The 72,089-nt window shown below is 34.4% G+C and overlaps 1 protein-coding gene across 2 annotated transcripts; it reads right to left on the bottom strand.

Moving 5' to 3' along the window:
- Nucleotides 1-35,561: 35,561 nt before the first annotated feature.
- Nucleotides 35,562-69,851, bottom strand: HVA22G (HVA22-like protein G). Of its 2 annotated transcripts, none has more exons than XM_088848248.1 (7): nucleotides 69,458-69,851; nucleotides 67,020-67,142; nucleotides 66,782-66,880; nucleotides 64,278-64,334; nucleotides 64,125-64,188; nucleotides 63,829-64,035; nucleotides 35,562-36,337 (listed from the first exon to the last, which is right to left on the bottom strand). In XM_088848248.1, the coding sequence occupies exons 2-7, from the start codon at nucleotides 67,049-67,051 to the stop codon at nucleotides 35,816-35,818; spliced, it is 981 nt and encodes a 326-aa protein (XP_088704374.1). In that variant the 5' UTR covers nucleotides 67,052-67,142; nucleotides 69,458-69,851; the 3' UTR covers nucleotides 35,562-35,815. The 2 variants fall into 2 exon arrangements, with proteins under 2 accessions (XP_088704374.1, XP_020518450.2); XM_020662791.2 differs by lacking the exon at nucleotides 35,562-36,337 and adding an exon at nucleotides 60,759-61,091.
- Nucleotides 69,852-72,089: the final 2,238 nt, after the last annotated feature.

Raw genomic sequence — 72,089 nt, 5'->3', positions numbered from 1 at the left:
CATGATATAGATCTCTCTCTCTTTCTCTCTCTCTCTCTCATCTTCATTAAATAGTAGTTTTATCTTCCCTTTTTAATAAATATTTTTCATGGTTTGTTATATCTATGTGCTTTCTTTGTTTCCCTCGTTTGATAGTATAGGCTTACTTTCTTGTCACTCCAATTTTTTATCTCTTTTATTGTGTTGTTGTTATCTATTTACTGGTTGCATTTATTTCTTTTAGTTTAATTGTGTATTTCTCTTTTCCCCCTCTTGGTCATTTAATAATATAGCTCTCCCTCATCTCCTACCTAGCTTATCTAATACTTATTTGTTCTCCTTTGTTACGTTTTTTCAGTCTAGTTAGGGATGTTTGTTATAATCTTTTTGTTTTCCCTTTATTTTCTAGTTTAAATCTCATCTCTTCTACCCCTCTCATATCATACTATCCCTCTCATACATACTATCTCTTACATTTATTCTATTTTTTCCCTTATATTTTGTTCAAAAGATTAGTCGTCTTTATTCCCTTCTTGTCACATCTATTTTTCTTTCTCTTTATTATCCTTTATTGACAACTTGCGTTCGTCTATTTCTCTCTTCCTCTTTCAATGTATCAGTCTCTATTTCTGTCTATCTCGCTTATCTTAGCACTCTTCCTAACAATCTTTCCCTCTATCTCTCTCTTGTATCTAAGTTATTACTCTCATTGCATGTTACTTATTAGTATAAGTTTTCTTATTTTCTGTCATTTTGGTTCACCTCTATGTTGTATTATTATCTTTATTCGCATCTCATACTTGTATCTCTTTGCCTCGTTGATGATGACCTCATCTCTTTCCGTCTTCTTAATCATGCTCGTATTTCTATCGTTCTCTTCCTTTCTTTTATTCTATATCATGCATGTTTAGATTAGACTTACTCTTTTATCTCCATGCTCTTTAATTTCTTATTCTTCTTACATCTTGTAGTTAGATTCTTTACTCTGTTTATTTCCATCTCCCTACTTTAATTGTTTATTTGTGGTAATCTTCTTTTGTTTTCTTTCTAAACTTATTTTCTTAAGATCCTCTTTTACCCCAAACCCCTTTTTGAAAAGCTTTATGGTTGAGTTCTAAGGTTAAGATAGGAGGGAAGCCGGCTCTGTCGGTGATTTGAGAGGGATCGTAGGACCCAATTATCCCTCAGAGCGTAATTTAATGGGACCCATACTCTACCAACTTATCGATTTGTTTGCACTCAAAACCAAAGTGGGGGTGAAGCTCCCTGCTTGTATTTTTTAGTATAAATAGGTGGATATGGAGATTAACTTGGCACATATGGTTTCCTTCAAGTTTGTTAAAGTTAGACCGACTTGTAGATGGGAACCACTACTGCTTGGATGTTTTAAACTAAACTTTGATAGATCTTCATTAGCTAATCCATGTAGGGGTGGGCTGGGTGGTGTTTGTAGAGATAATGGGGGAAGTGTTATTTTTTGCTTTGCAGGCCCTTGTGGGATGGTTACTGCTAATCATGCTGAACTTGCAGCTTTATTACAAGGGCGTTTAATTTTGGTAGAGAGACAACTGGGGTACTGTTTGGCTATAGAAAAGGTGATTCACTTAATATGGCAAACTCGTATAATAAAATTTTCAGACCACCTTGGGGGCTAAGATCATTACGGAGTTTTTGATGTATGCTCGATGAGTTTCAACCATGTCTATATGGAGGCCATGAAGAGGGGTGCATCTATGGACTCACTAATTGTTTCTTCTCATTTGCCGTAATTTTGTGATGTAACTACTTTTTAATCTAATAAAATGAAGTGCTATTATAAAAAAAACAAACTATATTTGTGTAACTATAGAGATAGATATATTATTTTGTTGGGGGAAAAGACTATAGAGATAGATATATTATTTTGTTGGGGGAAAAGAGTACAACAATACATTAATCAGTCATCCCACTTGATAGTGCATTTTTAGTGTTAGTCATTGTACTTGGCAATGCATTTATTAGGTGAAAACTCAATGTGAGTTGGTCAAATAAAAAAAGGCTTTCCTTTTAAATTATGTAAAGGGAATAATAAAAAGAACTTTCCTAAGCACAATAAATTTATTAGAAGTGGAAACTAAAAATATTAAAATATTGATGTACGATGTTCAAAAAGTCCCTACTAAAATGTTTTATCGAACATGCTTCTGCATCTATTGGATAAATAAGATTTTAATTGTGGTTTATATTTTTAAATTTAATTGTATTTTGTTGGATTCAAACTTGCACAATAATTGATATATGAAGATAATAATGGTTCTACAATACAATTATGGAAGATGTTTGACATATATTATATAAATTATTATTTTTTGCAAAAAGTAATGTTATATATTTTAATTTGCTTGCAAATAATGAATTTCAATCTTCATAGCTTTACTTTTAAAATTTTAATTTATTGTTTATGAAATTATATTTATATATAATAGTTATACAAATGTGTCAGTGTCGTCCTGGATTTTTGGGTTGAAATACTAGACGCTCGACGCATGTACTAAATACAGCACCTGTGTCAGTGTCCATATACTATTGATAGTAGCTAACAACTTAGATGGAGCAAACGTAGTGTCCTCGAAATCCAAACAAGAGGCATTAGAGGATAGATTTGATTATTTCTGTTATTAGATGCACTGGAAATATCCGAAGTCAGCATACAAAGTAACTAGCTCATGGTGCAGTGTAACTCATTTTTAAAAGTGGGCTTTTATTGCATCACAAATTTTGAAGGGATATACATCTCATCAAAGAGATCAAAATACACAAAATTAATTCGCACAGATGAAAAATATGGAGAACACAAATCCGCCAATTAAGTAAATATATACTCTCCTTTACACACGTAGTCTTAGGCTCATCTCCTTTCGCAATGCGTACTTGATAGTTGTCAGTACTAGTGTAACACTCAAAGAATTCGCTCGGGCTACACAAGCCAAACTGTAAGTTCAACTTTAAAAAGTATCTTGTGTTCCCTCATTGATCGAACAAGTCCGCAATAAAGGGTATAGATTGTTCTTAATGGTCACCTTATTGAACTTACGGCTCTATGGGCAGCTTTAAAGAGAAGAGAGCTTCATATGGAGAGAAACACTATAGTGCGCCTTCTATAAATTGAGCAACTGGTTTCTTATAGAGAAACAGTTCCCATGAAGATTTTAGGTAGTTTTCCCTTTTAGTGAGAGAAAGTCTCGGTTGCTCTCAATGGTCTATTCCTGGATAGCGGAATAGCTAGAGAAAGTCTCGGTTGTTCTCAATGATCTATTCCTGGACATCGGTGTAGCTGTGAAATAGAGAAGAGTCTTTTCCTGGACAGTGGTTTAGATGTGGAATAGAGATGAGAGATCGAAGGGGGTCGATCGGGAGAGCGAGTCTAAAAGGGTTTACTCAACTGGGTTTTGTCGAGGGTTATGGAGGTAACTCTATGTTCCAAATTTATGATGTAACGTTCATTGGTATAATGGATTTTAGTTTGTTGTGTCTGTAGATATAACCTCCTAAGGTAAACCACATAGATCTGTGTTTTTGTGGAATGTGTGTTTCATGTTTTATTCCCGTATTATGACTTGTGCTCTCTCCTATTTTATTTCTAGCTGAATAAGTACACGATCTTGACAGGAACCAATATTTGGGATTCACATTTTCACATCTAAGAGTTAAATATTAACAAAATAGGCATTCCACTTCTAAAATGCATCTTAAGGATGGATTTTTTATCCAAATGTTTGGGACTCATGATCTGCACCAAGGTGATCATGAATATGAAAAAAATAAAAATTTTAAAATTTTAACAGTATATTTTAGGGATTCATTTTGCACCATTGCTATAATATCTTGGTCTGATGCACTTTGCAAAACGTCAATCTTTTAGATGGATGTTTATGAGCCAGTGGGCTCTTCCACCCTCTTACTCATATAAAAGTTTTCATTCCCTATACTTCCAGTTATAGGGACGGCCCAGGCTGGATCAGCCTTGGCCCAGGCCCAACGCTAGCCCTATTAGATTCAAGGTAGGCCAAAAATAAATGAAGCATAAATAAAATAAATAAATAAGAAAAAAATAACCCAATGCTATGTGAAGCAAGATTTGGGTTAAAAAAAAAAAACAAAAGGAAAAAGTTTATATAGAGCTGAGGCTCTAAACAATCAAATTAGAACTCACGTCAATGATTTCACTAGAAGAGGTTGTTTTGATGCTCAAATATCCTCAAATTTATCATCTCTATGGACATTAAAAAAAAATGGATTTCAAGTTTTAGAAATAATACATCTTGTAATGCATTTTGTGGCACTCAATTTTTTAAATTTTTAAGTTTTTATAGATCTGCTTGATATACACTATTTTTGAAGCTTTAGATTTTATAATTAAAAATAAAATTATATTTTGATGCTATCACCAAAATTTTCAATATTTAAAACAACATTTTTCAACACTATTTAAAAATGCGCTCCACTTGGAGTGATTAGAGGCTCGGCTCTATACATACAGCACCCAATAAACAATTCCGAGTGGGCTCATTAGAAAAAGGGTAGTCAAATCAATCACCGTTTGCCAGCTAATTTCCGTTCAAGGGACAAGCGTGATGGATGGAAGGACGTCACATGATATGAGCGAGGATCCACGCGCTTTCTTTAACGCCGTCAACACCTTAATGTCGGAGGCCGTTATTCCCGCCACGTCATCACCGTGCGGTTGGACCCACAGCCACTATTCCCGTTCCAATTTTGCCAGCCACATTGACCGAACCTCTGATCTGATGCCACTCTATCCAATGGTACTATGACACGTGGCATGCTTTTCATCAGAATAGACCACACATGCGTCTGGAAGTCCAAACGTGCGGCACTTATGGGTCAATATCTCATGGGTTTATAAAGCATCTCTTCAAAAATCGGATTTAGGGCATAGTAGTTGATAATCTCGACCATTAGAATCATTCATAGTCAAAAAAGTAAAATTTTCATTTTAAAAATGGAAAACGTGATACGGTTGCAGCCCTAACAAAAATAAGTAAAGCATCTCATCATAACCCATCGATTATTGTAATTTAAGCATTAGAAAACTTTTAACAATCCATGGCTTAAACATTAGGGTAAGCTTTTTATCTTCTCCTACTTAATAAAACTTATATATTTCCATCCATTTTGAATGGACGGTTGAGATGACCCAATCACAATGTCATGTTTCTATACAATTTTTTCTACAAAATATTATGACACCAAATTTTGGGTGTTCACTCCTCTCTAAACTCACACTTGAAAAAAAATATAAAAATCAATATTTTCAATAAAATAAAATGATTAAAATACCATTGAAAGTTTCAAATCATATCTTGATCATTATATTTTATTGAAAAATTATTTTTAATATTTTTTTAGGTGTGCCCCTTTGAGTAGATGGCACATACCAAATTTCATATTTATATAATTTGTAAAAAAAAACTAAAAATAAAATACTCTGAGACGTCTGATCTAGATCAAAAAGTCAGTGGCTCACTGATCTAAATTAGACGGCTGGATGGGAGGAGAAATATATATCTTCTATGTTGTGGGGAAAAGATAGAAACCTTTCCCTAGACATCATCGTTGTAAGAAAACAAAAAACAAAAGAATTTCAAGTTCTAAAAAAATGCATATTGTAACAAATTATCAAGGGCACTAATTTCACCTTGAAAATAAGTGTTCATAGATCCGCAAGATATGTACTATTTTTTAAGTTTCAACTTTCATTGTTGGTGCTGGAAATTGATTATTAGTCATCATCGAAAATGCTTTCCAAACGAGGATTTGAGGTGAGGCCTTATTTTATTTTCATAAAACCTAGGCTTTGTAGAAACCTCATCCTGTTTTGGGTACAAAAGGATGGATCTATAGTAGAATTGTATTATCAATTGTTTAGGTTATGTTTGATATCCTAATCTATTTGAAGAAAAAGGTGAACCCAAAAGTTTGGGACACTAGAATTTTCTAAATCGGTGGATGTTTCGGTGTGCCCGTTGAAGCACGAGTTTATATGCATTCCTCTCCAAAATCCATCCTAGCTACAGACGTTTAGTGGTCGCAATCTTGACCATGGTGATCATGAATCTAAAAAAAAATAGTGATTTGTTTAAAATAAGAAATTTTTATCAAAATGGCCATAAAAGATGCTTAATTTAACATCTTACCCATATCTTTTGATTTAATTTCAAAATATCTATTAAAATACATGATCTTAAATTGGAATAGTTGTGCAGGGGTAAATTGTGGAATAATCATATTTTGTAGGTATTTTGATAAATTTCCCTGAACTTAAAGATAATGTTTTGAACTTTTCTTTCCATTGTTCATTTTACTTCTTCACATTTCATTAGATATGCATCCTGTTTTGAGCTGCAAAAGGATGGATCTGACTACTCATTTTACTTCTTCTTTCAATATAAATTTGTCTTGTTTAACATGTCAATGATTTAGAAGTCCGCTGTGTCAATTAGGAGTTGCTCTAGTTGGATGGGACCGTGAGGCACGCAATTTTTGTTTGAGGAACTCCAAAAATACCCTAAAGCACGTTTGGTTCGCATGAAATAGTTTTCTCGTAGTAAATTAATTTTTAGGAAATAGATTTCTTAAATTTAGATTTCACAAGCTTTTTTTCTTTTAATTTTGGTAATACTATCTAGATTTTTTATAAATTGTTTTCTTTCGCTTAGTAAACTATCTGGGAATCCACCATCATGGAATCTAGAATGTAAGCTATTTTCAACTTTTAATTGTTATTACAGATATTATTGAGAAGGCACTGATAATTATCTAATGAATACGATATCTTGAAAATTACCATCTATAAGACGACTAACAAATTAGTTAAACATTAGAGTCAAACATATTTTAATTAGTTATTCTTTCTTTTCCCTCGAAGGGCATGAAATGATGATTAGGTATGGATACTAGTGTTATTAGTCTTAAAATAATCTCTCTAGATCCTACTCTCTCTGTCTCTCCCTAGATCTTAGAATAGTCTCTCTACCTCCCACATAAGCTTCATATGAACCCCAACTGGCGCTAAGTCCATTAGATTTTAGATCCTAAAATAATCTCTCTCCTTAGATATTAGAATAGTCTCTCTCCCTCCCACATAAACTTCATATGAACCCCACTTAGCACTAAGTCTATTAGATTTTAGTACTCTGTTAAACCAAGTTTACGTTGTAAAGCAAGAGAGGACACATAGAAAGCAAAGAGCACCTTATAATTACGATGGAGCATAGTAGCATATCAGGCATTTACTCTCTTGGGCAAAATACTTGCAGATTTTTTTTTCATATAAAATTTTAAGATCCATCTCGATGATTATTATCAAAGAAAAAGGAGCTCTTGAACATCTAGATCGTTCACTCCAAAAATGGGATGATACCAATGCAATCTTGGGTTGCTAGAGTGAGAGTTAATTTTCTATTTTTCCTTTGAGGTTGGTTGTTGGGTTCTCGAGATCACATCTCCAAAATTTGGGATATGTAAAAGATATTCTTAGTTTAAATTTGGGCCGAGGGAATAGATAGATAGCATATAAAAGATGTTCTCTCACTCTCTAGAAACCCATCTCTCTCTCTCTCTCAAAATCCAATCTCTCTCTTTAAAATACATTATTTCTATTTAGAAATCCAATCTCTGTTTTTCTTTTTAAAAACATTCTCTTTCTCTCTTTAAAAACCCATTTTCTCTCTCTAGAAATCTAATCTCTCTTTCTCTTTCTAAAAACTCCTTTTCTCTTCTTTTTTTTTACCGATGTTCAAAACTTTATTGATAGGCTAAAAATAAATTACATCAGAAAAAATAGAAAAAGAATCAAGCCAAACACTCTCCCTTAGCCAAAACATCAGCGACCCATTAGCTTCTCGAAAAACATGAGAGAGTAACAGTTAAAGATGCTGAAACATCCAAGTTCTGTAGCCAGAACAAAGAGCAGACTGCTCCTTTCTACACCATCTTATAACATTTAATGAATCACTTATGATAAGACAAGTAGTGCCTAGGTTATGGTGTATAAAAATAAGCAACCCTCTAAGTAAAGCACTCATCTCTGTAAAATTCAAAGTTCCATATGAATCAGTCCTACATAAGATAGAACATTGTTCCCAAAACAATGATGTATAACACCCCCAATACCAGCCAGATTTGGGCTACCTAAAAAACTACCATCAAAATTAATCTTAAGGCAACCCATTGGGGGAGCAACCCACAATGCCTTAGGCCGATATTTTCTTACCCCAAGAGAAAAAAAGGTTGGAAAGATTGGCCATGACATCCACTTTTGTAATACCCCAGCCTTCTTGGGTCACAGAAAGGCAAAACCAGATCGACTGCTTAATTAACTGAATCACCTTTTGGGGGGGCAAAGCTAGACCTTCAAAGGTTCTTTTATTTTTTTCTTTCCATACTTCCCACATCAACATACTTATGACAATCTTCCAAATGACTCTCTCCGTTTTAGGTAAAAAGGGAAGAGAGAATTGAGAGAGTATCCTTGAGACCCTCTGCAGTATTACCAAAGAGATCCCAACCAAGTGGCATTACCAAATAGATCCCAACCAAGCTAAACTGCCAATGCCAAATCCTAGAAGAGAAAGGACAATGCATCATCAAGTGTGCAACAAATCACCATCTTGTTCCCAAAGTAAATGAATATTAGGCATAATTTTACCCATTTGCATAAGGCTGTCTATAGTTGAGATCTTATGTTGTGCCGCCAACCCAATAAAGATTTGAACTTTATGGGAACATGTCATTTCCAGATCTGAACAATCTCAAGGAATAACCATCTATAACGATCATGGAAGAACAAATTGTAGCAAGACTTAACTGAGAAAATACATCACTCTCAATCTCCCACACCAACTCATCTACTGCATCTTGTGAGATATATACTTTTTTCAACAATTCCATCAAAAAGATGAAAACTCATTCTCTCTTTTTATCTAAAAATCCATTCTCTCCCTCTCTAAAAATCTAATATCTCTTTTTCTCTCTAAAAACCCATTCTCTCTCTCTCTCTCTCTCTCTCTCTCTCTTTAAAAACACATTTTTTCTTTCTCTCTCTAAAAATCTAACCCAATCTATCTTTCTCTCTTTAAGACCTATTCTCTTTCTAGAAGCCTAATCTCTCTTTCTCTTTTTAAAAATTCATTCTCTGAAAAAACCTATTTTCTCTCCCTAAATGCCCAATATCTCTCTCTCAAAAAATCAATTCTCACTCTTTAGAAATCCAATCTCTCAAGTTGATGCCGTGTTTCGAAAAAAACTCAATTTTCTCTCTCTCTAAAAACACATTCTTTCCAAAAAGCCAATATCTCTTCTCTCTCTAAAAACCCAACATTATTTTTAACTTTTCTAAAAAATATTTTCAGCATATGTTTTTTTATTTGCCTTACGACAAACAAGAAAAGTTTGAAGAGTGAAAACAAAAAAAAAACAAGATAACAAAAAAACAAAAGGAAACGCTTCTTAATCTTGTTGCAAACCAAACTTGCGAAATTAGTTATTTTCTAAAAATATAATTTATAAGCAATCATTTTTTTTGGGTTCCTTCTATTTTCGTTTTAAATGCAGTCCAATTTCACTTGGTTTGACTTTCGAATCACTTGAGTCAGATTGGTTAAATGGCTTTGAAAACCTGATTATTCAAGGTTCATTTGTTTTTTACGAGAACTTCATGTGTACAAACACGAAATAAATTTTGAGTCATTTTTTGATGATATAAAATTTTCAAAAAAAACTTATTCCGATTTACCTCTTAGTTTGAAATCCTAGCTTTCGAGCTACCCAAAATATAAAAAGAAATAAAAGTTTGTACAATTTGAAAGTTCAACTTTAAAAAAAGATTGTTTATATAGAGACTATTATCTTTTTGTATAAAGAGGTTATAATCATTATTGTCATTTGAATTTCAAAATGGGTGGCTACAAGAATGTCATTGAATAGAAACAAAGTTTTTTTAAGAAAATTTTGACTAACCCCAAACCATCCAATTTGATATCCAATGAGTATAAATGATTGTGGCCTCCATGTACAAAAGATAAAAAGTGCGGTTTGTATAAAGCCTAAGCTCGAAACAATCAAATTAGAGCCCACCTTCAAATAGTATCGAGAAATGTGGTTTCAATATTGCAAATATTTGTGGTAGCTTTAAAATATATTTTTATATTTATTTATAAAATTTAAAGCTTCAAAAATAGTGTAGATCAATAGATCTATGAAAACTTGAAAATATTGAAAATTGACGGTCCAAAAATGTGTCACAAAATACACTATTTTCAAATTTTGAAATCTATTTTTTTTTTCCAATGTCTATGCTTCTTCATGTTGAGATGATCAATTTGAAGATATTTGGGCATTAAAACAACCTCTTCTAATAAAAATTTTGAAGTAGGCTCAAATTTGATTGTTTAGAACCTTGGCTCTATATGAACGATCAATTTGAAGATATTTGGGCATTAAAACAACCTCTTCTAATGAAAATTTTGAAGTAGGCTCAAATTTGATTGTTTAGAACCTTGGCTCTATATGAACTTTTCCCAAAGATAAAATATACGGTTTTCATATGTCTAGCTCGCATATTGTAGAAATACGGGCTTGGCAATAAATATATTTTTAAAATATAATTTGATTCTAATTTTTAGAGAATAGATAATCTTTAACATGGATATCATGAATTTGAAAAAAAAAATTTTAAATAAAAAATAAAAAAAATAAAATATGAAAACTAGAAATAGTCATTATATTAAGAAAACATCTAGACCGTTAATTACAATGGTTTTTTGATGAGCCACCTATTTGCATCCATATTTAAGATGATTGCTTCATACCTATGGACCACATATTATAGAAATGAGGTCTAGCCCGTATGAAACAATTTTTCAAAGATAAATGGTCTCTTTGTAGCCAATCCCCTTTAAAAAAGCCAAAAAAAAAAAAAAAAGTTTTTGAATTTAGAATCGCCCAATACATAAAAAATAAATACGCTTCGGTGGTTCGAAAGTCCAACTCTCAAACCGCCCAAACCACAAAAAGACACAAGGTATTTCGACGAATCGAAATTCTAACTTTCAACCTCACAAACCTATTTATTTTCTTTTGTATTTTGGGATGTTGAATTTTCAAATTGTCCAAATATATCAATTTTTTGTAGTTTACGCAGTTTAGAAGTCGGACTTTCAAACTTTCAAACTAGATATAAAATAAGAATAGAAAAAACAAAACTTAAAAATTAGAAACTCATTATAAAAAGGAAAAAGTTTATATAAGGATACAACCCAACTACGGATGCACCTCAAAAATCCATCGGAAAATATAGTTTTACTGTTGAAATTGATTGATCATCTCGACATCGAGATGTGTGACCATGAAAAATAAAAAGATTTTAAGTCTTAAAAATAGTGCATTTTATAACATATTATCTACACCGTCCATTTTCAAGATTTTCATATGTTTGTAGATCTACTTGATGTTAACCATTTTTTAAATTTAAAATTTTATAATTAGATATAAAAATAAATTTTAAGATAATCCTAAAAACATTTTACACCAATATTATATACCGTGATAAAATTTGAAAAAACACCTTACCTCTACCGCTAAGGATGCATCGTATGCCAATGCACCCTTATAAAAATGGCCTAAAATATTTATAAACCCGCAATTTATTTTGAATCCGTACACGTAAATTTTCCTTACCACGTAATCATGCTTAGTATCAGCGTTTTAAAAAACGCCGAGTCGAACCGGACTCGCCCGGTTCGACTCGGAAATAGTGAAAAAGGAACCGGATCGCCCCGAAAATCGGAAATCGTCCGGTTCTAGAGAGAACCGGACGATTCTGTACAGTGAATCGCCGATTCACTGTACGGAATCGGCGAGTCCGAACAGTGAATCGGCGATTCCGTACGGATTTTTTTTTTTTTTTTTTTTTTTTTTTTTTTTTTTTTTTTTTTTTTTTTTTGGTAATCCATGATAGATTTTTTTTGTAATCCATGATCGAATTTTTTGGTTTTTTGTAACCCATAATAGAATTTTTTGTAATCCATGATCGAAATGTTTGTTTTCTTTTCTTGTAATCCATGATCGATTTTTTTGTTTTTTTTTTTTTTTTTGTAACCCATGATAGAATTTTTTGTAATCCATGATCGAATGTTTTGTAATATATGATCGAAATGTTTGTTTTTTTTTTGTAATCCATGATTGAAATGTTTGTTTGTTTTTTTTTAATCCATGATTGAATTTTTTGTTTTTTGCTTTTTTTGTAACCCATGATAGAGTTTTTTGTAATCCATGATTGAATTTTTTGTAATCCATGATCGAATTATTTTTTTCTTTTTTTGTAATCCACGATTGAATTTTTTGTTTTTTTTGTTTGTTTTTTTTTGTAATCCATGATCGAATTTTATGTAATCCATGATCGAATTTTATGTAATCCATGATTGAATTTTTTGAAAATTTGTGATTTTTTTTGTTTAATCCATGATCGAATTTTTTTTTGTAATCCATGATAGAATTTTTTGAAAATTTGTTTTTTTTTTTTTTTAATCCATATTATTCAAAGAGAAAACGAGAGAGATGATGATTCCGAGGCCACCCTATCCCAACCATATTATTCACATATCGAGTCCCAACAGCAACAGTGTAGGGATGAGCACGAAATACTGTAAATTAAATGCTGAACGGCGGTTCATGCAGGGAAAGAACATATCAATATTTGCATATTCATTCAAAAACATGAAAATTCTTAATGGAGTACCCTCATTTTTTATTGAATTCCTAAAAACCAATATTTATAATGAATTTTAATAATTTTTTCGGATTTTTTTGAAGCTTTATTCTGACCGATTCACCCGATTCCGATCCGGATCGCCGATTCGCCGATCCGGATCGCCGATTCGCTGATCCGGATAGGTTTTTGAAAAGCCCGATCCGGGTCACCGATCCGGTTTTTAAACCATTGCTTAGTATTGTAAGAAATTTTGGGCGCGTATTCTATCGAGTAGGTTGCTCGCAGCGACAGGCGGTTAGAGCCTAGGTACTAGGGTATCTAAAATCATGTTTTACATATCAAGTTATCTTGCATAAAACTATGTGTGGCAACTTTTTTTTAAATATAACTGAGAAAGATGTCCAAAACATGGGTATACAAAATCAAAATAAAATTGGATTATGCAAAACATGATTTTGTGTAAGCATGAAAAGAGGAATACATACTATTTTTACTCACTAGAGCCACCTACTTTGTTAAATACAATTAATTCTTCCAAAATATCCCCACAAATTAAAGAAAGAAATTGCCTCAAATTTTAAGTTTTAGGGTATTTTTAATAACTAGAAGGTAAATGTCCAATAGAAATTGGAAGTGCTTCTTTACTTGGGAGAAAAAAAAGTTATTTAGGGGCCGTTTGGGTAGGTAGAAATTTATTAGTAAGGAAATAGAAAGACATTAACCGAGATTTCCTAAAAAATTCACTAAACCCATTACGCGCAGTGAGGGGTGGAAATCTTTCGCGTTCGTCTCCCTGCCCTATTACACTTAAAAAAATATTTCTCTCTCTTAAGTATACGATGTACCTTTTAATTATTAAGATAGGCGGAAAGTGAAAAAGTAGATAATATAAAAATGGGAATCTAAATTGATCTGAACAAGTGTACGAGGATAAATTTCTACTGCAATCATAATAAAAAATTTCTACATCCCTCTTATCCTAAATTTATTGCTTATTTGAAATTATATATAGAGAGACATTTGAAAGACTTTTATAAAAATAAATAAAAATAAGGCTTATCACAATAAAATCATATTATTCCAATGACTTCTCATGTTGAAACTAAAGTCTATTCATGTTAGCCAAACATAACCATATTTTTATATTTGGATGGTAATGCATTTCTTCCAGATATAGTCAAACAGCGCAATGTAAATATCTATTACTTACATAAAATATATTATACAACAACATATATTATATTCTATATTATGAAAATTTTTAGAGTGAGAAAGTATTTCAAATTTTAAGTTTTAGATAGAGAAAATATCTTAAAATTTTAGAGAGAAACTAACCAAAAAATTTAGAGAGAGAAACTATCTCAAATTTCAAAGTTTTATAGATAAAAAGTATCTTAAAATTTTAGAGAGAGAAACTATATCAAATTTTAAAGAGAGAAATTGTTTGAAATTTTTTAGAGAGAGAAACTATCTCAAATTTCAAGTTTTAGAAGGAGAAAGTATCGTAAAGTTTTAGAGAGTGAAACTATATCAAATTCTTAAGAAATTTAAAGATAAAAATATCTCAAAATTTTTAGAGAGAGAAACTATCTCAAAATTTCAAATTTTAGAGAGAGAAACTATCGTAAAAATTTTATAGAGAAAAACCATATCAAATTTTAGAGAAAATGACTATCTAAAAATTTAGAGAGAGAAACCATCTCAAAAAAATTTAAAGAGAGAAACTATCTTAAAATTTTAGATAGAAAAACTATCTCAAATTTCAAGTTGAGAGAAAGAGAGAGTATCTTAAAATTTTAAAGAGACAAAATATCTAAAATTTTAAAGAGTGAAACTATCTCCAAATTTTTAGAGAAAGAAATTATCTCAAATTTTAAGCATTAGAGAGATAGGTTATCTTAAAAGTTTAGAGAAAGAAACTATATCAAATTTTAGAGAGAAATTACTTAAAATATTTTAGAACGAATTTATCTCAACTTTTTTAGAGAGAAAGTATATCAAATTTTAAGTTTTATATATATTTAGAGAGAGAAACAACCTGAAACTTTTCAGAGAGAACTGTCTCAAATTTTTTAGAGATAGAAACTATATCAAATGTCAAGTTTTAGAGAGAGAGTATTTTAACATTTTAGAGAGTCAAACTATATCAAATTTTAGAGAGAAATTACCTTAAAAATTTTAGAGAGAGAAACTATCTCAAAATTTTTAAAAAAACTATCTCAAATTTTAAGTTTTACAGTGGGGATCTTAAAATTTTAGTGAGAGAAACTATATCAAAATTTTGGAGAGAGAAACTACTTGAAAATTTTTAGATATAGAAGCTATCTCAAATTTGTCAACAATCTGAAATTTCAAATCTTTAGAGAGATAAATTATGGCAAATTGAGAGAATTTATATTTAATTTTGATTTTTTAGGTTGCTAAACTATCTCAAATTTTTTAGAGACAGAAACTATCTCAAAATTTCAATTTTGATATGTTCTCTCCGTGCAATATCAAACCTTGTTATACAAAAAAGTAATCCAAATATGAGATTTGCATAACATGGGTACCATTCATAGCCATCCAAACAAGTCCTGCTTGGGTAACGAGGTTTTGACATTCAAAACTTGGGGTTTGTTAACCCATGGAGCAAAACGAGCCCTTGAGAATACAACCTTATGTGAGATAGAGATAGTTGAGGAGATATAGATAGTTGAAGATATTTTTTAAAAATTTTAAGTTTACCTTGTATTTGATGTAGATATCTCTCTTGATAAGCCTAGATTAGTTCATTATTATCAACAACTGATTAGCACTATCTTAATAAGACTAGATTAGTTCATTGTTATCAATAACTGATTAGCCCTATATGTATAGGGGACCCTGTATATTCTTGATACATAATGATTTCTCTGAAGGATTCAGAATTTTAACATGGTATTAGAGCCCGGTTGATCTATCACTAGTGATATGTTGTTGCCCGGTCATTGTGATATCTAATCTACCACTAGCAATCTGTTGCTGCCCGGTCATTGTAAGATCTAATATTCATTACTTATTCCTTTGGTATCTTCTTGTGTGGTATGGATCTTCTTCTCTCTACAATCTTTCATTAATGTGGCTGACCTGGTTTATACAAAAAAGATATAGAAAACTCAGAGAGATTGCACCGATACCTAAAGGAGATACCAAACTAGTCATTTCGTTTGCCCCTAAAAGATTTATTTGATAAAGTATTGATGATTATTTCATTCACCAGTAAAGTAAAGATAATACATTACTTTATCCCGAATGGGAAAAAATTGAAAATTGAACCACCAATCGGAAAAAATTATCCCGATTAGCGGTTCAATTTTCAATTCTTTGTTGCAGGGAAAGGTTTGTGGAGGTATGTTGATGGTACTGAACTTGAACTGGTTACACCCAATACTAAAGATACCCAACAATGGAAGATCAACAATGCAAAAATTATCTCATGGATCCTCGGCTTTGTCGATTTGGTTATTGGAAAGCCAATGAGAAGCTTCCATACTGTGAAAGAAATGTGGGAATATTTGGAAAAAGTTTATCCGCAACCAAATCTTGCAAGACGCTTTCAAATTGAGTACAATACGTTTTCCTATAGTGAAGGGGAGAAAACCATTCAGGAATATTATGCTGGTTTCATGAAATTGTGGACAGAATATGAATATGTAAACTTGAAGGCTATCACTATGCTTGTTGCATTCAGAGCTTAATGGAGATAAATGGTGACAAGAAGGTGATGCAGTTTTTGATGAAATTGCATCTAGACTATGAGATTGTTCGACCCAATATTTTGAATCGCGAAAAAATAGCAAATATGGATGTTATTCTCGGTGAATTACTTCGTGAGGAAACAATAATCATGACTCAAGCCACAATTGAGGGAAAAAAAGGATATAGAGTCGGTACTTGTAGCTCAACGGGCTAGAGGAACACCATCACAAAAGGATCCCTATTTGCTGCAATGTTATGAGTGTAAAGAATATGGTCATATAACATCCCAGTGTAAGAAGAAAATTTTTTGTACTTATTGTAAACGTGTTGAGCATATTATCACAGAATGTCGAAATCCTTCTCGACGAGGCAACTGTGCGTTCAATACACGAAGACCTTTGTACAAGGCATACCAAACTGCTAATGATGCTTCCAAGGGACTAAAAGTAGAGACCCCACCATCCAGCACTATTCATGACCCAAATATGACGATGTTTCACACATCAGATGATATTCGATAGTTGGTACAAAACTCTATCTCTACGGCTATCTCTTCTGCTTTCTCCGTTATGGGTTTGTCTGGTATGAACTCTCATCTATCCCCTAGTGTAAATCCCTTTGGTTTATTGACTCAGGTACCTCTAATCATATGACTGGAGTGCACACAAGTTCAGCATCTACTAAACCATATCACCGTAATAGTCAGATTCTCACCGCTAATGGGGAGAAACTGAATATTATTGGTGCTGATAATCTTTTACTTTCTATCTCTCGTGGTACACCTTTTCATTTATGTAATGCCCTCTTCATTCCTAAATTAACTGCTAATCTAATATCTGTGGGCCAACTAGTTGATGATGGTTACAATGTTCAATTTTCTCCTGATGGTTGTCTAATACACGACCAACGCATTGGGAGAGTGATAGGGAAAAGACATAGAATTGGTCGTTTGTTTGCCTTGGAGTTTGATAAACCAAATCATGATACTTCGTTCTTTGCTCCATCAAATTCTGATTTTTCTGTTTTCAATAAACAATGGCATATGTGGCATCGGAGACTTGGTCATCCAAATGCAAATAAATTAGATACTTTGTTTCGTTCTAGTTCAGTGCCAAATAAAGCACTTGATTTGAATTCTATCAATAAATCTTGTATTAGTTGTTCTTTGAATAAAAGCATTAGTTTGTCTTTTCTGACTCGAGTAGATACAACAACTGCACCTTTCCATCTCATTCATAATGATGTGTGGGGTCCTACTTCAACTTTATCCAGAATGGGATACAAGTATTTTGTTTTGTTCATTGATGAATGTATTGATATACTTTATGCGCCATAAATCGAAAGTTTCCTCCCATTTTAAAACGTTTTTATCCATGATTGCAACTCAGTATAATACCAAAGTAAAAATCTTACTGTCAGACTCGGGGGGAGAATATTTATCAAATGATTTTCAAGTCTTTTTTAAAATACAGGGTATTCAATCACAGAAAACTTGTCCATATACTCTACAACAGAATGGCATGGCTGAAAGAAAAAACTGCCATATTGTAGAAGTTGTGAGGACCCTTATTCATGACTTTCGTATTCCTCATGGTTTTTAGGTTGAAGCTGCATCAACAACTGTTTATCTCATAAATCGCCTCTCATCCTTAGTTTTGCATAAATAATCTCCATATTATTCCTTATTTCATGTTCATCTTGATTATTCACTCTTGCATGTTTTTGATATGTATGTTTCGTTCATCTTCCACCGCATGAACGAACAAAATTTTCGATTCAAGCAGTCACTTGTGTTTTTGTGGGTTATTGTCCCGACCAAAAGGGGTTTTTATGTTATGATCTAATAGCTCGTCGTATACGTATTTCTCGCAATATTGTCTTTTTGGAAAGCATCTTTTATTACCCTTCAATAGCAAAATCATCAGGGTCCTCTGCTCCTTTCTTTTCAAAGTTCTCCATTGATAAACCATCATACATTTTAGTGCCTCAACAGCAAGGCCAACAACACCAATCCACGCACACTCCTTCTCACCAACCAGAGCAAGATCAAACCTCCACCCTACCTGTAAGTGATTCTTTTCTTACTCCTATTGATAGCTTTACTCAGTTACGACATTCTTCACGTATACCTCACGCACTTGATTGATCTGGTTTCTCCCTTGATGATTTTGACTTTTCACTACAGCCTAGAGCTTTGTTTACTTCTCTTGATACGATTGAGGTTCCTTTTAAAGACCTATATCTCTGTTTACTCCCTAGATCATTATTTGCCCCTTTAGATTCGGTTGATATTCCTCCCTCTTACCAACAAGCCTTGACTATATCTTGTTGGAAAGAGGCAATGGATGCATAAATCAGTGCCTTGTTGAAAAACGATACTTGGGATCTTGTTTCATGTCATCCTCACACATCTATTATTGGCAGTAAATGGGTCTTTACTGTGAAGCTTAAATCTGATGGAAAGATCGAGTGATATAAATCACGATTAGTTGCTCAAGGTTACAAACAGGCGTATGGCATAGACTATGATGAAACATTTGCTCATGTTGCTAAAATGACTACTGTACGAACCGTAATTGCCCTCTCCGCTATTCGTCAGTGGACTATATCTCAGATGTGAAAAATGCATTTCTCTATGGACATTTGAAAGAGACAGTATATATGCGACCTCCTCCTAGTTATTGCAATAATAAATCTATAGTATGTCATTTGAAAAAGTCCAAGTATAGTTTAAAACAAGCTCCAAGAGCTTGGTTTGAACAATTTTGACAGGTCGTTCTGCATGCTGAGTTGAAGCAAAGTGCTCATGACAATTCGTTATTTACTCATCATTGTTCTTCAAGAATAACAATTCTTCTCCTATATGTTGATGATATTCTCATCACAAAAGACAACCTGGATAATATCAGACACTTGAAAGAGCTTCTCAGTCAATCATTCAAAAAGAAAGATTTGCGTCCGTTAACTTATTTTCTTAGGCTGAAGATTCATTATTCTCCTAATGGATATATAGTTAACCAGAAGAAGTTCACCAAAGACTTAATTAAACTGGCTAACTTATCTGATGAGAAACGAGTAGATACACCAATGGAGGTGAATGTAAAATATAGAAATGATGATGGCGACAACTTCCGGATCCTACTCTTTATAGACAACTGGTTGGGAGTCTAATTTATCTCACTATGACTAGTAAAGATATTTCTCATATAGTTCAGGTCGTTAGCCAATTTGTTGTTGATCCTCGTCGCATCTACCTCGCTGCTGTCCATCGTATTATTCGTTATCTACGGGGTACATATCATAGAGGTCTTTTATTCTCTTCTAACTCTTCTCTCCAGTTACGAGCCTATGCCGATGCGGATTGGGCAAGATACCCTGATACTAGAAATTCAACCACTAGGTGCTGTATTTTTTTTGGAGATTCTCTCATCTCATAGAAATGTAAGAAACAACAAACTGTGTATAAATCTTCTGCAGAGCCGAATATTGAGCAATGTCCTCAGTTTGCAGTGAAATTTACTTGGTTGAGAAGCCTTTTACAAGACCTCGATATTCTTCTTCGAACTCCTACACCATTGTATGCTGATAATATGAGCGTCATACGTATTGCGTCAAATCCAGTATTTCATGAACGCACAAAGCATATAGAGGTTGAATGTCATTTCATTCGTGACAAGTTTTTGGCCGGAGAAGTTACACTCCCATATATTACCTCCCAATAACAACTTGCAGATATCCTTACCAAGGCAATGACTCGTGTTCGTCATGACTATCTCGTTAACAAACTAATGATGTTCACCCAATCTCAGTTTGAGGGGGAGTATAGAGATAGAGATAGTCGATGAGACATAGATAGTTGAAGATAGTTTTTTTTAATTTTAAGTTTGTCTTGTATTTGATGTAGGTATCTCTCTTGATAAGCTTAGATTAGTTCATTATTATCAACAACTGATTAGCACTATCTTGATAAGACGAGATTAGTTCATTGTTATTAATAACTGATTAGCCTTATATGTATAGAAGACTCTATATATTCTTGATTATTAATCAATACACAGTGATTTCTCTGAAGGATTCAGAATTTTAACACCTTATACAAACCACACCCAAACTTTATTCATTGCAATTCCAAAGCAAGAAAAGGACAATGACAAATTATGTATCATTTACATATCACCATATCTCCATGTCTTTTCCCCATTTATGTTTCATCTCCATATCACCATATATCTCTGTCTAAGAGTTAACCAAAGCAGCAAGTCGCTTCTGCTCCTCTTGCTTCATCTAGTTAATGATACTCTGAAACTGAGCTTCGAGTGACCCCTATATCCAATCGGCATTTTCTCCAAACCCGGCGATAAACCCACTTTCTTTCTCTCCTCAGGGCTTATCTCACTACTTGTGTTGCTCCCTGAACAAGACATATGCGTCTCATAATAACCCAAACTCATTGCCATGAGCCCAAATTGGGTACAATTCTGAAGCAAGTGCATGAGCTTGTTTGCTCTTTCCACTATTTCCATTTCGACATATAGGATCCCTGCGAAACTGTATCCTTCGTTTGCCATTTGTTTGAGCAAGGAGTGTTGGGGGTCGTTGGGTAAACCTGGGTATATGACTTTGAAGCCTTGCTCTCGCATTTGTGTGTCGTAGATTAAGGCACGGCGACAGTGTTCTTGCATCCGTAGACCGAGATGTGGAAGCCGACCCACGATCTCAAAGGCAACCTTTGAATAACAAACAGGACTATATCGCAGTTTTACATGAGAATAAGATCAAAATTTATGATGAAACACTCATATTCTCATTGTACTAAATCAGTTGTACTTGTTTATGAGAATGAGATCAAAATTCATGAAACTGTATCTATCTCTATTTAATAAAGGAAAATGTTTGTATGAGTCCCAGGCCTCACCACATAAATTGAGTCCTCTCGTCAAAATCCATTTTAAAGAAAGATTATGGTTATGGATCTAAAATTTTAAAGATTGAAAATCTAAACCATTATCAATATGAATATGAAAATAAATAAATAAATTTTGATTGACATCCATTGATTGACATCCATCTTAGAAAGATGTTATGTGCGTCAGGGGACGCTATTGTAGAAGTGTGCCGCCCTCTTTGTACTTTTCCTTTATTGATTTGTACATGAAATAAGATTAAATTTCATAATCTCTCTCCCTTTGTACTTTTCCTTTATTGATTTGTACATGAAATAAGATTAAATTTCATAATCTCTCTCCCTAATCCCTACTAGTGAGTTGTTCATGAGAATAACATCGACATTGATATTCAAATAAATGTTCATACTCTCTGTCTGTCTCTTAGGGACGGGACCAAGCACAAGTAAGCATATTATGGAGTTTTTTTTCTCTCTCTTTTTCGGTGATGGTCATGAGAGAGGGCCCTTGCCCTTCATAGGAATTGAGCATGCGGCGTAGCTTTGCCAATCGTCCAGAGCTAACCAATTAAGCACGGGCTCTTTTCCTAAGTAAGCATACTATGAATTGCACCATATGAATTACAAGAGGAAACAAAGTACGGTAGACAATGGCAGCCAATTATAAAGCCAAACTTCAATCGTTCATTATTAACATCAAACGGTTAGTGACTTGAAACCAAATTATTCTCATAGCACGTAGAATCTATGATCATATACGAAACCAGAAGCCAAAAGAAATGCAATACATAATCCAAAAAAAAAAAGAGGCTATATTTGTTTTTATTATTATATATATATATATATATATATATATATATATATATATATATATATATATATGAAAAAAGCTTGGGTGAGCCCACTAGCTCTTGGAATAGTATAAAGCCCATCGGTCCAGATTGAATCTGAGCCGATCAGATGAACACAGATGTCTGGTAGTGTTTGAATTTTAATTTGTTTTCTACAGATCCAAATCATTTAAAATTTTAGGCCTGTATTCTTCTCATCAGTTCGCACCTAATAAAAATATAAAAAAAAATTTATTTGTATAAATAAATTACCAAAATACCCCCTAAAACTTTTCGAGGTTTCGGGAGTATTTTGGTCAATTTATTTGTGTAAAATATTTTTTTGATATTTTTCAAAGATTCACCTATTTTTTATAAATATACGCCTATTTTAAGTGATTTAGATATGTAGAAAAAAAAATTAAACACTACCGAACATCCGTGATCGTCAAATCTGCCCAGATTCAATCTAGGCTGTTGGGCTCATATGTTCATATGAGCTAGTGGGCTAATCGCAGCCTTTTCTCACACACACACACACGCACACACACACACACACACACACGCACACACACACACACACACACACACACACACACACATATATATATATATATATATATATATATATATATATATATATATATATATATATATATATAGGGTTTGTCTAGAGTTAAAAACCCCTCAAAATACAAAAGTTCAAGTTAGAAGGGGTTGTGATAGGTGTATTTATCAAAAAAATCATTACATTTTTATTAAAAAATTATTTAAATAGGTAACTTTACCATCAAATAAGAGCAAATTTGAATTTTTTACAAAAGTACGATGATATTTGGGAAGTTAGTGTCCTGGAACTTTATTTGTAGAGTGCCCTTGTCATTTAGTTAAAATTTCAACTTTACTCCTTATGCAGATGACAAAAGTATCATTTGACATGTAGTAATATTCACGAAATTGCCCCACAAAAGTAATTTTTTTAAAAAAATAGACTGTAAAATTAATAAATTCACCCTTCACAACTCTCTCTATCTTAAACCTGTGTACTTTGAAGGGTTGTGAAGTTTAGATTATCCCATATATATATATATATATATATATATATATATATATATATATATATATATATATATATATATATATATATATGAAAAATTACTAATATCCTTGCAATTTGTACTTTCTAAACACTCTACCCCCACCTTAATTTTTTCTCACTTAAATTTTATAAAATGTGACTTTTATCATTAATACCCCCCAACCTCAAAAAAATAGAAAAAGGACAAGTTTACCCTCTCTCTCTTTTTAACCTCCTACTTTATCTTGTTTCACATCTCACGCGTTTTTACCCTGTGGCTTCCTCTCTCTCAGCAGAACCTGCGGTGATCTCCCATTTCCCTCTCCTACGATGATTTTCCATTTTCTCTCCTTTATCTCCCCTCACACCCTTCTCCTACCTGCATTATATCCTTTATCACGGGAAAAAAATCCGCTGCGTGCTTTATCTCCTCCATCACGGTGAAAGAGTTCCCACTCCTCGAGGCTCACTCACGCTCTCTCACAACCTACCAAGGCTCCACTTATCACTTTCTACCTATTTTTCTCTCAATCTCTCACTCTATGAAGGCCCACTCACTCTCTCCCATAAAGAACTCATTGTTATCTCTTTTTCTCTACAATCCAATCTCTCTCTACAATCAAAGGCGTCGCTGTTTATACGAAGTTTTTCTATCCCTCTCTACAATAGAAGGCCTACAATGTCTACAAAGGTTCCACATAGCACATCTTTTTTGAAACGAGCCCCATCACAGGTCGAGCTCGATTTTTGGGGCCCAGATATAAAAAATATTTCAATTAAATATATAGAAATATTTTTTATCTAATATTAATGTTGTAACTTCAAGTTTGGGGTTAAAGATAGCCACATTGTCTGTATTTAATTTGTTATACAGTTGAAGGAATTGATAGGTAATTATTAAGATGTATTAAATTTTTTTTAAAATTGTTATGGATATTGTTAGTGTGTCTCTATTATCATTTTAAGGTATGAATGTTATTGGCGGTACTAATTTTTGGGTTTTTTTTTACTGTATTTTGTCGATCTTATAGCTGTTGATCCATACTATTTCTTTTGTTGAAATTTAGTAGCAATTCTTGTTTACAATAATCTTTTATTTACGTAGCTCTTGTTAAAATTTAATTTATCAATAACAATTGAATGAATAAATTGATAATGGCTTAAGATGTATTGATTTTTGTTCTAAATTTATTATGGATATTTTCGTTGTATCTGTATTTGTCATTTTAAGGTATGGATGTGATTGATGGTAATAATGTTTTCCTTATTTTTACTGTATTTTGTTGAATTTGTGTATGATCATTCATCATCTTTATTTTGTTAAAATTTATTACAAATTCTTGTTATAAAAAGCTTTCTTAAAATTTGTCAAGCTATTTTTAAAAAACAATTTTTAATGCATAGATGTCATTGATGGTAATAATTTTTAGGTTCTATTTACTGCATTTTGTTGAACTTGTTAATGATGACTCATCATCTTTCTTTTGTTAAAATTTAATACCAATTCTTGTTACAAAAAGCTTTCTGAATAAGCATAGGGCAAGTTCAAGGCCAGTATATTGGTGGTGAAGTTACTACAAATAGTATGCAAGACAAAAGAAAATGGGTGATAGCATATTAATTTATTGCATTTTTTGTTGAGAACTCCGAACAAGTGGCGATAGGACTTTAGATTATATCGATGGTAATGCATTTACCTTTTTCACTGATTGTAGAACTAAGTTAGATGACATGCGAAAATACGTAGCAGAGCGTTTCTCACTTGACATACATTTGCTATTATTGAGGTATTTTGTCCCGGGTAATAGAAAATTTATGGTAAACCTATTCATTAATGATGATATTATTATGATGTTGAACGCCCCTGAAGGCGAGAATCAAATGCTCGTGTATGTATTTCATGGGAGTGAACGTAGGGGTGAAAGTACTTCAAATAATATTATGGCAGTCGAAAAGGTCAGACCCCCAGAACCCTCTAATGTTTTAGTAGCTAGCTCTGAACAAAGCAATGCACCAAGGTTGCTTAGCACATTGGATGATGCACTTGTTGGGGTAGGACAACAGTTCGAATCTTTAGAAGATTTTCAAAAAACCCTTAGCAAGTTTGCTATAGCAAACCATTTCGCATACCGCCTTGTTAAAAATGAGGGGTATCGCATAAGGGCAAAATGAAAGGGTGATGGATGCAAATGGGAGATATATTGTGTGAACCTTGGTAGGACGAATATTTTTCAAATCAAAACATGGACAAAAGATCACTCATGGAATTTAGGGACAAGCAATGATGTACAGAGAAGAGCGTCACGAAAATTTGTTGCATCATTAATCAATGATAAATTAAGTGACACTGCACATTACAAGGCTAGAAAAATCATGAGTGATTTATATCGAGATTATGGGTTATAAGTACCCTATTAAAAGGCCTGACGAGGAAAAGAAACGGTCATCAAAGACATACATGGTTCGCAAGAGGAGGCATACAACCAGTTACCAACATATGTAAACCATGTGATGAAGATGAATTCTGGTAGTTAGACGACATGACAAGTATGGCCAGGAGGTAGATTTCGTCGATTGTTCTTAAAAATTCATGGGTCAATACATGGCTTCAAAAATGGATGTCATCCACTTTTATTTCTCGATGGGACATCACTAAAGGCACGATACCTAGGGACTCTACTTGCTGCAAACCACTCGATGGGGATGGTCAAATGTTTCCCGTTACATTCGCAATTATGGATGCCAAAAGTACTGATAACTGGTTATGGTTTATGGAATCTCTAAAAATTGATATTGGGATGGATCGTGAAATCACTTTTTTGTCAGATAGACACCCTGGTTTAGTTTATACAATTTATCAAGTCTTTTATAGCTCATCATGCCTTTTGTGAGCGTCATTTAGGGGAGAATTTCAAGAAGAAATGCAAACACATACTTAATGACATTAAGAAGGTCGTTGTACGTAACTTTATCAGTCCGGTGAATAGATCACTGGATTCATGGCACTCTGGTGGTTGAAGAACAGCGGCCAAGCACTATGCTCCTTGGAAAATTATCAAGCCAGTACTACTGCAAAGCACTACGGCGTTATACACAATCACTCTGGCGCAATCACTCAGCAATCTGGTAGCGCTGTAACAGGTTGGGTTAGTCCGACATTAGATAGAATCAGACCGGCAATATCGTCAGGTAGTCCGGCGTTTGGGAGCCTCAGTCCGGCGAGTAACTCTCTGGATACATGGGACGAACAACGGATAGACAATTTTCTCCTTGGAGCTAGAGGAGTGTGTTCAAACCGGCGATTTATGAGCATGGTCCGATGAATTTGTACTTGGTTAACTCTGACATTGTTACTACTAGAGTGGGTTCAGTCCGGTGTTATAGATGTGTGTTCTGGCGTATCATTATCTACTAAGCACTCCGATAATTGTGAAAAGGCGTCTGGTATGTAGTTTTGTCCGTCAACTATAACCGCAGTCCGGTGATGTTTTATATTGGGTCCGTCAAAAGGATTTGGTCGTACCGTGATAGTACGTTAAGGGGTATTTTGGTAAAACAAAAGAGCAACTTTTTCAGTTGGGGAGTATTAGTAAGAAAAGCTGGTTTTTTATAAAAAGAAGTAAGAAAAGATTAGGGTGGGGGTAGAGTGTTTAGAAAGTACAAATTGGAAGGGTTTTAATACTCCCATATATATATATATATATAGGATTTTGTTAGGCTACACCACTTGTGGTGTAGACCCTTAAAGTGTTCAATATTTTTAGACATTTAGATACATGTATCCATTAGTATAGTAACTTTTTGTTTAGGGGTATTTTAAGTAATTAATCAATAGTAAAATAGAAATTCCTCATATAAACAAAAACATTTATTACCAATAGTGGACAATGACATCACCGATATGGTGTGTGACATCACCCACAAGATGCATTAATTAGTTTTAACTACAAAAAGAATGCCACGATTTTCTTATAAAAATATCCATTCTACCTTTCTAAATGACAAAAAATGCTCCTACTTGAAAAATTTCGGATTACAATTCAAAAGTATTTTACTGTCAAAAAATGTTGAGCACTTAAGAGTCTGCATCACCAAGTGGTGTAGCCTAACAAAACCCATATACATATATATATATATATATATATATATATATATATATATATGAAACATAGAAACTTTTCTTTATTATCCATTTTGTCTTTGACTCTATTGATTTCTTTAAGTTTTGGTTTTTCTAAAAATTCAAACTTAATTGTTTGTCCTACTCTAGATGTTTCTATTCCTGTATTATTAATTGTTATGGGATATAGTAAGGTTAGGAATGGAATTCCAAGTATGACTGCCTGACTTAAGTTTTTTACCATAATAAAAGGTGTTGGAAAACAGTGTCCATTATTACATACCATGGCATTTGATAATTTATATTTAATAAATTATCTACTACCATCAGCAGTATTAAGTATTTGAGTAGTTTTATCAAAATATTTTGATGGAACTAATACAGATAAAAGAAGAAGATAAATATAAAACTGCATTTAATGTTCCATTTGGACAATATGAATGGAACGTAATGCCATTCGGATTAAAAAATGCTCCATCAGAATTTCAAAAAATAATGAATGAAGTATTTAACCCATATTATAAATTTATGATAGTATATATTGATGATGTTTTAGTCTTCTCAGATACTATAGAACAACATTTTAAACATATTCATACATTTGTACAAGCAATTAAACATGCAGGTTTAGTAGTATCTGCTAAAAAGATAAATCTTTTCTAAACAAAAATAAGATTTTTAGGCCACCATATTCATCATGGTACAATTATACCAATAGAAAGATCCATTCAATTTGCTGATATATTTCCTGATATTATTCTAGACAAAACTGAATTACAAAGATTTTTAGGATGTTTAAATTATATAGTAGACTTTTATGAAAATTTGGCAATAGATGCTAAACCATTATACGAACGGCTTAAAAAGAATCCTCCTAAATGGACAGAGGAACATACTCAAGCTATAAAGAAAATAAAAATTAAAGCTAAAGAATTACCTTGTTTAAATCTAGTTAATCCTAATGCTTTCAAAATAATAGAATGTGATGCTTCTGAATTAGGATTAGGAGGTATTTTAAAACAACGAATAAACTCTAATGAACAACTAATCCGCTATACTTCGAAAGCTTGGAATTCTACTCAACAAAATTATTCTACCGTGAAAAAAGAAATATTTTCCATAGTTCATTGTGTTATTAAATTTCAAAGTGATATACTTAATACACATTTTCTTATTAGAACAGATTGCAAAGCAGCCACTGATATTCTTACTAAGGATGTGCAAAACCTTGTCTCTAAGCAAATCTTTGCTCGATGGCAGGCAATATTATCATCTTTTGATTTTTCTATTGAACACTTAAAAGGTACTACTAACCATCTTCCTGATTTTCTTACTCGTGAATTTTTGCAGGGACGGCAACACTGATCATTTTGATCCACCAACTTTATCTTTTCCACTAACTTTGTTTTATACAAATATGAATAAAAATAATAATACTTCTACTCCTGAGCAAAAGGGAAAAGCCCCTATGGAAACCTCACTGGATATCATTCCAGTAAATATTACCCAATCACCAATAAGAATAGAACCTGCTTTATCACCCAATAATAGTCATATTTCCTATTCCCTAAATATCAATTATCCAACTTATTCAAGCCAACCTTCAGCTTCTCCTCCAACTCCAATTTTCCAAACCTCTACACAAAAAAAAACCAACTTTATCCAACAAAACTCCATATCTTGAAACCTATTTTGTTGCTGATGCAATCATAGAATCCAGACATGTGAATTATATATATATATATATATATATATATATATATATATATATATATAGGGATATTCTAAACTTTACAACCTTTCAAATTACAAAGGTTCAAGATAGAGCGAGTGGTGAATGGTGGATTTATTAATTTTGTTATCTATTTTTTAAAAGAAGTTATTTTCGTAGGGCAAATTTGTAAATATTACTACAAGAAAAACGGTATTTTCGTCATCTCTATAAGGGGTAAAATTGAAATTTTAACTAAAAGACAAGGGCACTCTACAAATAAAGTTCCAAGACACTAACTTTCAAAATGTTATTGTACTTTTGTGAAAATTTCAAATTTTCCCTTACTTAATGATAAAGTTACCTATTTAAATAATTTTTAATGAAAATGAATGATTGTTTTGATAAATACACCCATCACAAACGCTTCTAACTTGAACCTTTGTATTTTGAGGAGTTATTAATTCTAGATAAACCCATATATATATATATATATATATATATATATATATATATATATATATGTCCAAATGGAACATTAAACGTTGTTTTATATTTATCTTGCTCTTGAATTTGTATTTCCCAGTAGCCTGACTTCATATCAAATTTAGAAAAGATACAGGCTTGAGCAACTCTGTCTAATAAATCTTTTTTATTGGGAATCGGATATCTTATCCATTTTAAAACTTTATTCAAAGGTTTATAATTAATAACAAGTTTAGGAACTCCTCGTTCCTTTTCAGCATTTTTATTAACATAAAAGGCTGCACAGCTCTAGGGTGAGGAGCTTGGTCTTATAAGTTTTTTATGTTGAAGCTCATCATGTCAGCTAGACCACTGGAAAGAAAAATTTATAGCTGGTCTACCATATTTATTTGCTGAGAAAGTCAAGGAAAGACTAAGGAAAAAACATAATGGAATTATTGTTTATTCATCATATACACTTGGAGAACTCTCTGCAAAAATATGTGCTGAAGGTTTAGCCCTATGCACAGATATGAAACTTAAAAGACAATTAGATAAACAAAAGATTACTAAGCGCAAGGAGCTTGGTAACTTTTGTGAACAATTTGGTTATTACCTTGATAAGAAAAATATGCCTGACAATTTATATAAGAAAAAGAAAAAATATAAAAAGGAAAAATATAAATCCAAAAATAAAGATAAAGATAGGAAATATTATAAAAAATCTAAAAAGAAATTAATCAATAAGTTTTCTTCTAATACAAAGAAAAAGAGAAAATTACCAGTTTGTTATAAGTGTGGTAAAGTATGACATTATAAGCACCAATGTAAATTAAAAAAGAAAATAGAAGCCTTACAGTTAGATGAAACAATAAAATCAAAATTATATCAGATATACGATTATGATTCTTGCTCTTCTACTTCTACTGATTCCCATATAGATCAAATCCACGATGATGATCTCATATGGACAGAATCTTCTGAGTCCAACAATTCTACAGATATAGAATCATCCAGTTCACAAACTAATGATTGTAGTTGTCCAATATCAACACATAATGTTCACACACTTACCCTAGAAGATAATTTCATTCTAGATATTATTGACAAAATTATTGATCCAAAGGAAAAAAGAGTTATCATCACTCAATTTATCTCTATCACAAAAAATAAAGCAAAATCACTTTCTATCAATAAATCTCCTGATGAATATAACTTTGCTTCAATAATGAAAAGAGTAAGTGACCAACACACTTCTCAACAAAAAGAAACTACCATTTCAGATATTAAAAAAGAAATCAAAGAAATAAAGACTGAAATAGTTCAATTAAACAATAGAATTAAATCGTTGGAATTACAACAAATGTCTCAACAAGATTCAGAAACAGATGAAATAGAATTTGATGAATTAATGAAATATGATCCAAATCCATCATCAGATATCCCTGAATCCTCAGAAGCCAAAATAGTACCTATTCCTTCTGTCAATCTAATAGATAAAATAGTGGTACAAAAATGGTTTGTCCAGGTTAAGATTATTGTTACTAAAGATTATAGTTTTGAAACATCAGCTCTAATAGATTCTGGTGCTGATTTAAATTGTATCAATGAAGGACTTATACCTTCCAAATATTTTGACAAAACTACTCAAATATTAAATACAGCCGATGGAAGCAGATTATTTATCAAATATAAACTATCCAATGCATCGGTATGTAACAATCATCATTGTATTGATACACTATTTATAATGGTAAAAGGATTAAGCCAATCAGTAATCTTAGGAGTTCCATTCCTTACTCTGTTATATTCTTTAACCATAGATACAACAGGAATATCTTCAACTATTCAAAATATTCCAATACATTTTAATTTTATCCATAAACCAAAAGTAAAAGAACTAAATAATGTGAAAAGTCAATTAAGAGACAAAGAAAGAATTCTTTGCACTCTTAAACAAGAAATTAAATATAAGGTTATAGAAGAACAATTACAAATTTCTTAAATACAACAAAAGATTCAAGCACTACAACAACAAATAGAAACTTCAATATGTAGTGAGCATCCTAATGCTTTTTGGGAAAGAAAAAAACATAGTATCAGTTTACCATATGAACCAGGATTTGATGAAAAACAAATACCTGCAAAAGCTAGACCAATACAAATGAATACTATCTTATATATATATATATATATATATATATATATATATGAGTAATGATTCTATGAGATCCTCCCACACCCAATATTGTAGGACCCCAAATGATCACCATTAAATTTGACATAGATATCTAGAAAAGTTATCACATGGGTCTGTGTCAAATTTAATAGTAATCCTTTAGTCAAATTTAATAGTAATCCTTTAGTCAAATTTAATAGTAATCCTTTAGAGCCCTACACACATGGGTGTGAGAGGGTCTCACAAGGTCATTTCCTATATATATATATATATATATATATATATATATATATATATATAGGAAAATGTTCCTGTAAGCCATTTGGCTCACAAGAAAAAGTGAGTTCAACGACCCAGATTGAATATGGGCCGATCTGACGATCACGGATGTCCGATAGTGTTTTAATTTTAATTTTTTTCTACAAATCCAAATCACTTAAAATTTTAAGCGTATGTTCTTCTCATCAAGCCACACCTAATAAAATATAAAAATAATAATCCGTAAAAAACAAATTTGCCAAAATACCTCCAAAACTTTATGGGGGTATTTTGGTCAATTTTTTCATGTAAAATATTTTTTTGATATTTTTCGAAGATTCACTTATTTTTGATGAACACGCCCCTAAAATTTCAAATAATTTGGATTAGTAGAAAAAAATTAATATTCAAATACTATCAGGCATCCGTGATCGTCAAATCAGCCTAGATTCAATCAGGGCCGTTGGGCTCATTTTACTTGTGAGTCCAATGGCTCATTGGATCATTTTTCGTATATATATAGGGTGTGGTTCGTATAGAGCCGAGGCTCTAAACAATCAAAGTAAAGTGCACATTCAAATAGTATCGAGAAGATCTATGAAAACTTGAAAATCTTTAAAAAAAAAATTGTAGATCGAGCAGATCTATAAAAACTTAAAAATTGACAGTGCAAAAATGCGTTACAAGATGTACTATTTCTAAAACTTGAAATCATTTCTGATGTCCATGCAAATTGATATCGAGATGATCAATTTGAGGATATTTGGGCATCAAAACGACCTCTTCTGGTTAAAATTTTGAGGTGGGCTCTGATTTGATTGTTTAGAGCCTCGGTTCTATATAAAGGTTTTCCATATATATATATATAATGTTGAGAATAACCCATTAGCTCTTATGAACATATGAGTCTAATAGTTCAGATTGAATGTGGGCCGATCTTACGATCACAAACTCATTTCGTATTTAAATTTTAATTTTTGTCTACAAAATCCAAATAACATGAAATTTTATGCATCTATTTTTCAAAAATAGAAAAATCTAATAAAATATCATATAATAATAATTTCTTAAAAATAAATTGACCAAAGTACCCCTAAAACGTTTCAGGGGTATTATAGTTAATTTATTTTTTTTGAATTATTTTTAAATTATTTTTAAAATATTTTTATAAGGTACGCCATGATGAGAAGAATGGAGTTCCAAAATTTTAAGTCATTTGAATTTGTAAAAAAAAAGTTAAAATTCAAATACAAAATGAGGTCGTGACCATCAAATCAGCTTAGATTCAATTTCGACTGTTGGGCCCATATGTTCATATGAGCTAGTGGGTTAATCTCAGTATTTTCTTTTATATATATATATATATATATATATATATATATATATATATATATATATATATATATATATATATATATATATATATATATGCAGTGATTTCATGCAACGGTTGCATTATAGTATAATGCCACTACACTTCTAGAAAATCATATTTGTAGTATTTGTATGATCCAAAATTGTGCACGCACACTCTCTTCCTCTCAATAATCAATCCCAAAAAAAAAAAAAAATCAATTTGAACATTAAATATGGTCAAAATGAGTCCCTTCCAAAAACGAATATAGACCATTCATTTGATGAATTTCAAGATCTTAGCCTTTATAAACTCAAAAGCATTTTTTTATTTTTTAGCATTGTTCATCTAATGATAATAAATCCATCCAAAAAAATTGAAAATGAAAAAATCCTTCTAAGACTTAGATCTAAAAATCTCATCAAAATGTACGGCCTACGTTAATTGAGCTAAAAAATACTTTCTAGGTTATGTTTTCAAATTTTTCTTTTTTTATGATTGTTATTAGAATGAAATAAACTAAATAACATGATTTTTGAAAGTTGTTGCATCATATTACTATACAACCATCGCATGAAATCATTGCCATATATATATATATATATATATATATATATATATATATATATATAAAGATGCTAGGGTGAGCCAACTAGCTCGCAGGAAAATATGAACCAAACGGCCCAGATTAAATCTAAGCCGATCTGATTATCACGGATGTCCGATAATGTTTGCATTTTAATTTTTTGTACAAATCAAAATCACTTGAAATTTGGAATGTATGCATCAAAAATATTTTCTATGAAATAAATTGACCAAAATACCCTCAAAAACTATCAAAAAAATAATTTATATGAAATAAATTGATCAAAATACCCTAAAAAAGTTTTGAGGGTATTTTGGTCAACTTTTTTTCACAAAATTTTTTTTTATTATTTATTAGATGCAGCTTGATGAGAAGAACACACGCCTAAAATTTCAAGTGATTTAAATTTGTAAAAAAAAAATTAAAATTCAAACACTACCAGACATTTGTATTCGTCAGATCGGTCCAGATTCAATTTGGGCCATTGGGCTTATACTCCATGAGCTAGTGGGGCTCACCCAAGTTTTTTTCATATATATATATATATATATATATATATATATATGACCCTCCCGCACCCATGTGTGTAGAACCTGAAAAGATCATCATTAAAATTAAGACAGATCTTTAGAAAAATTATCACATGGGTGTGGGACTTAACTTTTCTATAGATACGTGTCAAATTTAATGGTGATCCTTTGAGATCGTACACACATGGTTAGGAGAGGGTTCTATAGGATCATTTATCATATACATACACCAAACGTAATTTTTAGAGAGAGTAAGTATCCTTCAAGCTTTGATAACTAAATATACCACATGTTCAGTTATTGTGACTGAATCCTAAAAAATAAATTCTACCTGGTGTGATCGGAAGGTAACAAAATATCCCAAGAATCAATAGAGTAAATTCTAAAAAAAAAAAATCCCAAAAATAAAAGAAAATAAATGACATTAAGTGTGGCATTCGTACCTTGTATGATCGGAGATCTCCATTGCTGGGATCACATAAAGGTGAAAATTAAGGTTTTCTCGAGGTAAAAACTGAAGTCTGAAGTGTCTATCTATAAATAAAAAAATATGCAAAAGAGCACTTCCATTTTTATCTGCCATTTGGCTTTTTTTTTTTATCAAGCGAGAGAAAGCTGGGAAGGGCAAGGCGAGAGATCAAGAGAGAAAGGATGGGGGACGGCAAGGAGAGATAAAATAGAAAGGCATGTCAAAGATAAGAGAGTGAGAGGAAGTTCAAATTTTCGTATAATTTTTTCAAATTTGAAATAAAAGTCATAAATGCCCTTAATAGGTTTTGGTGCTCGAATAGTATAGGGGCAATCAAAGAAAACAAATGAAGTTCACAACTTATTCTAACAGGAACTTGTTGTTTTTGGGGGTTTTTAATCCTAAAAAATCCCATATATATATATGATATGTGTCGCACGTAGTACTGAATGGTGTAACATATCCCTCCATGGCATAAACGCGTATGAAACCAACATAGGTCAGGGGAACTGCACCTAGAAATGCCCAAATTATGTGGATGTAAATATGAACGCAGAGTACTACACCTGCATAGGGAATAGATAGAGAGAGAGGAGAGAGAGAGAACTGCTTGAAAACGTCAAGAATAATATACATTCAAATAAACCATATCAAAAAAGGCGTGTTTTGCATTGGCAAATACCAACAGTTAGAACACGCTTAGGCATCCCAAACCCCATGTTTCCAGATAAAGCCCATCTAAAACTACAAACTGCAATAAAAAAACCAAACAATTGGTGACATCAGATAGCAAGAATCATAGGCACTATACCAGCAGAAGAGAAAGAAATGCTAACTCGATTTAGAAAGTGAAACACCCATTCAATCCTGCCGTCGAATCTTTCTTAACCTGCCTCGAGTAACACGAATGGTCTCATCCATGAGAAGCTCCTCCTGAGCCGCATCAGTGGCTCGAGATGACACACTCTCGACCTCCATTTCCTCAGCCTCACTCTGAGAAGGTGACGGTAAGGCAAGTTGTGAAGATTCAGGGGCTCCTGATCTTTTACCAGAGTGGGTTTGAGGTGGATTGCCTGTAGATTCAGTCACTGAAGTCGAAGGTCCTGTTAGGACCTTGCCTGAGTGGGTTCGGGTTGGGTTCACCATGGGCTCAGCAGTAGAAGTGGAAGGTGCAGTTTGGTTCTTACCAGAGTTGGTCCGTTGTGGTTGGGACTTGGGCTCAGTTTCACTGGAAGTGGGTGCAGGTGGGTTTAAGTCCTGTTTGGGTTGTGGTTGCTGGTTTTGGGCTAACAAGGCTTGGCGTTGAACAGGCTTTTGCAAAGGGGTTTGCCGAGGAGCAGGTGGCGGCCGAGCTTGCCGTGCTGCTGATGTTGGTTGCGGTTGCTGGAGAGAGAGAGAGAGATGCATCAGAAAGTACAGGACCATGATAAATATGCATGAGGGAGTACAGGACCAAGATAAATATGCATGGGGTGTGTGTGTGTGTGCACGTGCATGAAAGAGAGAGAGAGAGAGAGAGAGAGAGAGAGATCAGAATATAAAGAACGTGATAAATAGGTATTCGATAAGGTTTATGCCATGGAGGGATCAATAGAAACTACAAGCAACAGAACAGCTTCTACTTGTAACTACCAAAGAGCACATACTTTCTACCAGGAGGTCTCAAGTATGATCTTTCAGGGTGCAGTAATGTAAAAGATGATGATTAATACAAATCACATTGAAGTAACATTGAAGTATAAAACTCTGCAAGGCCTGTGGAGCCAAAGACATTCTAAAAAATCCTAGGAACTACGAGTAAGAAACAAAAGAACAAAGCAAACACTCCACGGATATTGCCTATAGAGAAAATTCTCAACATGGACGACGGACCTGGATGAGGTTTTGTTCCATAGATTAGTTCATATCTGAGGAACTCCAGGCTAAATAAACCAAGCTTTTTGAGTCCCATAATTCCAAAAACAACTTCTGGAAGGCCCGAAATTCACCCTTTCGTCTCAACCAACATAGGATATCGATATTCCAAAAAAATACCATAACATCTGAGACTAGATTTAACCAATATTTTGCAGGTATATAGTATACTCTAGCAAATATAGTTATAGCAATTAATATGGAAAAATCCTACTGTGACAATGATGAGCTTATTGAACAAGCATAAGCTTCCAAGTTCCAACATTGTGAAGAATGCAAGCAGTGTCATACATGAACATTACAAGATTCAAATGGTACAAGCCATTATATAATAATGACAGAAATCTTACTCTGAATATAGAGATTATAGCATAAAGTAAAAGGGAAGTGGATTCAAGAGAAAAGGGTAATAAGTTCTTAATTTAGAAAAGACATCAACTAAGCTTGGACACAATTTTAAGAAGACTCACACAACAAAATGGGCATGCCTCTGTCCTATGGGCATAAAGAGTATCGGAATTTATGCAAACACTAGATTTAATCATTCAATTACAATGCAGGACTAGATTCCATTAACCTTACATCCCAGAAGAAACATTCGAAACATCCACTCAAGCCACGTGATGTTTTAATCAAACCATAATTCACGAGATATAAAATGAATAAATCACACCTTTGGAAAAGAAATATTCTAGAACATCATGGCTCTAGTAAAATATCTATATCAAGACAGTATTGATATTAAGCTCACAGAAGTATTGTAACAGCAGCCAAGAGAAAATAGCTACAGTATGCATCCTTGACAAAAGTAACAATATAAAGCATTTCCTAAGGCAACATACCATAGAATAATACACAAAGAAATAAAAGGGAAAACTAAAACTAAAATCATAGCAGCAATACTTGTGAGAGATGTCTTTGCATGGTGTTAAAAATAAATAAATATATATTTTAAAAAAAAAATGAAGTGCATCTTAATCATGTCTATCTGCCTGCTACAAGTGGAAAAAGAAATCGAGCCTGTTTTCAGTGACAGACTTACAACTTAAAACTTGCTATATATATATATATATATATATATATATATATATAGGAAAACGTTTATATAAAGTTGCAACCTTAAAATGTAGAATTACATATGCACCTCAAAATCCATCGGAAAAGGTTGTTTTAATGTTGAAAAACCCTCGAATTGATCATCTCGACAATGAGATGCATGAATATGAAAAAAAAAGATTGTCCCAGAAATAGTGCATCTTGCAACACATTATCTAGACCGTCCATTTTCAAGATTTTCATATGTTTATGATCTACTTGATTTTAACCATGTTTAGAGTTTAAAATTTTATAATTAGATATGAAAATAGATTTTGAGATATATCCTAAGAAATTTTTACACCAAAATTACATGTTATGATAAGATTTGGAGGTGCACCCTAATTGGATTGTTTAAAGTTGAAACCTTATGGAAACCACAACCACACACACACACACGCACACACACACACACACACCCACACACGCATGCACATGCACACACACATCAATAAAGAAACAATCAACCACAATGCATTTCATCCTCTCACAAAAAGCATAATTAGTTAAGCCATGTAAATTCTAATTGGCAATTAGTAATAATATCCGAAAATCTAACTACTTGTGAGAGACATAGCTCAAAGATTTGCCTCTTCAAAGGATACAACATCTAACTTCTTACTGCATCTACTGCATCAAGAACTAAGAAAAGATTCCATGATAATCCAATAAACTACAACTATATGTTAAATCTTGTGTGATCATACAAATAGACAAACACCTAGTAGAGTAAAAGAATTTTCCAGTTCCCCAACAGTAAGATATGTAAGTCCTCCAAAGAGATGGCAGCACAGTGTTAGGTTCTGTAAAAACATCTCTAAGACATATGAATGCTGACATGTTCAAGCCGTGGTTTCAAAAAGTGTTAGGCGGGTACTAGGCGGCCAAGGGGGTCTAGGCTGCCCAGCGCTAGGCAGGCGCCGAGAACCTGGGCGGCCCAATTGCAACAAAAAAGGACTCTATAGTCTTTAACAGTATATATATTGTATAAAATATAAGAGTTCGGTATTTATGGCACATCAAAATTCAAAGGTATACTATACATTAATACACACTCCATAAGCATAATCATAAGTCGGTCCGTATCTAATTAAAACTTAAAATTTACCAACCAAATTACCAAACCAAAGTTACCAAATACCAAACCAGTGGAACTACAAATCCACTATCCACAATACACAACCAAGAGGAAGAAAACAAAAATGAAAGTAGTACTTGAAGACTCAAAAGAATCTTCAATCAATGTTCAAAGTTTAATCATCATTCATCATCATAAAAAGTAAGGTCAGCTGCATTTGCATCATATGCATCGGAGTCGTCACCCTCCTCGACATATTGGTAGTCCTCCTCCGTCTCTTCTGAATCTGCTTCTTCTTTCACCACCCTCGTCCTCTGTGCAGAAGATCTAGTGGCCCTAGGAAGGTCGGCTAATATCCCTGAAGCATCCATGACCATGTCTCATGTCAAACCTTCATGCCCTCGACCTCATCATCATCATCCAACCACTCCATAGCATTGTCCATATTTTTTTATCTGAGGGGATCTCTCTTAACAAATTTGTCATTCAAGAATCGATTATATTTGACATAAACTAGGCCATTGAGCCTCTTTGATTCAAGCCTGTTCTTTTTCTTTGTATGAATCTAACAAGATCAAATAAAACTAATTAATATAAGTATTAAATAATAAAAATTATTAAATATATAATAGTAATACTACAAAACAATCAAAACTAATAACTAATTAACTACTAAAGCACTAAATTACTAATGCAATTATACAAATTACCCCTACCCCTTCAAAAGTACTCTAATTGCGCTCACAAACGGATAAAGAAGTGATTAGGTTTAAGATCTGAATGGCCAACTTTTGTAAATTTGGAGAACTACACCCATGTTGGCTCCACCAATTGGCAGCAAAGATATAGAATAAAATCATGAATAAATAATAGAATTATAAAAATAAAACTTGATTACTTGAACTTAAGAATATTATTACTACCTGGATCAATTTTGGTCATTTGCCTCATCGCCATTGGACTCCCAAAACTCTTTAATGAGCACTTGTAATTTATCCACTTATCAGCACATATAATATCCTGGATCTCCAGATCAAGGACTAGCACATCTACACACTTATTAAATCTAGTCATAATTGTGCCATTTGAGTGCATATCCTTGTCAACATAAAAAAAAAGCTAGGTTCAAATAATAACCAGCTGCATGCAATGGCCGATGTAGCTGCCTATCCCACTTCTCATCCATAATCTCTCAAACAGGCTTATAGCGGTTCTCATCATCATCAAAATTTTGGACTATCTCTCTCTTGTATTCCTCCATGGCCTCATATATGTAGCCCATAGAAGCCTTGTCACTATCAACTATGTGAAGGACTTTGACAAGAGGAAAAAATACCTTAAGACCGCCCTTCAACTATCGCCAAAAAGCCTTAGAAAGGATAATATCTCTCACCTTCTTCCCAACCTAATCCTTGGACCACGTGCATGCACTCTAGTCATTCGAGGTAAACATCTGCCTCAATTGCACTCTCTTCGAATATATGCTATCTAGGCATAAGTACCAGATCGTAAATCTCGTGACCCTAGGCCTCACAATCTCTTTCTTTTTTGTAAATCTACGCATCATGCTGGAGGTGAGATGGTGGCTATAAATGAAATTCGTAACTGACTTTGCCTTCTTCACTACACCTGATATTTCGGTTAAACTTCCAAGAGCCTCAAGCATGAGGTCTATACAATGTGTTGCACATGGTATCCAAAAGATTCTAGGATAAGCTATGCGCAACAAATTAGCAGCAACAACATTAAGAGCAGCATTGTCTGTGACAACCTGTACAACAAGATGCTCCCCAACCTCCTTGATTCCCTTTATGTAATGGGCATCATGGATATAATCAAATGCATCAATAGACCTCAAAAAAATAGTCCCTTAAGGACAGTTCACAAGCAAATCCATCTGACTTCTTCTCTTCCTATCACTCCAAACATCAGTCATAATAGAAATTCCATACTGAGCCCATGCATCCTTCTTAACTTTTACAGCATCCTTTGTGACACTCACTGTTTTTTTCAAACGAGGCTCTGAAAGCTCATATGGGATTGGGGGTTTCATCCCAGGCCCAAATTGGCCAATTGCCTCTACTAAGGCATAGAAGTTGCTTAGGCAAGTAGTATTGAAAGGAATGCTCGCCTCATAAAACCATGTAGCAATAAAAAAAACAACTCAATCTCTCTCTTCCTTCTTCATTATATTTTCAATAGTGGTTTGCTTCTTTGTTTTCTCTCCTGCAACCTCAAGGTCAGGCCAGGGCAAAAAACTATCCATAGGGCCTCTAACCCGAGGTTTCTTACTCTCCGAACTAGAAGCAATTACAACTCCCTTTCCCTTCCCCCTAATAATGGATTGTTCTACCTCTTGACATCCCTCCCCTTCCTCATCACCATCATCATCATAACTTACCCGAACCCCAAACCTACTCTCTGCTATGAAGCAAATTTCTCATCTTTTTTCACTTTCACCATACTCAAAAAATTTGTAATTTCCTCTTTAACAGCATCAGGAGTCGTTTTATATGGGGCAACATCCCCCTTGATACCGGCAAGATGTTCCTTGAACCGGTTTATGCCCCCTTTTGTATCCTTCTCACAAAACTTGCATCTTATGTAATTTTTACCATTAGAATCTTGGTTGTATCCATATTTTCAACCGGGATCACCACTCCTATTAGATCCCGAAGAAGACATATCAAAATAATACAACTTATACAAGCAATAAAAAAATCACTTTAATTGCTCAATCTCCAAACTTCCACCACAAAGATGCTTCTAAGGACTCAAAATCTTCTAAAAAACCCCCCAATAGATTTATAAAACATCACAAATTAAATCTAATATCAATGGGTGATGTTTTGATCAATTTCTCACAACTTTGAGAAACCTTTCGATCCGAAAGAAATCACTAAAAACTAGTTTTTTGAGGGATTTCTCTCTCTAAAATAGGCTTTACTGAGTTTAAGGTTTCAAATGAACCTAAAATCCACATTTTTCGCCCCTTGTATAAAAAAAAATGACACAAAATGCCCCTATCGAGTGGCTTTTCCACCTTTGAGCGGGGCACAATCCTTGGGCGACCGCCTAAATTTGGCCATTGAGCGGTTTCTTGGGCACCTAGGAGGGCACCTAGGATTTTCCGCCTTTTTTGGGTGCCTAGGCCTGCTAGACCGCCTTAGCGGCCGCCCAAGCATTGAGCAATCCGCTTTTTGAAACATTGTGTTCAAGTGACGAATTAACAGCCTTTTCCTCAACAAGATGAGCTAGCTATATAAGGCCTAGACTCTAAAGTATATTCTATTCAGTAATGAGAATTTTATGTCCAAATGTTGTAATTAAACCAAATCATATAACACAGTGAAACATTGCACATAAACTAGAAGAAGAACATCCAAACGTATTACAAATAATAAGACAATGTTACTAACTACTCCTGACACCTCCCTGGAAGCAAATTGACACAAAAAAGATAACGCTCGAAGCAACCACATTTATGACGTCTTCAGTTTTCTTTTCTGAAATAACACTTTGTATTAAAATCGGTAAAAGTATACAACTTGTCGTGTGTAAATGAAAAACAATGGCAAAAGTGTGAGATTTGTGCAGAAATGTTAGCTTGTCAAAAATGCCTACATAGGAGGAAGCCCTAGATATGCAGAGCTCTCATTTGGATGCATGTTCTTTGGCTACGAAGTCTGCATGAGCATTTGCCTTTCTCCACGCGTGCCGAATGGTGACTCGCAAGGACCTTATACAGATGTGTTAGCTTGTCAAAAATGTTGTCGTAGGAGGAAGGCCTAGATACACATAGCTCTTATCCGACGCCCATTTTTTGGCTAGGAAGTCTGCGTGAGCATGCCTTTCTCTATGCCCAAAGGTAACTCAGAAGGATTGGAGAATATCAAAAAACCCGTCGAAGAGGTGTTCAAAAGTCCAACAAAAACAGGAGGATTTTTTGGCTCAATTAATGACATTCTGGAAGTTGCTTCAATAAGTAAAGTTCAACCCCAGCTTTTACTTTTTGAGTTCGATCAACAGAGCCAAAGCTTCTGCTAAGTTGCCTCAAAAACTCCTATCTCGTTAAGCCTATACAATAAGCTTTATGCGACAAACCAAAGATGGATCCATCACCAAATAACGGGGAAGTCGTTGCAAGAAAAGCATTCTTAGGGCCGTTTGGGTGCCTAGAAATGTATTGTCTAGAGAAATACATTACTGGCGAAATACATTATTGTCGAATACATTACCTGAAAATGGGTTTCTTGTTGTTTGAGTAGGATATGGATGAAAGCTAGGAAAAACATTACCCTCATTTTAACTTGAAAAATTGCATAAATTGCACCTCTTGTAATGTGCTTTTTTTTATTTGGGGTACAGTTAATCGTATTTTACCTTTTTTTAGGAAAAATGTCAATTGAAACTAAACTACCAAACCAACTCTCAATTTATGTTACGATATAAATGTTTTACCTCAAGAATCATAAAATCAGTGTTTGCAAAACCGCCCGGGTCGACCCGGACTTGGCCAGGTTACCGCCAGGGGTTAGACCCCCTACCTAACCAACACGAGTGGGTCTCGTACTCGGGCGGTTTATCTACTACCCGACCGGGTTTTTGTTAACCCGATCAGGTAATCTGTCTCTCTATATCTCTCAGGCAGGTAATAGTGTACCCTTCACTCTCCCCCTTCCTCTCTCTCTCTCTACTCTTTGTGAAGTCGATGCCGAGGCACCACTGTCTTTACCCAAAATTAATCATAGGAGATTTCAGCCAAGATTTTGACGCCTTTTCTGGATTTTTTGGCAAATGGTATAAATTTGAAAGTAGCTAAAATGGCAAGGAAAGCTAGCCATGTCCAGAAGTAGTGAAAGCCTGGAGGGTGAGACCAAATCCTAGATTTTGAAGAAGCCTTTCCACAAAGGGTAGGGATGGATAAAAACATAGTTTCAGAGAAGGCAGCAGTTTTTTCAAAAAGTGCTTGGCGGCACCCAAGCTGCCATGGGGGTCTAGGCCGCCTAACGCCTAAGCGGCCACCCAAAACCTGGGCGATCTAGTTGAAAGAAAAAAATCTGATGAATGATAACTGATAATGATCAATCCATAAGAATTTTGATAATCCATAAGACCATAATCCATAAGAATTTTAATAATCCATAAGACCATAATCTCAGTTAAAAAAAGAAGATAGAAGTCGAGAAGAGAATTTTGATAATCCATAAGATCATAATCCATATTTTCATACAATGCTAAAACAGTAAAACAATACAAGCATACACTGATAGTCTGATACACTGTAGACTGTACAAATAAAAGTTAAATAGTAGAACTAGAAACTAGAAAGTAGAAACTAAAAATAAGAAAAAAAATATACAGAAATTCTGAAAATATACAGTCTAGGACACAATAGTCAACACTCAACAGTCAACACTAAACACCAAGAGTCTTCACTCTTCAGTCATCACCACCATCATCATCATCAAAAGGAATAGGGTAAGCTTCATCATATGTAGCAGAATCGAGGCCATCATCATCAGAGTCATCTCCCTCTTCAATACAACGCTCGTCCTCCTCTGTTTCTTCTGAATATGCCTCTTTCTCCTCCTCTTCTTCTACTTCTCTCTCACTAGTATGTGCAGATGAGGCCCTAAGAGTCTTGGCTGCTCTACACTTTTCCGTCTTTTTGTTCTTCTTTAAACTCAGATATTGTACAATTTCCTCTCGGGTAGCCTCAAGAACATTTTTACAAGGGCCAACATCCCCCATCACCACCATCATCATCATCAAAAGGAATAAGGTAAGCTTCATCATATGTAGCAGAATCGAGGCCATCATCATCAGAGTCATCTCCCTCTTCAATACAACGCTCGTCCTCATCTGTTTCTTCTGAATACGCCTCTTTCTCCTCCTCTTCTTCTACCTCTCTCTCACTAGTATGTGCAGATGAGGCCCTAGGAGTCTTGGCTGCTCTACACTTATCCGTCTTTTTGTTCTTCCTTGAACTCAAATATTGTACAATTTCCTCTCTGGTAGCCTCAGGAACATTTTTACACGGGCCAACATCCCCCTTAATACCGGTAAGGTGTTTTTTAAACCGGTAAATGCCCCCATTAGTATCCTTTCCACAATAATTACATTTAATACAATTTTTGTCATTCAGATTCGAGTTATAACCATCCTTCCAACCCGGATCACCACTTCTAAAAGAACCTGGAGAACATATTTTCACAGAATAAGGCTCATTTTCATCACTTTCCGATTCTTTTAAATTCAGAAGTTGTCTAATCTCATCCCGAATAGCTTCAGGAACCTTTTTACAAAAAGCAACTCCCTTTAATACCAGCAAGATGTTTCTTGAATCGGTTAATACCCCCATTAGTATCTTTTTCACAAAAATTACACCTTATACAATTTTTATTGTTTGGTTTTGGGTTATAACTATATTTCCAACCCAGATCACTTCTTCTAGAAGTAGCAGAGATAGATCTATTCAAATGACAAGGAATTTGTTCCTGTTTTTGTTTTAGAGAACAAATATATTGCTTAATCTCCTCTTTGATAGCTTCAGGAACATTTTTACAAGGGGCAACATCCCCCTTAATACCGCCAAAATGTTTCTTAAACCGGTTTATGCCCCATTTCATATCTTTTTCACAAAAATTGCATCTAATACAATTTTTGTCATTGGAATTCGGTTACATCCATATTTCCAAACCGGATCTCCACTTCGGCGAGATCCTGAAAAGACATCTCAAAATAAAATAAGCAATCTAAAAAATAAATTTTTGCACTTACTTTGACTACTCGAACTCCAAACTCCCACCTCTGAGATATTTTCTGGTGCTAAAATAATAAAAAAAACGCTCTAATAGGATTATAAAACTCTAAAACTAAATCAAATCTACCTGGGCGATGTTTGGATCCGTTTTTCGTAACTTTGAGAGACATTTCAATCCAATAAAAGTCACAAAATTTAGTTTTCTTGAGGTTTATTTCTCTCTAAAATGGGTTCTTGTGGTTAGGTTTCAAATGAACCTAAAACCCATTCTTAAAACCCTTAATGTTTCAAAAATAATTAATACAACGAAAAAAAAAAAAAAATTTCGCCTTTAAGCGAGGCACGAGCCCCGGGCGGCCGTTGGGCGCCCACCTACGTGGGTTCTGTACCGCCTACACGCCCGCCAAGGGACTGCCGCCCAGTTGGCCGCCTAAGCCTGGACAATACGCCCAAGCCTTCTAGACCACTTAGGCAGCCTCATAAGCGTTGGGCGGTCCGCTTTTTTGAAAACTGGAAGGCAGGTTCCATGCTTCCTTCAAGGTAAAATTTAATGAAAGCAGTAGAAGAGAAGAAATAACAAAAAATCCATGGAAGAAAAACAAAAGAAATAGCAAAAAATACATCGGCCAGGACCTCTCGAGTCAAGCCGAGTTACTCAGACCAAGCCCGGCCCATGGCCGGGCTCCATGCCCGAGTAGTGGTTCCCTACACCGGTCAAGACAGAGATCAATTATTCATGTTTAACTTTGTGAATGGACAAATGAATGGCAACACCATTTTTCTAATCTATGCCGAGACTTGTTAGGCATGGGCTCCAGATCCATGACAATGGTATATTTTCATCTAAATTATCACTACATGAAGCATAACCAGAATCATCTTGGTTTGGGGGTTTGGAGTTATAGAGAGAGAAGGAGAAAGAATTGAATTGCAAGGGAATCAGCAAGACATTTCACGAAAATAATATGCACATTAGGAATAAACAAAAGAAAGGAATCTTATCCAGAACTCATGTGCAAACCGCCAACAAGGAAAGGAAAAATGAACTCAAAATGCTTTTCCCACTTTACAATCTTTCATATAATCAAAGACAATATGCACATTAGGAATAAATAAAAGAAAGGAATCTTACACAGAACTCACGTGCAAACCGCCAACAAGGAAAGGAAAAATGAACTCAAAATGCTTTTCCCACTTTACAATCTTTCATATAATCAAAGACCCAATATTCGTTTTTCTATATGAAGCTATCTAGATCACCATAAATGAATCAAGTTAAACTGATTCATGGTGCGAAAAATCTAAGCAATTTACAAATGCTTAGACTCAATCGACACAACTAAAATTTTTAGGGCTTTGTTATCCTGCCCATCCAGGGTTTCTTAGATGTTTTGAAGTTATGGTCCAATGAAGGAGTAATGAAACAAAGGTAGCAACTAGACTTAGGCTACTAAGTTCTAGTAAATTGCAACCAACGTTCAACCAAACCAAGAAGTTCCCTCAGTGTCTTGAGTATGACCTTTGGCAATCAAACAAGTGAAATTATTCCTGCTCCAGCCAGAGCATACTGTCCAATTGCTCCCTCAGGTACAACCCAAGCTAGAAGTATCCTTAGGTCCCCAAATTTTGGGGATATAACCCCTTGACCCTATCAACAAACCTTAAAATAAATAAATAAATATATAAAACATAATAAAATATCAAAATGCAGTCTCTACGTGCTTGAAAAAAAATGTCTGGAGATTGAATAAGGACTGCCCCACCTCAAAAAAAGAAAAAACCTAAGATTGAACAAGGACCATACCATTTTTTAATAGCAAATCTAAGTGTTGAAGAACTCAAAATTCAAATTTGTTTTTTCAAATAATCATCTGGTGATACTTGGGTTGGGTTTTTATACCCAAGTAACTCTATTGCCTAAGGGAGTAGACATGCTAACAAACAAACCTCTTCCATGGCTAAAGGCAGAGCATTAAAGAAGTATATTTTATTCTTTTTAAGATAATTGTTTGTATTATGCACTTGTACAATTGAAGTAAACGGAAAAAGAACTTCGAGGAGTAAATGATTGTCTCGCTAAATCAATATTAGATTGTTATAGCTATACATATGAGCAGTGTCCAAAAAGTTATCAATCCATATCGAGATCAGTAGCGAACAAACCAGTTCCAAAACCGGGAACCAATCCGATTTAGAAGGATTTGCCATGTTCTGTCAGAGTCTTTGAGAACAAGGGCGACATTGTAAGGAATCGGGTGATATGAATCGACTGAATCTCCTGGTTCCCACCCAATTAATTTTTTAAATTTAAAATTTTTATTTAATTACTTTAGATAAAATAATAATGTTTTAATATTCTCCAAATCGACATTGTAAGGAATCGGGTGATATGGATCGACTGAATCTCCTGGTAATTTTTTAAATTTAAAATTTTTATTTAATTACTTTAGATAAAATAATCATGTTTTAATATTCTCCAGATCGGAAAAGAGAACAGCAATCCGGATCAGTCCAGTAATTGGCCGGTTCACCTAGTCAATCCAGGTTTTTAAACACTAGATATAAGTTTAGAGTCTCTAAATAATTTACAAGTAGAAATAACTACAATTACCAAAATTAACTAAAGAATTATAATGATTCACACCGTTAAAAAAGTTCACTCATCCTAATAATAACATAATTTAAACAGAACTATCACATACATAAAAATGATGGTAACATATAGAAAGCATGAAAATTCAACAAAATAACGTGAAGCAGTACACCTAATATTGGCTAGAATGAATTTTGGCAACAGAATTACATTCTATTGAACAAGATATATAATTTTGTGGGGTCATCCTATGGACCTTCAGTAATTAAGGGGGCTAGATGAACATGATTAGATAGGGTAGCATGATGCCAGGGTCCTATTGAAGGCTTGTTAAGGCGAACGAAGAGATTTTGAGTCTGTGTGTGATCGAACTAATAAGTATTACTTTGAAGGTTGGCACCAAAAAATGGTGAAACCATGAAATCAAAAATTGTTAACAAGTCAAACCAAATTATCATTCATTGTTTCTTGGAAAGAAATCATCCATCATCCATAATATGGAAATTCAACAAATGACATCCCCAACCATGCTATTACAATCCAGCAATATATATGATCCGTGTTGCTCAAAACTGTTAAAGTTTACATATGCCTCAACGAGACATGAAAAACATTAGAAATTGGACTTGGGCTTAAGTAGTTAGGAGTTGACATTTGCAACACCAAACCTCTAAGTCCGATTCCTACCAGTGAACCACATAAAAAAAGACCTAAAAATCATCAATTTGATCCCTATTTCACAATAACCATAAAGTCATTATTATATCCGAAAGACAAGAGTTTAATGGTATAATCTACAAGGTGTTTGTAGGAACAAGAATAGAAACAAAATAAAGATTAAAACCAGCAACATTTATTGACTCGGTAAAAACATTAGAGATTTTAAGTAACTTGCTACAGTACAAAATATGAAGAGCACCCTTTGAACCAATGTCAACACCAAAAGAGACCTTTTTGGAAAATATTTGATGAGTGTAACTTTTATCTCTAAGAAACCAACTTTACATAATGATAGGGTCACACTAGGGCTGGTGCATTTATGTTGTTAGAGAAGGACAAAAAAAGAAGAGAGGTTGCACCGGGCATGGTATGCTAATGATGTTGCATTTGGAGTTTGCCCCTTGTGGGTGCAGGGATGTTCATGAAATTTTTTGCATTTTAGTCGTTGAACCAATATCAACACCAAAAGAGACCTTTTTGGAAAATATTTGATGAGTGTAACTTTTATCTCTAAGAAACCAACTTTACATAATGATAGGGTCACACTAGGGCTGGTGCATTTATGTTGTTAGAGAAGGACAAAAAAAGAAGAGAGGTTGCACCGGGCATGGTATGCTAATGATGTTGCATTTGGAGTTTGCCCCTTGTGGGTGCAGGGATGTTCATGAAATTTTTTGCATTTTAGTCGTTGATAGAGAAGAACATGTCCAGAGAATTATTGCACTTGTTAGCCGTAGAGAGAAAAGATAAAGAAATCCCATATGATATAGAATTTCCAATTGGTAATAACCTTCACTTAAGGGACTGTTATCCAAAAGAGGTAAGATAACTCCATTTTGAATTCCCTTATGGGATATTTTGTATATAAAAGTTGTTAAAGAAAGATTAAAAAAATATAACTTTATGAGGTGTACGAATCTGCTAAAAATATTATCTCTCTACACCTAAAAGGGCCTCTCTCTACCAGTTCTCTCTATAGAAACCCTATAATGAAGAACCCATAGGTAATCCAAGAGCTCTAAAGCATTCCATCAAAGGCTCGAGAATTACATTATGTCTATTAATATTACATTGCCGGTTATAATGCTGGTAGTCAACCTAGGGATGCGAGCATCAAACTCTCAAACCGGAAGAGATGCACGCAGAAAGGAATGAAAAGGTATGTGATTTCTAACCAATCCATTAGTATATGCGTGTTTCCACTGCTTTTTGAATTCTCTAAAATCCAACATTGGTATCAGAGCCATTGCCATAGAAATCTGCCCTGAAATCTGATGGTCGACATGCTAAAACACAAAAAATTGTATTTTCTAGCACTTTTCGGATATTTTTTGTGCTTTTTGGGGACATTTTCGGACGTTTGTAGGCCCCTTGAAAGTCACGAGTAATCCAAGGACTCATTGTGCTCCCACAAGCGCAAACACTTCGCGTGCGGGATGATTGGGCAAGCCAAAAGATGCGCCGAGAGCACCCTGGCTGCTCTGGTCCCTTGACAACCCATTGCGAGGGACCACCACGAGCATCCATTCAAGTGCCTGTAGACGCTCACAGATCTGCACGTGCACGCAAGGAGTGCATGGTCCCACACAATGGCCCTCTATGATCCTGCAAGATCACACACTAGTGCATGGGCGTGCGTGCCTAGCGCATGCGCTGCACAAATGTCACACACAAGTGCGTGCACCAGCACCAATGCTGCGCGATGGACGTGTAGTGGACCGGTAGGTGCATGCACCGAAATGGACGTGTTGTGCACACGCACACATGTTGCATGTGCAGCACACCTACCATATGTGCGTACTTTTATTTATTCGGTGGCCTGCCCCTGAGGCCGCAATCTTGGATTCCAAGGAATGCTGAAAGTAGCAGAAACACAAAAACAAATAAATTGGATAGAAATCACATATGATTTTCCAGATTTGATTCATCTTGGGCGGTTAATGTGATCCTTATGTTTCTTTCTACGCGTGTCTCCTCCAATTCAAGAATTTGATACTCACATCTCTAAGCCGACTAACAATTACTAGAACTGTCAATTTAATATACACAGCGCAATCCCAAAATTTTAATGGAATGCCCGAGAACTCTTGAATCACCTTTGGGTTCTTCATTTTAAGGTTTCTAAAGAGAGAACTAAAAGAGAGAGGGAGACCCTATTACGTGTACAGTGAATATTTTTGAGAGGTACGTAGACCTCATGAAGTTCTTTTCTCTCGCTATTTAGCAACTTTTATATAGAAAATATCCTATAAAAGAATCTTATCCAATAAAGAGTTATCTTTCCTCTTTTGGATAATATTCCCTCAAGTGAAGCTTATCTCCAATTGAAAATCCCATATCACATGGGATTTCTTTACCTTTTCTATCTACCATTAACAAGCACAATAATTCTATGAACATCCTCTTCTTTATTAGCCACTTAAAACGTATAAAATTTCAAGGACATCTCGACACCTACAAGGGGTGGAATCCAAATCCAACATCTCAAACTTGTTCCACAATGAGTACTAAAAGATGTCAGATCCCATAACCTCATGGTGACACATCATAATACAATAACTCTCTCATACTCTATTGGGAAATGCATCGTAAGACCTTAAGGAGCATACATCTTTATAAAGAGAACCACATTAAGCCTCCATCACATTAACATGGGACACCTCATCTCTTCTCATTCAAAAAACACTGCAACTGAAAACATCATTCTCATGCAAGCCAAGAAATTCAATTGCAAAAATATACAGTATTAGTTTTTTTGAAAATATTTTGCAAAAGTACACCTAGCATAAAAAACCTCAAGTCGTTGATTAGCTAATGAGCATCTTTAGAGTACAATTTCTCTCTAGGTGCCAATCGAAGTGTGACACCAATGATCTTTCCCTAGGCCTATTAATTTTCTGTTTTATTTAACTACTTTTCTAGTTTTGTCCCCCACTCAGCCAAATCATACATGACCATAGGAGTGCATGCTAAAGTAGAAAACAAAATCTCCCCTTCCTAATATTGTCACAGGGGTCAATAAGGGCACTCTGGGTCATTAAGTGACTGGCTATATCTCGCACGATATAACAAGGAACAAGAATCATCTTGTACACCTCTACCTCTATGGTAGTAGTCGTCTCGCTAAGTATGTGTGGTATGAGTTACACGCCATGGTGCAAATGATAAAATATACTAGGATCCACATAGGATTTACACCATGCAGGTCATAATTCAATCGCAACTAGTGTTATCAGGATCATACCGGTGAAGGAACTGGTCCACTTAAAACCAGTCCAACTAGCGGTGACCGGTAAGACCTTTTCTACATATATAAATAATTTAAAATTTGACAAAATTGCAAAAATTCAAAAAAATAGAACAAAAATATTGGGTAAAACTATTGAAAACTTGGAATTTTTTACAGTTAAAAAATCTCCTATTTTAACCAACTTGTGCAAAAGTTTAAATATGGGAGGATTCTAATTAGTAAATTACATGATTTTAAAAGTAAAATTAATATAACATATGACATCCCTATTTATAAAGTTGAAGAGCCTCATTGAAGAAGAACTAGGTGTACTTTTGCCCCCATTAAAGAGAGAGAAAACAGGTGGTTCCAAAGAGAGGGATAGCAAGTTTTTAAACAAAAAGAAAAATGTAGCAAAAAAGTGAAGAATGCATGGCAAAACGGTAAGTAAGAAAAACTTCCTTTTAACCATTTAGGGTGACAATTTTTGTAGAAATCTTGAGATCTTTTGGATTAAAGATTTTGGAGATAAAATATCATGTGCGAGGGGGAAAAGATTGGGCCAGTTTATCCAAGAGAACTAGCAAAACTAGCGATCAAGCCAGTTGAACTAGTCAACCACCAGTTTTGACCGGTTCTCAAGAAATACCAGTTTAGTGCATATGATCGAAGAGGGGTCTGGTCATTGGTTCTGCTGATCGAACTACTGATTCGATCCAGTTTCGATAAGCATGGTCGTAACCATGCATCCCATCGCACCCCATGCATCCCTAGGTCTCACCCAAGCAACTAACCCGAGCATCCCTGATGTGCACACCTGGCTTTCATACAGGCTACATGATCCAGTGGGGCGACATATGGATCATGTTGATTCCTAACTAACTATGAAACGTCATCTTGATCTCATATTGAGGCGATACACACCATGCGTCTCGGCCTCCAATGTCCCAGACAATGAGGCTGGTCAATGTTGTGCGAGAGAGAGGAACAAGCCTGCCGTCGATATATCTGAAAATGAACAAGCGTCCTAGCGGGCTATTGTTAATGTGCAATCAAAACCATGTGTTTGTGCTATGAACAAACCATAGTACCATAAATCTCACGTAATGGTAAATCAGAAAACAGCATCCATGTACTGATAGAGTCAGACAATAATAATGGCATAGAAAATCAATTAGGAACTCCCAGGTCCCAATACCTTGACACAAGCCTTATACTTATTTCAACATATATGCTTAGTCACAAGTCTACCACCATCATTCTAGGGAGATACCATGTCAATGACTACCACTTTCTTCTTAATGACACCTCACACATAGTGATTACCCAGTCTCTACGCACTATGTCAGCAGGCGATACTTGGGATGGGATCACTTGTGAAAGATTGTGCCGCGTGTTATCACCAAAACACACATCATAAGCTCTTCAGCACTCACTATGTGATCCCTTGCTTTGCAAGTTCCTGATAAGCCAAAAGCTCTCCTGTAATGCTACTTATCAATCCATATAGTTTGTTTCCATATAGGACATGCCAATCATGTCTACTAACTTGCTACACCAAGAAATTGTTCCCACTGCCAGAGTTGAGACATTTTCTAATGTCCACCATCAATAATCCAGGTCACCCATCTAATTAGCCTACTCCACCCTCATAGTGGGGATCAGTTTCTAGAAAGATCCATTAGTCTATGGTTCTCTTGGAGAAATCAAAGTGTCAAGTCCACAGTGTGCCAAGGTTCCAGACTTGGATTGCTTTAGTAGCGACTCAACAAGCCCTATAGCACATTTCATCTTTTTCTTTTAAATTTCTTCTTCTTGCATCTTGTTTCTTCTTACTTCTTCTTTTCTACTTCTTGCTTCTTTTTCTTCTACTTTTTTTTTTTTTTTTATTCTTCTTCTACTTGCTTCTCGTTTCTAGCTTTTGCTTCTTCTTCTTTCTTCTTGCTTCTTCTTCTTCTTCTTCTTCTTCTTCTTCTTCTTCTTCTTCTTCTTCTTCTTCTTCTTTCTTCTTCCATTTTTTTAAAAAACACATTTCCTTTTTTTTTTTCTGTGCCTTCTCATGGCATCATCATGCCTTTTCATGACATGACAAACTAGGACTTCAATGTCTTGTTTTTATAAACACAATTTCTTTTTTATGCCTTCTCATTAGGCACCCTCATGCCTTTTTACGGCATCAACATGCCTTTTCGTGCCTTGCCATTAGGATCCTGTCAACTCATAATATCGAGATCATTGAACTCCTACTGTTCTCAATGACATATCCTTTTCAAGAAATATCACCCGAACATCCATATAGTCAAGTTTCAGAGCCTAACTCAATATAATGGCAAATAAGAGGCGAACTAATACTATTCTCGCCTCCAGGGGAGAATGTGTCAATATAGTCCACACACTCAATTAGGTGAACCCTTTCACCACTTTTCAGGTTTTGTGCTTTGCCTATAGTCCCATCAACCTTTCTATCATAGGGAAGATCCAAATATCCACAAGTTTCCATACTCGGTTCTTCTTCATTGAACTTTTATCTCTTAGTCCATTGCGGCAATCCACTTGCCAGCAATAAATGATCTCAATGTTGCCTAATATGAACCCAGTTCATTCTCATTAATGGAGATGAAAGCTTGATCTTTCCTCTTCAATCCATTAATGGAGATGAAAGCTAGATCTTTCTATCATAGGGAAGATTCAAAAATCCACAAGTTTCCATACTCGGTTCTTCTTCATTGAACTTTTATCTCTTAGTCCATTTAGGCAATCCACTTGCCAGCAATAAATGATCTCAATGTTGCCTAATATGAACCCAGTTCATTCTCATTAATGGAGATGAAAGCTAGATCTTTTCAATCCACTTGCCAACAATAAATGATCTCAGTGTTGCCTAATATGAACCCAGTTCATTCTCATTAATGGAGATGAAAGCCAAACCATTCATCTTCAATCTCAATAACTTTGAGGAACTCTACTGCATGCACTCCTATGAGGCTCAAGAAACAATGGTAGTTCTCTCCCAATGGTGGCTCAGGAAACAATGATGGTTCTCTCCTCAATGACCATGTGAATGCTCCTATTATCATCCTTTAGTGGAGGAATCTCCTCACCATTCTCTAGTTGAGATCAATACTCATCGAAGACCTTTAATTTTAAGGAACGTCAGCTCAAAAAGTCCACATCGCAGGATTCAACATTCTTCCAATCACCCTCTTCAAACTCACAACCCAAGACATACCCATCAAAGTTCTTACAAATGTAATCAGGCTTAATACTACCAACCTTTAGGTTAGCTCATTGCCAAATGGAATGACAAGAAGAACTGACACCTAGAGATGATATTTGACCGGTCCATGACTAGAAAATTGAACATTAAGGATTTTTTACTGGTCCATAACTACTTTAAGGGGCTTTAAGATACGCATATCAAAGGCACCCTATTCCAGATGCACACAGTAGTGATGCAAAAAATAAATCAGGGTTTTTTTTATTTATTTATATATATATATATATATATATATATATATATATATATATATATATATATATATATATATATATATATATATATATATATATATATATATATATTTTTATATATTCTTGATTTTATATTTGGTGTTATTTAGGTTTTCAGCTTATTTAGATTTATTTTTGTATTGTTTTTGTTGTAGAGATTTGAGACGTATAAAGGATATTTATTTTAGAATTTTAGGAGTTATCTTTTAGATAGAGAGAAATAGGAAGGACTATCTTAAATGATATGTTCTAATCATTAGAAAATTTTTTGAAACCTTTTGATAAACATGTAATCAAAAAGGTTATCTTTTTTAGGAAAGAGAGGAGTTTTAGAAGGAGAGATAAATGTATTTTAATTTATTTATTTTATTTTTTCAATTGTATTTAAAGGGGAAAGGTCCCTCTTTGTAAACAGAGAAGAGATTGGAATTAATAAAGAAAGGACTATCTTAAATGATATGTTCTAATCATTAGAAAACTTTTTGATAAACAGGTAATTAAAAAGGTTATCTTTTTTAGGAACGAGAGGAGTTTTAGAAGGAGAGATAAATGTATTTTTATTTTTTTATTTTATTTTTTCAATTGTATTTAAAGGGGAAAGGTCCCTCTTTACAAATAGAGAAGAGATTGGAATTGATAAAGAGTTGATCTTGTGAAAGGATCTTTTTGGGGTAGATTCCCTTGCAGACCTTAAGAGACGGTATATTCTGCCAAACTTTTATTTTTTTGGTTATTATTTCTCCATGCATCAGTTCATATCAGAGAAAGTAAGATCCAGCTTTCGTAATGCCACTGAAAGCTAATGTTGCTATAGATGATCGCTTGGGACAAGCTTTAGACAATTTTCCCATAGTCATGGAGGATGTTCGAACCGAGGTACATGACATGAATCAACGATTACAACGGTTGGAGAACTATCTTCATTGCGAAGAGGGTGCTTGCAACCATGAAGATTTGACACCAGATTTTATGGTAGACATGAATCAGTCCTGAATGTGACAATCTCATTTTGATGCAAGATCGTGATCTTCTCAAGTTTTACGAGGATCTTGAAAAAGAAAAAGAAATGACGATTGAGCCCGAGATCCAAGTGTTAAAAAGTATCGAGACGCATGGTGGGACTTCTTTTTTATTTTATTTTTATATTTTCTTGATTTTAGATTTGGTGTTATTTAGGTTTTTAGCTTATTTAGGGTTATTTTTGTATTTTTTTTGTTGTAGAGATTTGAGGGGTATAAAAGATATTTATTTTAGAATTTTAGGTGTTATCTTAGATAGAGAGAAATAAAAAGGCCTATCTTAGATGATTTGTTGTAATCTTAGAAAGTCAATCTTTTAATTAGAAAGGTTATCTTTTTTAGGAAAGAAAGGAGTTTCAAAAGGAGAGATAAATGTATTTTATTTATTTATTTTATTATTTCAATTATATCTAAAGGGGAAAGGTCCCTCTTTGTAAACAGATAAGGGATTGGAACTTAGTAAAGTTGATCTTGTGAAAAGATCTTTTTGGGGTAGATTCCCTTGCAGACCTTGAGAGAGGGTATATTCTCTGTTAACTACTTGATGCAGGGAGAAATAATAACAAACCAAAAAATAAAAATAAAATAGAGTTTGATAGAATACGAATCCTTCTCTCGCAACACCATATTGTTACAAAGCACAGGACATCGTTTCCTGCTGACGAATCCCATGATCCTGAGAGAATGTCCTCGACAATTCAACTATAAACTCGCACCCCCCCTTCAGTTTTGAGAATAATAATTCTCCCCCCTTACTGGTTCTCAACCTCCAATTTAAATCTATTGAAGCAATAAGTAGCCTTTGATTCAAGTGAGATTAAGTAATATTGACGAATGGTGCAAGCATTGATATTGGAATTTGTCATAGGACCTCCATCCAAGGGACAAATACAAAAGTCCAAATAACTTCTAAAGGTTCTTTCAGTCTTTGTACCTTATAAAAAAAGGGGTTTTCGAGTGGATGTTACCATTCTATTGGAAGAATTAATCAAATATACATCTTTTCAAGACGCCTACCACTAGAACAAGGGGAGCTAAGCAAATCCGTCTTCCTCCCATGCTATGTTCTAATATTCCTAATTCCACAATCCAACTATGGAAAATGAATGAGCATCCAGCACCCCGTGCGTATCCTAGCATGGATAGTGAAGTAGACGACTCATGTTGCCTTCAACTTACTGCATATATGAGTGAAGTGGTGTGTCCATCTCCCACGACGTTGTAGGTCAAGGTTGATCACTGGAGAGCTCTGATTGTCTCACCTCTATTTGCTACCAGCACCCTCAACCACCATGTCATCTTTCCTCATGAGAATTCTGCCACTCAGTTTGTCACTGCCCTTGGGCCCACCCACCTTGGCAAGTAAGCCAATGCTACTATCACTCATAGAGCGGCACCATGCCTCTAACTCCAAATGCAAAGATGAGCCATCATCAATATCTCCACCTGGTACCCAGGAATGAGGAAGTGACTCGAGCATAAAGCACCATTTGCACCTACTGCTTCAATAATGCCAATAACACTCAAGTCACAAATCCCTACAATTATTTTCCTCAAATGCTCCCTCATGAAAACATTTGGCGGCATGTCAAATGCTCACATGAGTGCATGCGATATGGTTGTTGAGGCGAAGGCTTGCCTTACATGCCTCGTTATTGGAAAACTTGCAGACTGACCTTTTTGGTCACAGTGCATGCGGCTTGCAAACTAACCTTTTTCGTCACAGTGCATGCTATTCGGCATGGAGTAGTGTGTATTATGATCATCAATAATCCATGTATGAACAGTTAGATTTTCCAATATTGCCTGCTCCTCAAGCAGGTACAGAAAAAAAAAAAAACACATATCATGCTACTCGGCATAGAGTAGTGTGTATAATGATTATCATTAATCCATGTATGAACGGTTAGATTTTGCAATAGTGCCTGCTCAAGCAGGTACAGAAAAAAAAAAAAACACAATCATGCTACTCGGCATAGAGTAGTGTGTATAATGATCATCAATTAATCCATGTATGAACGGTTAGATTTTGCAATCCTGCCTGCTCCTCAAGCAGGTACAGAAAAAAAAAACACATATATTCCAACCGTCTAAACATAATGTGGGCAATCCAAACATTGAAATGTCTCAAAAAACGCTAGGCGTCCCCTAGGCGGCTGGCCTGGCGCCTATGTGGGCGCCCAGAACCTCAAGCGCACTGTAGTACAAATTTTTAAGATATATATATAAGTGTCAATTTTGTAATTTATTGCATTTGAAAATATTTTACATACGTTTTTATAACAAATGTATGACATATTGGCGAAAATATTTTACATACGTTTTTATAACAAATGTATGACATATCAGCATATCACATGTTGAGAATAAACTTAAATATTTTACATACGTTTTTATAACAAATGTATGACATATCGGTATATCACATGTTGACAACTTTATCAATCCACAAAAAATTAAATTTTTAGTGGCAACTTTATCAATCCACAAAAAATACTTTCGATTCTCATAAATTACTTTAGATTCTCATAAATACATTTAGCACAAAGATTAAGGGTGTTTATTTCACTTTGGGGGTTAAAAATAACCCCCATCATATATTTTTACTATCGTGGGGGTCATAATGACCCCCTTTGCCCTTTTGGGCATCGTAAAAAAATGAAAAAGGGTCTACAGCCTTGGGCCCTTTTGGGCGACGTAAAAAACGAAAAAGGGTCTACAGCCTTGGGCATTGGGGGCCCGCCTGGCTCGTCTGTCTAGGTACATCCGCCCGTGTTGGGCATTGGGCGTCCGCCTGGCTTTCCTGTCTAGGTACATCTGCCCGTGTTGGGCTGCCTAGGTCTGGGAGTGTGGTGGTTATGGTCTAGGGCGCCTAAGCACCGGGCAGACCGTTTTTTGAAACCATGCCTAACAGTCTATGTCTGTAAATGTGTAAAGAAAATCAAAGTAAATAAATAATTGGGGCAAACGAGTTAAGAAAATCATAGTAAATAAATAACTGGGACAGACGAGTTCGTTCGCACACGGTTGAACATTCACAAAAAGTGTCATTATATACAAACTTCCTCAAGTCTTCAAGAACCAAAAAAGACCCACTTCCAAAGCGACCCGAAGAAAAAATTTCGCGCAACCAGATAAATCAGCATCAGATCAGATCTGGAGTGCAAGGCTACTGATCCTTGTCATCAAAACCCCACATCAAAAAAAGGCAACCTGATTGCAGCCTATAATCCAACATGGCCTGCAATCATTTTTCCTAGCCCCTATCGGCATCTGTTTTAGAGTATGCCCTGAGAAGTGTCACGAGATGCAAAGGGAACAAGAAACGTCAACCCTATAACTATCAAAATTCTCCTTGAATGATAAGGACGTACTCCAACAAGTTGGTAGACTGTGAAGGACAGGAGCAATATCATATGGTAGACTGTGAAGGACAGGAGAAATATCATATGGTTTCTTAAAGTATTATGGTTTGAGGAAGATTATTTGGCTACCATGGTGAGAGAGAAAGGAAAACTACGTACTGATCCACAATATTCTCTGTCCACGGAAAAGCTCCCTTGCAGAGGGGGAGTGAATAGTAATCCATTAAATATACACCAATATTACCTTCTAAAGAATAACATCACTCCCAGTCGATCATCACTCCCAATCAATCATACTCATGCATTTCGATTTCAGTCAATCATTCACTGATCATTCACTCATACTCATTTCAATTTCACTAAGTTAGAGTTAGTAGATGCACAACTGCATCAGCTGAAGTCATTTACATTCAGCAGTAGCTTCAGTTCGATTTCAGTAGTTTTACTACTCTCCTCACACATTCAGAAAACAGAAACAGAATGACACGTTGAACACCATGAGAATTCCACTTGTATCAGCTCCATTCTTTCATCTTATTGTTAGTCAAATCAAGTCCAGGATCACTCCAGTATAACTGTTAATCACTATTACAAGTGTTCCATACTTCTTAAATCTAAAAGTCTATATTTCTGCCATAGAATGCATATAGTTTGCCACAGTATTGTCATCACTCATCAACACTATCCTTATCACTCGACCTCATGCATCCATCTAAGATTCTAGTTAATACCTGCACTTCAACAAAAAGCATCTAAGATTCATATAGTTTGCCACAGTATTGTCATCACTCATCAACACTATCCTTATCACTCGACCTCATGCATCCATCTAAGATTCTAGTTAATACCTGCACTTCAACAAAAAGCATCTAAGATTCTAGTTAATACCTGCACTTCAACAAAAAGCAAAGAACTAACATCACAATTCATCCGCAACACTCAATTACACCTCCACTTGCAGTGCAAAGCATATAAATAATATCAAATCAATCTATCGGACATACTCATGTTGCATTTAGATAATCAACACCTAAACTTTATTATCAACCAGAGAGTAAAATGGTGTTGATAATAAAAGTGATTCTAATTAAAACCTATTCTTCCATAAAAAGCATCCAAACTTTATTATCAACCAGAGAGTAAAATGCTGTTGATAATAAAAGTGATTCTAATTAAAACCTATTCTTCCATAAAAAGCATCCATAAAAAGCATAAAGTTATTATAAACTTTACATTTAAATAATGAATATTTGTAGTGCAAAGCATATAAATAATATCTGCAGTGCAAAGCATATAAATAATATCAAATTAATCTATCGAACATACTCATGTTGCATTTAGATAATCAACACCTAGTGATTCTAATTAAAACCTATTCTTCCATGAAAAGCATATAGTTATTATAAACTTTACATTTAAATAATGAATATTTGCAGTGCAAAGCATATAAATAATATCTGCAGTGCAAAGCATATAAATAATATCAAATCAATCTGTCGGACATACTCATGTTGCATTTAGATAATCAACACCTAAACTTTATTAATTTTCCATAAAAAGAACTTTATTATTCTTCCATAAAAAGCATAAAGTTATTATAAACTTTACATTTAAATAATGAATATTTGCAATTTATTATTAAATATTTCAAAGTTATTATACATTTAAATAATAAATATTTCCAATTTATTATTAAATATTTCAAGCCCTAGAAGTGATTGGTCTTGTAATATGTTTTCTGGACAGTCCATTTCAAGCCCTAGAAGTGATTGATCTTGCAACATGTTATAACATGTTTCTGGAAGTGATCGATCTTGTAACATGTTTCTGGACAGTCCATTTCAAGTATTCACAGATCTGCCAGATTGGCACTATTTTGGAGCTTCAAGTTCCATATTCAACAGCAGAAATAGATTTGCAGGCTATTATAGGGGTTTCAGGAGCTGGAACTGCATTTTCTGGCAGAGTTTTGAGATGTGCCTTTACCAAATATAGTAACGCCAAGGTTCTACAAAAACTGCCTCAATTTAGTAAAGCATCATGATTTAGAAATAAACATGTGGATAACCATTACATTATTCATGCCCTGAAAATATTTCATTTATTGGATCATCAGAAAAAACAAACACAGGAACCACTGTCATTCCACACCACAATATCACTTAATTGATTCAATTGATTCATTCATGTAACTATTAGAAAATAAACATCACTATACATTACATCAATCACTCCACAATACTCGTTCATTCATTGAATCAGCTGAGAAAGCACCCCAAGATCATTTCAACAGATATCGCAGATGGAAGGGCTAGTATTAAATCAAATCTCATCATTAAACGCCACAAGAAGGATAAGAAGGATAAGAGATAAACATGTGGACAACCATTACATTATTCATGCCCTGAAAATATTTCATTTATTGGATCATCAGAAAAAACAAACACAGGAACCACTGTCATTCCACACCACAATATCACTTAATTGATTTAATTGATTCATTCATGTAACCATTAGAAAATAAACATCACTATACATTACATCAATCACTCCACCAAGAGAATAGCCATCCAGAAAGGCAATAATATAGTAATATAGCTCTCATCATTATGTCCCCCAAGAAGGCCAATAGAAAAGAGAACATGAATCCCATAGAAAGTATGGAACAGAAGAGCCAAGCAGAGGGAGGGGCAGTAGAGCAAGAGAATACCCAGGCATATACAAGCGAAACGAAGGCAAATACAGCAAAACCAACGAACAAAAAACATAAAAAAGGATAGCTATGTTTCAAGTTGTGTACATGATAAAGATCCAAGATTTAAAAAAGTAAAAGAAAAAAAAGTTTCTACGGAAGAGGAAATAGTCTGATGTTAAAACTGAGACACATGAATGTCCAAGCAGAGGGAGAGGAAGTAGAGCACGAGAATAACCAATCATATCTAAGCAGAGGGAGGGGAAGTAAACCAAGAGAATACCCAGTCATATCCAACCAAAGGTGCATTTACAGCAAGATGGAACAAAAAAACAAACGAGAGGATAGCTTTTTTGTACATGATAAAGATCCAAGATTGCAACAAGTAAAAGAAAACACAGAGGGAATACACCTATGTCCTATGTTAAAACTGAGACACATGCATGTCCAAGCAGAGGGAGGGGAAGTAGAGCACGAGAATACCCAATCATATCCAAGCAGAGGGAGGGGAAGTAAACCAAGAGAATACCCAGTCAGGGCAAGAGAATACCCAGTCATATCCAACCAAAGGTGCATATACAGCAAGACCAATGGAACAAAAAACAAAAGAGAGGATAGCTATTTTGTACATGATAAAGATCCAAGATTGCAACAAGTAAAAGAAAACACAGCATCTACAGAAGAGGGACACTGAAGTATCAACCAATGGAACAAAAAACAAAAGAGAGGATAGCTATTTTGTACATGATAAAGATCCAAAATTGCAAAAAGTAAAAGAGAACACAGCATCTACAGAAGGGGAACACTGAACCATCGAGAAAAAAGTTATGTCAGATAAAAATACTGCATGTTGACACTTGATCAAACAACTATTTGCCCAAATCAACAGATACCTGAGCAGGAGCAGGCCTCGATGACTGTGAAGCAACATACTGAAGAATTTCAAATATCCTTGTCTGACCATAACTTGTAGCCTTTTGCCAAAATTGAACAACAATGTCCCCGGCCCTTGCCCTCAACTCAAGCAAGTTACGATCAATTTCTGTCTCATGTTTCGCAACATACGGCCGCAAGAAAGTCTCATACACATAGGATGTTCCCTATAACAATTAAAATTAGTTCAATGAAATTCAAAAATCATAAATAAAGAGAAGAGTGCTAAAAATTGCAGGTTTTTTAGAGGAGGTACCAATGTTTTTGGATACCACAAATAAACAAGGAATGCAACTTTTGCTTCACTATACATCGGTACCCTTCAAGAAACCAAGAAAAATCAGAGACCATAAATCTCAGTTTTTTTCATACACCATAAAACAGCTGTCACGCTTTAAGATAAGCTTACCATGAAACAAAAGTATCTCCAACCCTCTCAAAGACAGTCAGCATTGCAACTATGATCCTTAAAAAACAAGAATTCAAACTATCAAAGTTTCCATCTCGAAATACATCATGTAAATAAAAGCATAAAGTTGCTACAATCCTACCTATCTTCATACAAAAATCCTAAGAAATCTTCCAAATATGCCTAGCATCATCTAAATATGAATTCTCTAAACTAAATGGGAGCATCAAAATGTTGAATCATTCCTATCTAGGGAGGAACATCCCAATCTCCTGCATGCATTTTCATGCACAAGTGATGTTCGAGCTCTTCAGGCAAGAAATGAAGAAAATTTAATAGTCCTATATGAAGATAATTTAATAGTCCTCTCTGACCAATGATAGCAGCCAAATAAACAATAAAAAATTCGATTCAAAACCACCCTCTGCATGGGTTTCAGAGTTGTCCATGCTTAATAGTATATAGATGCAGTAATGCATATGCATGAGAAAAATATTTGGGTAATGAAGCATGGGTGCATGTCTTTAAGCATGTATGCATGTATATACAACGAACAGAAATATCTATTTTTTCCTTCTACTATGAAAATAACATTCAGAAGGGGGCTGATTTCACTGATTTCGCCACTCAAGCATCTTTATGGGTGACCAAACCAGGTAACCTTGCTGTATGTATTGGCACCCATGTTTTGTGTGGTAGAATAAAAAAAAGTGGCTGTTTACTAAAATCATGAGTGGCCGAATCTGACCCCAAATCAGAAAACAACAGTGACGCATCATCAGTATGAACCCGCCGCTACGGGATAATTTATAATGTAGAGACAACCCTCTGAATTACAATTTCTCTCTAGTACAGCCATCCAGACGTCAATATCACAATCATGACATGTTTTCTTTCAAGTGCAGCCAATCATACAATATTAATCAGAATCAAGACTTTAAAGACCAATTAGGAAGATTGTATCCATTTCTCTACTTTCTACTACAACCACCCAAACAACACTAAGGAAGATAACATTCACGAAACTCTTACGCCTATCAAGAGTCTTCATGGAGCGGGTGAAACTCAAAGCTGAGTTGCATGGAATGGAGAAAAGAACATGTATAATTCAGGTGTGTACACTAGGAATAAGATTGTTACAAAAACAAGTGCGATGCTATCATTTCTTGGACCTAGTTATCCAAGAATACTGGGGAATTGAAGATTGCAATACACTCGCAGATGGTGTGGTCAGAGAGCTATCAGACTCATTCTTGGCCGCCGCCAGGTATTGAAGAAGTCCTAATAAATACTGTGCACAACTTGGTGCAGGATTGGAAGATGTTACAGACATTGAGGAGTAAGAGAACTACCAGATCCATTGCTTGCAACTATCCCCATTGCCACAAGGAAAAGTGAAGCTTAGCTTCGAGGGTAGTTTTAGTTCCCTAGGGAACTCGTCCTTTAATGATGACACACTGGGAAATTGCATATGTCATGATAAGGATATACCCAGGACCGGTAAGAACATGCAACTAAAAAATGGCAACAGAGAATGGGCCCCTAACCAGATTTAGAGTGCAACTGCAGTCCTCCTCTTGGTCTCTTTTGGGGCAATGTTGACTCAGTCAACGTCACTTGATAGCCAATTTTTTAATTTGCCTAGCCCTTGAAAGACTGAAAATTTTTGAATTTGCATAGCCCTTGGAAGACTGAAAATATTGGCAAGCAAGGATATCCACAAAGACTCTTTTAATAGAGAATTGTTCCCTTCTAACCATCATGTTTATCAGCATCAGCACTTTGAGTTGCCTTCTTGTGTTCTTTCCCTCTTTCCCTTCACCTTACATATAACTTTATTTGTTGGTGTATATTATTTCCACTTTGTGCAACTTAGAATATACTCCCTTTTAATCATTGTAATGAGAATAATAGAAAACAAAAAAAACATATAATGCACCAATTAAAAAGAAAATGCAGATCAGTGTATACTTCCACCTTGTGCAACTTGAAATATTTGATTGCTGCAATGTTAATAATAAAAATTCAAATAAAACAATATAATGCACCAATTAGAAAGAAAATGCAGAAACAAAAAGGTCCTTTTACAGTTATCTATCTCCAAATGTTTGACCAGTCTAATAACAATAAATAAGAAAGCCAGACATTTACAAAGTAAAACAAACTGCAGTTTATTCTACAGCTTTAACAAAATGCATATATATTATATAAACAATCCAATTTAATTTCCACATTGTTGATTGACTTATGGGTCTTTCTTTGGATCGCCCAAATGTCTTAAAGGTTAAAGGTCCTAGAGGTTCGGAACTCAGAGTGAATGTTAAAATCCTACTGCACATATCCTCTGACAAGATGTAATGGCATTCCTCAAAGTTTGAACCTCAAGAAAAGCAAAACCGAAGACGATAGCAACCAAAAAAATTTTGTACCAATATAAATGCCATTAGATGCACCCAATGACCCATGACAAATGTACAAATCAAAGAAACAAGAGAAGTGCCTACCAATATTGACACCAAAAACGTAGTTGATCAATCTCTGGCTTGTTTTTTTCCACTGTTTTGAAGCAGGCATATGCAGGGTATGTGTACCCTAAAGCCAATCTGCAAGTAGCATCACATAAAGATATTGAAAATGAAAAACAAATATGTAGGTGTGTAATAAAAGAACAAAAAACAAAAATCGCATATTTAACATTTGTGTCAAGCAAATTAAAATTCTAGAACATTAAGAGATACATACACAAGAGCCCTGGTGACAAAAGATCCCATCATTTTGGTGTCTTATCATATAACAAAAATTTTCGTTGCTCTTTTCCAAATCCGATCCAAAGATAAGCAGCTCTCTCTGGCTTCTACTCAGTTCCTAATTCACAAATTGCAAGATCTTCAATATTTAGACCTAACTAACCAATCCAAAGCAGGTAAAACAGTCCATAATCACAAAATAATAATAAAAACAAATTAAAAATTAGTAACAGCACACGCCACATATAAGCAACATATTGACAGAAGGGGCTACAAGCCAAATTTTTGACCTGTAAAGGCCAAACCTCACCAAAAGTTTTGACCTATAAAGGCCAAACCACACAAGAAAATAAATATCCTAAACTATGACCCAAGCCAGAGAAATTGATCGTGAGGAGAAAGAAAAGCAAACAATCAGTTTGAATTTAGGAATTCCAACAAACAAGCCAAAGTTATTCAAAAATTAATAAATCAATAACAGAAATGGTGCACAGTGCAAAGACCACAAAAAGTAGGCTAAAGCAACAAAATGCTAAAAGATGAAGAAACATCCTAAGCTATGACCCAAGCCAGAGAAATTGATGGCAACGAGAAAGAAAAGCAAACAATCAGTTTGAATTTAGGAATTCCAACTAACAAGCCAAAATTATTCAAAAATAAATAAATCAATAACAGAAATGGTGCACAGTGCAAAGACCACAAAAAGTAGGCTAAAGCAACAAAATGCTAAAAGATGCAACTCAATGTCTATCCTCTCTTATTGTTTTTTACTTTTTTTACTTGATGGAAAAAATTTCTAACCTCTTTCTTGATTTTCAAACATTTCTAACCTCTTTCTTGATTTTCAAAATATAAACACTCAAAAAAGTCATTCAGGAGAGAATGCAACAATAAAATACTGACAACGGAAACCAAGAAACAAGAACCACTAAACACCGTAAAAAAAGCATAATGTAATAAATCGCCGATGTTCAATCAGCCCCATCCAGTATGAGATGAACAAGAAACAAATCAAAAGAGTAAGAAGTTAAACCAAAAAAAAACATTTAAACGAGGTGGCCACAAGTTCACAGGGAAAGAAAAAGAAAAACATTCACAACAAAAATAGGAACAGGTAAACATCAAAGGAAGAAACCCAAAAAAATAAAAATTAAAAATTCAGAGGAAGAAAAAATATAAAATTAAAAAAAAAAAAGTTTCCCTCACATAAACAAACAAAGAATTCCCCAGTTCGCATTTTACAAAAGGCGAGCACGAAGCAGATGGATCAGCAGAACAAATTTAGTAACAGAGGACTAATAACAATGTCATTCCTTGACAGCCTACTGAAATAAAATATCTGCAGAAGTACACAATCTCGACCAAAAAAAGAAAAAAGAAAGAAAATCCAGATAGATATAAGAGGATTGGAGCAGATAAATATGATTTCTTGCCTAAAATCAACAATATCTAAATCAAATATAATAATAATTGAAGTTTTAACCAGACAACATAAATTTTAACAAAACTACACATTTGCAGATGTTCAAAACCAGAGCAATTGAAGTCAGCAGATGACAATTACTCAACATAATAAACAGAGTTTTAACATCATCCAAGAAAAAAAAGGAACACCAAACAAATAATATCAGAGAACAAAACAGCAGAAACAAACCATTATTTGAAGATTTCATCAATATCAAAGCAATGCCACAAAAGAAACCATGAGAATAGAATCATATCAAACTAAAAAACATTTCATTGGAAGGAAAACTGTAAGCCCCGAACAACTAGTTGCAATGGGGAAAAGTTAAATATTCGCATCACTATCAATAAAATTCAACACATTCTCCAAAACAATGCCATAAGTTAATGATAACTATTCCACAAAATAGGAAAAAATTGAACAATTAACTCCTGAAAGAACAGATGTTCCACAAAGAACTGCAAAATTACACATAATTAATAAAGTAACTATGGAAAGCATCAATCAAACCAGAAATCTATGACAAGAAAACAAGGAACAAAAATTAAAACAGATTGACACTCAAATCATTTTGCAAAACATTCACTACATTCTACATAGACAATGCCTGACATTCGGCTGATAATTATCACACAAAATCAAAAAATCTAAGGATAAGTCCTGAAAGAAGCATGCCAATCATCAAACATCTTTCCAAAAAGCATATGAGTGAAACATAATGTTACAAAGGAACAATGGAAAAACATAAATCCTTGACATCAGAAAATAGACGTAAGATTACATAAAACTTAGGGGGAAATGAGACATTGAAATGGAGAGAGAGAAGCCTATATCCAGAAGAGAATAAACTTGAAAACAAAATCTAGAGAAAGAGTTAGGGCAAAAAGAGACAAGGAGTGAAAGAGAGAAGGCTGAGAAAAAAGCGTTTGAGAAGTGAAGTTACAGGAAGAGAACGACAAGAGGCGCACCTTAATGTGGGAAGCCTGCAATGTCAGAGAAAGCCGAGAGAGAGGCCTGTGAAGAAATCAGAGGACTCTGAAGAGAGTGAAATGATCTAGAGAAAGAGTGTACTGCGGTTTTAGAGAGAGAAGAAGATAAGGACTGCAATTGGAGAGAGAGTATTTTTTAGAGAGAGAAGAGCGGGGAGAGTGAGTGTTTTAGAGAGAGAAGAAGAGGAGGGATGCAAGAAAGATAGACGTCCTTTTAGAGAGAGAAGATGAGAAGGGATGACTTGAGAGGCCGGAGCGTCGCGGCCGTAGTTGAAGTGGAGTCCCGTTAAAGGGAAATCGGCAACCTAGTAGTAGTGTCGGAGCAGACAGAGAAGCCTTCTAATTTTGAATTCCACCATTCTCTCTCTATCTCTATCTCTATCTTTGTCTCTTTCTCTCTCTATCACTCTCGAAGGAGATTTAATACCACTTTTTCATCTCGTACACTAGCTTACTCTTTCTTTTTTTTAGTCATCTCAACCATAATTTACAGGGACTATCAATAAATCGACTCACCAAAAAATCGAAAATAAATTAGTTTTATTTTTAAAAATTAGATAAAAAATTGGATAAAAAATACATATCACCAAAAATACCTTATGTAAAAATATCACCAATGTATCGTACTAGGCTCAAAAAATCGGAATAAAAAAATTGAATAAATTTAAAATATTAGAAATTTTGAAACTCTAAAAAATTAAAATTATGTCAAAATCATTAAAAAAAATATATACTATACCATATAAATTTACTCATTAAGTACTTTAACATATATCGCATCTACTTAGTAGGTACCAAATAAAATACAAGAACGTTTTTTTCTCATTAAATTTTTTTAACTATGGTATGCTGACTATGGTCATTCTATAACTATGATTAAAGTTTATATTTGAAAGCAGGCTTGGGCTCGTAGCCATTTGGTTTCAGATTGCTCTGTTTATAGAGAGAGAAAAGGAAGAGGGTGGTTTTTGGTTTGCACTATGAAACTAGGACCAGAAAACGCTAGATTATTGGTTGGTGGATTCGATCAGTAACTCTATGGTCTCGTTTTGGGGCTTCAAATGATAATCATGGAGATCAAGAGGGCTGGAAAACCTAAATCATTCTCTATTGAAGATGGGATTGTGAACTCTATGATTTCAAGGAGTTCCGAAGTGATCAATAATTTTAAGAGTTTGATCTAGACCTTGCTCGACCTTATATCAAAGGGTTTCTGATATCAAATGGATTTTGGTCGAGACTCCTAGAGTCTCTTCCAGTTGTGGTTGATAAACTAAGGTTTTTGATATCAAAGAGATTTTAAGTCGTTAGCACCTGTAGATGAGGAGGCTTCTCCCGTGGTAAGAGGAGGGGGTGGGAGAGTGAGGAAAATACAAGGGACGGGGAGACATTGGAAGAAGACAGGTTTTCGGCTATGATTGGGGAGATTGATCTCACTGCTACTTCATGCTCATTCTCACAGGGAAAAGAAAATATCTTTCAAAATAAAATTACAGGTAGAAAAAATACGATGTTTTGGTATGGTTTAAATCGTTATACAAAAAAATCGCTTTTAAAATGTCTTTATGAAAAACAAGTGATTTTTTCTTGAAATTTTTAAAACATCGTAGTTTTTAACGGTTCCATAAATTCACCGATTTTTAAAAAAGTTTGTCGTTTAATCGGCGATTTGCTAAATATGCTCTCAACCATTCTCTCCATTACTTACCCCCCAAAAAAAAAAAAAAAACTATTCTCTCTCCTTATCCATTATGTTCTCATTTAATTACTTTATTTTCAAATTACTTTTCCCTATAAACTCAAGAGATTTTCAAATTTAAAACCAAAATATTATTGCGTCACTGTGGTAGACGTAACCCCTTCAACCTAATCACTCTACTAGAGAGAAATATTTTTTGAATTATACTATAGTGAAAAGACGATCTCTTGACTAAACAGAGACCGTCCAATTTTTTTGATAGAAAGATCTAAGTGTTTAAAAACTGAAAATCCAAACCTAGTTTTTTAAAATGATCATTTTGGACTTTTTCACCATGATCCCAAAATTTTCAAATTGAAAGAACACTCTCTAATCAATCTATTGTCCGATGGAGTAAATGAACAACATGATCCCGTGGGAACAAAATATCTTGTTAACGTATTGGAGTTACTTTCATTTGAACCCTCCATAAATATCCAAAAGTAATTTAGGAACTGAAAATCCAAATCTATTTTTTGAAATGATAATTTGGATATTTTCACGAGGATGCCAAAAATAACTCAAATTGAAAGAACTCCCAGGTCTATCTTTCATCCAATGGAGTAAATTAACACCATGATCATGTGGGAACATAATATCTAGTTGACGTAGGAGTTATATTCATTTAAGCCCTCCATAAAAATCGAAAAGCATCCACGTATCTAAACGTGACTGCACCGGAGGGCAAAGTATCTTCTATGTACCGAAAATATCGAAAGTGCAGGGGTTGCCACGGGTCGTTCGAGCTCGGACCCGACTCAAAGATTAAAAATATATATATTTAAGTACTATGTTAAATATATAATGGTGTGGAAGGGTCTCATAGGATCATTATTCTATTTGAAAATTAGAATAAAAATATATAATTAAATT

This window comes from Amborella trichopoda, chromosome 9, assembly GCF_054954075.1.
Source record: "Amborella trichopoda isolate Santa Cruz 75 chromosome 9, AtrichopodaSantaCruz75HAP2 v2.0, whole genome shotgun sequence".
NCBI lineage: Eukaryota > Viridiplantae > Streptophyta > Magnoliopsida > Amborellales > Amborellaceae > Amborella > Amborella trichopoda.
The sequence above is the reverse complement of the archived record's forward strand: the minus strand, read 5'-3'. Positions and strand labels throughout refer to the sequence as shown.

Excerpts from the sequence above, each read along its gene's own strand:
- HVA22G (XM_088848248.1), bottom strand. The coding sequence starts at position 67,051 with ATGATGGGATCTTTTGTCACCAGGGCTCTTGT. Across the intron at positions 64,036-64,124 it reads TGTGGTATCCAAAAACATTG|GGAACATCCTATGTGTATGA; the intron begins GTACCTCCTCTA and ends TAATTGTTATAG. Across the intron at positions 36,338-63,828 it reads CGAGGCCTGCTCCTGCTCAG|CAACCGCAACCAACATCAGC; the intron begins GTATCTGTTGAT and ends CTCTCTCTCCAG.